At 42.1% G+C, this 72089-nt stretch overlaps 1 protein-coding gene and 1 long non-coding RNA gene across 3 annotated transcripts; one reads left to right on the top strand and one right to left on the bottom strand.

The window, feature by feature from the left end:
- Positions 1-11481: 11481 nt before the first annotated feature.
- LOC132499376 (uncharacterized) lies at positions 11482-23490 on the bottom strand. The gene is made up of 3 exons (XR_009533839.1): positions 23417-23490; positions 22514-22621; positions 11482-11567 (listed from the first exon to the last, which is right to left on the bottom strand). It is a non-coding gene; the product is annotated as an uncharacterized LOC132499376 (long non-coding RNA).
- Positions 23491-23681: 191 nt separating this feature from the next.
- On the top strand, positions 23682-55747 carry E2F7 (E2F transcription factor 7). 2 transcript variants are annotated; one of them, XM_060113760.1, is made up of 13 exons: positions 23682-23915; positions 24592-24675; positions 32441-32716; positions 34066-34234; positions 38904-39194; positions 40436-40594; positions 42066-42200; positions 44887-45072; positions 45569-45641; positions 48007-48508; positions 49617-49872; positions 51480-51901; positions 54035-55747. In XM_060113760.1, exons 2-13 carry the CDS (start codon positions 24592-24594, stop codon positions 54203-54205), a joined length of 2724 nt encoding a protein of 907 aa, XP_059969743.1. In that variant the 5' UTR covers positions 23682-23915; the 3' UTR covers positions 54206-55747. The 2 variants fall into 2 exon arrangements, with proteins under 2 accessions (XP_059969743.1, XP_059969744.1); XM_060113761.1 differs by lacking the exons at positions 23682-23915; positions 24592-24675 and adding an exon at positions 28712-28778.
- Positions 55748-72089: the final 16342 nt, after the last annotated feature.

Consider the following 72089-nt stretch of genomic DNA (forward strand, 5'->3'; position numbering starts at 1 on the left):
AATTCCCCATATTTCCTTGGGTAATCATAATGACTGCAATTTAATGATAGCAGTCATTAAATAATTTTCCAAATGGTTGATATTCTGAAAGCCTGTATCCCTATGTGAGGAAATCCCCAGCTGACCCTCAGTTGAATAAGCAAGAAATAAGCTTTCATTGTTTTAAACCACTAAGGATTTGGGGGTTTTTGTTACCCTAGCAAAACCCTGAGTATCCTGGCAGATATAATGTGATTTGAGAACCCCCAGGAAAAGGGTGAGTTCTGCACTGAATGGCGCAGGGCCAAACAGAGTCATCTTGTGAGGACTAGGAGACAGATGTTTTCTGGGACACATTTAGGATATATGCATCTATATTCATGTATATTCATTATTTTCTTTTTGTGCTATAATTTTTCAGTTTTTATATCAGTTATGCTAGCCTTAAAAAATGGGTAGACAAATGTTATGGGTTCTGTTTTCATATGCTTTGGAAGAGTAAAAGGAACAAAGGAATGATCTGTGCCTTAATTCATTTTTTAAGTTCACCTATAAAACCATTTTGATCAGAATTATTTCACTCTCAAGTGAAAGACTCCCAAATTAAACTAGCTTTAGCAAAAGAAAGAAAGAAAGAAAGGAAGGAAGGAAGGGAGGGAGGGAGGGAGGGAAGGAGGGAAGGAGGGAAGGAGGGAGGGAGGGAGGGAGGCAGGAAGGGAGGGAGGAAGGGAGGAAGGGAGGGAGGGAGGAAGGGAGGGAGGAAGGGAGGGAGGAAGGGAGGGAGGAAGGGAGGGAAGGAGGGAAGGAGGGAAGGAGGGAAGGAGGGAGGGAGGGAGGGAGGCAGGAAGGGAGGGAGGAAGGGAGGGAAGGAGGGAGGAAGGAGGGAGGGAGGAGGGAAGGAGGGAGGGAGGGAGGAAGAAGGGAGGGAGGGAGGAAGGGAGGGAAGGAGGGAAGGAGGGAAGGAGGGAGGGAGGGAAGGAGGGAGGGAGGGAGAAAGGGAGGGAAGGAGGGAGGAAGGAGGGAGGGAGGGAGGGAGGGAGGGAGGGAGGAAGGGAGGAAGGAAGATGTATTGCTTCACACATAGGAAGGACAGGAGTAGCACCAAGGACTCAGACAATGCTGGAATCTTTGTCTTTTACTTTATTTCCATGTCTGAGTTCATGTCTGCATGTGTGCCTGTCTCTCTCAGACTCCATCTCTCAGTCAAAGAGTTTCTGACTGTGTGTCTGTCTGTCCTGTGTCACCACGCCCCTGCTCCTGATCCCTTTCTCTCCCCTCCCTCTCTTTCTTGTCTTCCATTGCAGATGGGCTTAATTTGTATGGGAGGGAGTTGTTGCGACCACATGTAGTTATAGGCTTACATCGCTCCCATTTAGCAACCAAGACAAAGAGAACTTTTCCCACAGATGTGAACACAAAATTACCAGAAAAGACTTCGATTAACTCTACTGGGGTCACATGCCCACCTTGGATCCTTATATACAAGGATATATACTAATACGGTTCAGCATGATTGGTTTACTTCTGTGGCCAGGAATCAGTGCAATATCCCACTATCATAATGTCATGTAACTGAGGTGGGGGAGGAGCCACCCCCCAAAGGAAGAAGTGGTACTGACTGATAAAAGAAAAAGAAGAGAAATAAAAATGTAGGGAGAAACATGATAGTTAGGCAAATAAACACAGTAGATATACACCACCCCCAAAAAACTGGGCTCAGCTCTGGAGGGGAATAAATCTTTGGCAACCTTTTTCAACTCCCTCCATGGTCATTGGTCTATTTGGGTTTTCCTAACTCCACTTGAGTCAATTTTGATAATTTATATTTTTATTAGAAAATCACTTATTTCATCCAGGTTTTCCAATGTACTGGCAAAAACTGAACAGGCTTTTCCTCATAATGTCCATCAAAATGAAAGCCAATGGCATAATGCCACGGGCAATTCCATACAAGCAATTCTCTGGGGAACTAAATCAAAAGTATTTCAGGCTGCAGCTCTCTCTTGGTTTGGTTAATCCAGGAATAAAATTGAGTGTGTCTAAAGAACAGATGGACTGAATATCCTTCAGGCAGTTCTCCATATATATTACTTTTCACGACTGAGCTTTTGATAGGTACTAGGCAGCAGAGATTTCTAGGTTATAACCTCTGTCAAGAACCTGGAGTACGAATTATTTTACAGTGCTCCATTTCATGTTTCATAGTTCAGTCAAAATGGAGAGAGTTGACATTCTCTTATGAAAGTTGAGACATCTAAAATAGGACACATGTCTGAAGAGAAGAGTCCTCAGGACCTTACAAAGGTAGGTCCATGGAATAAGTACTCATGGACAGGACCAATCTTTTCTCGGATCAACTAAACAGCTGAACGAACCACAAGACAGAACGACAGACAGCATTCTGTGAGAGCTCGGAAAGAGCCGGTGCACTGCCATCAGAGGGTATGGATAATGCAGGTGGAAAAGAAAAATGACATACAGGTTTCATCACAAAAGTGGTAGTAGAGGGCTTCCCTGGTGGCGCAGTGGTTGAGAGTCCGCCTGCCGATGCAGGGGACACGGGTTCGTGCCCCAGTCCGGGAAGATCCCACATGCCGCGGAGCGGCTGGGCCCGTGAGCCATGGCTGCTGAGCCTGCGTGTCTGGAGCCTGTGCTCCGCAACGGGAGAGGCCACAACAGTGAGAAGCCCACGTACCGCAAAAAAAAAAAAAAAGGTGGTAGTAGAGATGGGATTATAGGATGGGCGGGACTTCAAAGGGCAGAAGGGAAGCAGAGGGGGGCGAGAGAACTCAATGAATGAGCACGTCTTGTGAAATAGATGCCTTTACAGTTTAGAGGATGCCTGAAGGGACAAAACAAAGGTTGGATGAAAAGAGAAACCTAATGATTGTCCGGCCACTGTGAGGTAAGGAGGTCCAGGCCGAATGATGTGGAAAGCGGCCACATGAATGACGCTAAAGATGATCTCAAGAAGCAGAGGAAAAGTACAGCTGAGCCCGGCCTGAATTCAAACCAACGCTGAGAAACCATAAACTGTCGTGGTTCTAAGCCACTGCGTTAGGATGTGGCTTGCCCTACTAGGTATATGGTCAGGTCTGGAACTGCCTGCCCAGTCTTGTGCTACCCTTATACTAAGTAGTATAGTATACGACCCTTATAGTAATATATATTAGCATTCTGAATCTAAACCCTCCTTCACAAAGGATCCTGAATTTCTTCTATGAGAAGGAGGATGACAGAGGTCCATGGATACTGAAGAAAAAAAGTAAGTTCAACACCAGGTTTGTTACTTATACTGTGTTTATTACCATTCACCTTGTGGGCACTTTCCCTTCCCCACATGATAAAATGTTTCCTTTTATTACGATTTCAACAATGCTTTGGATTACTGTCTAGGTGTTCAAAATCCAAGGTTCTGTCTTTTTCCCATGAAGATGTACATGATGGCTGACACTGCCACGAGGGACACGTTCACGTGGGTTTATTGCGGGACTCTGAAGGCCCACCCCTCTGACTCTGTAATCCTCTTGCCTTTGCTCTGTACTGCGGCCAGTTTGGAGGGGTTAATTTTGTGAAATATTTATGAAATATTTGGGAAAACTTAGAAAGCAGTTTGAAAAAATCATGGAAAGTCTGTCGGAATAACTTGTTCCTTGATTCAACTTTCCTCGACAATGGGAGAAAAAAACACCCTGATTCTTTGCTTACACGGTTCCCCTCTACGAAGGCGGCCCTTCCTTCTCTTTCACCCCTAGATAACTCAACCTTTGATAGCCACTTGCTCTCTCTAATACCTTCTCAAAAAGCAGAAATCAATTGTTCTTTCAACGGGTTCTCCCAGCCTTTTAAATGAACGTCTATAACAGGGAACTGCGTGTTATTAAACTACTTCTGTATGTGTCTCTCACTGTGAGGGCACGTCCAGTTATCACTTTTACTTTTCCAGTTCTAGGATCAGTGCACGACAAATAGCAGGCACTTGGTAATTCTCGGCAGAATTAAAATGAAATGTGAAAACTAAAAATGTTAACTGTTTAACAGAATGTAAATAAATTTAAATGGAAGAAAACAGTCTCGATTAATTTTGGCAGGACCTTTTAAGAAAGAAATAATTTGTGAAATGATGGAGAATAAAAGAAAAAATCAGAACCAGAACAGCTCAAATAAACATGTAAAAACCGTGATTAATTCTAAAAAATAATTAATAATGCAGTGATAGCATAATTGCTTTTTTAGCTTTCTAGTATCCTCTATTCTTTCTAGAATTTTATATCTGGCTTATAATTTGACCCTAGAAACAATTACTATATTCCAAGTCAGTATATTATCTAAGACGATATGGAGATCCTTCATCATTAATCACAAGGCACAGGCTGAAATAGCAGGAGAATGGAGAAAAGGGGAAACAAAAATGCTGACATTTAGGACTTTAATTCTTTTACTTATCATTATGGCCACAGAGGAAATAGAGGTAAATCAGAGGCTGGAGAGAACTATTATAACATTCCAATTAATATCATCAGATAATTTGGGAGCTACAACATTCACTGAAACAAGAACAGATGTCAACACAAATTCTTAGAAATGCACAACCTTCCGAGACTGAACCAGGAAGAAATAGAAAATATGAACAGACCAATCACAAGTAATGAAATTGAAACTGTGATTAAAAATCTTCCAACAAACAAAAGCCCAGGACCAGATGGCTTCACAGGCGAATTCTATCACACATTTAGAGAAGCGCTAACACCTATCCTTCTCAAACTCTTCCAAAATACAGCAGAGGGAGGAACACTCCCAAACTCATTCTATTGATTTCTTTGCCATCCATCTTTTCAACCAACTTTACTGAAGTATAATTTACATATGATAAACTACCTTTATTTTAAGTATGCCGGTAGAAGAATTTTGACAAGTTATAACTACCACCATAATCCAGACACAGAACATCTCCTCACCCAAAAATGTTACTGTGGCTCTTTGTGGTCAACCCCATCTCACTCCCAGCCCTAGGGAACCGCTTACCTGCTTTCTATCCCAGTAGGTTACATTTTGCATTTTCTAGAATATCAAGTAAACAGAATCACACAAAATGTACTATTCTTTGGCTTCTTTGCTGCTTAATAATGTTTTGAGATTCTTCCATGTTGTTGTGTTCCTTTCTCTTTATCATGGAGCAATATTCTGTCATATGGCTATACTACAGTTTGTTTATTCACTCACTTCTTGATGGACCTTTGAGTTGTTTCCAGTTTGGTGCTATTATGAGTAAAGTTGCTATGAGCTCATGATTAAGGCTTTGTGCTGACACATAATTTCACTTATCTTAGGTAAATACCCACACATGGAATTGCTAGATAATATAACTGCATGTTTAACTTAAACTATATAACTGTTCTCCAAAGTGTGTGTACCATTTTATACTCCTTCCAGCAATGTATAAGTTACAGATGCTCCACATCTTTGCCAACACTTGATATTGTTAACCTTTTTCATTTTTTAAGCATGCTACGGGGTCAGTAGCAGTATATCACTATAGTTTTTGTTTGTATTATTCTGATAAATAATAATGCTGAGCATCTTTTTATGTGTTTATTGACCATTTGTATAACTTTTTTGCCACGTATCTGTTCAAATCTTTTGCTCATTTATTATTGGGTTGTTTGTCTTCCTATTTTTGAGTTGTCACAGAGCTTTATGCATTCTGGATGCCAAAAAATAATCCAGAATAAGGATAAAAGTACCTTTTTCGTATATATGTATTGAGAATAATTTCTCCCAGTCTATGTCATGCTTTTCACTTCCTTAATGGTGACTTTCCAAGAATAAAAGGTTTTCATTTCAATGAAATCTAATCTATCCTTTTTAAAGATTTTACAGTTTGTACTATCTCAAAAACTACTGCCTACTCCAAAGTCACAGAGATTGTCTCATACCTTCCTCTTAAGTTTTATAGTTTTGGCTTTTACATTTAGGTCTATGATCCATTTCAAGATAGTCTTTGTGTAAAGTGTGAAGTATGTGCTGAGAGTCATTTTATTCCATGTGGATATCCAATTATCTCAACATCCTTTGTTGAAAACATTACCATTTAATCCACTGAATGACCTTGAAATCCTATCAGAAATCAATTAATGTGTGTATATATATATATTTTTTCTGGACTCACTATTCTATTCCATTCATCTGTCTACTCTTAGGCTAAAATTCATTATCTTAAGTCCTATAATTTTATGACATCTTGAAATTAGATAGCATAACTTCTAACTTGATTCTTATTTTTCAGATTACATTGGCTAGTCTAGATCTTCTGTATTTCCATATAAATTTGCCAATATCTATAAAAGAAAGGCTACAGGAATTTTGACTGGGACTACATTGAATCAATTAAACAACTGGGGGAATTTTGAAATTTTAATAGCATTGATTCCTCCAATCCATGAATCTAATTATGTGCATCCCCATTTGTTTAGATTTTTAATTTTCCTCAGCAATGTATGGTAATGTTCTATATGCAGATATTCAATATATTTTGTTAAATTTATTTTTAGGTATTTTATTTTTATGCTATAAAATACTATGTGTTTCTTTTAATTTGATTTCCCAATTATTTGTTGTTAGTATTAAAAAAATTCAATAAAATTTTGTATATTGAACTTGCATCATCTGGCTAAATTCACTACTAATTCTAGTAGTTTTTTTGCAGCTTCATTGAGGTTTTTTACGTATACTATCATCTTCTACAAATAGAAAGTTTTAGTTCTTTCTTTCCAATCTATACACCTGTTATTTGGTTTCTTGCCTGTTGCAACAGCTATAATCTCCAGGAAAAATCTTGAATAAAAGTAGTGAAAGTACATACTCTTGCGTGTTCCCAATCTTACAGGAAAAGTATCCAGTATTTCACTATTAAATATGGTATTAGTTGCAGGGTCTTCAAACTCCCTTTATCAGGTTGAAGAAGCGTCCTATATCTAGTCTCCCAAGGATCTTTTAAATCATTAAGTAGTGCTGAATTTTTAAAAGTACTTTTACTGTACCTATGAAGATAATAATGTTTTTTCCCTTTTATTATTCTTTAATTACATTTGAATTACATTAATTGATTGTTGAATACTAAACCAATCTTGCATGTCTGGGATAAATCTAATTTGGTCATGTGTGTTATCCTATTTATAGATGATGAATTTGATTTGCTAATATTTTGTTAAGAACTTTTCTGTGTTCCTAAGGAATAATGGTCTTATCTTTTAATATCTTTGTTATCAGAGAATTTCTGGTCTCATAAAATGACTTGGGAAGGGTTCCTTTCTCTTTTATTTCTTCAAGCTTTTATGTATGACTGGTATTATTCTTTCTTAAATTTTTGGTAGAATTCACTAGTAAGTCCATCTGAGACTAGAGTTTTCCTTGTGGGAAGGCTTTTAATTATAAATTCAAATTATTCAAAAGATATAATGCTATTCAGATTTTGTTTCTTTTTGTATCCATTTTGATTATTTGTGACTTTCACTTATGTCCATTTTCATTTATCTCAATTTTACTAATGTATTTCTGTCCTTTATATCTTTTTTGTCTGATACAAAAGTGTAAGAACTTCTGTAGGATATATACTTAGATGTGAAATTTAGTGCTTTGTTTATCCTCTCCGTTGTATCTTTGTTTATATTAATCTCTGCTTTTATTTTTATATTTTGTTTTCTTTGGCTTTCTTTTTCTTTATTCCATTTTTTTAACTGTATGTCTTCCTCCTTGATTTTCAACCTACATTCTTTTTCTTTAAAAAGCATTTATTACTATAAATTTCCCTCTAAATACCTTTGTTGCCCATCCCTCAAGTTTTATCCTTAGTATTTTCATTATCATTGAGCTCTAAGTATATTTTAATCTTCATTATTATTCCTTTTTGACTTAGAGTTATTTAAAAATACATTTTTAAATGTTCAAAAGTGTGGGGTTTTGCATTTTTTAATATCTTGGTTATTTTGATTGTATACCAGATTGCATTACTGACAAAAAATATGAATTATATGATACCTAATCTTTGAAATCTGTTAAGGCTTGTTTTATGGCTTAGCACATGGTCAGGTTTGTTTGTTTGTTTGTTTGTTTGTTCCTCATATTCTCCAGTATAATATGCATTCTTTAATCAGTGGTTCTAGAAACATGGTTCTATACATATCTATTAACTCACAGCTGTTAAATGTGTGATTCATCTTCCATATATTCGTTATATATTTGGTCTACATGACCATCAATAATTGACAGTCATGTGTTGAAATATTCCATTCGAATATTTCATTTGTCCACTTCTCATATAGTTTTATCAATTTTGTTCTATATATTTTGAGGCTTTATAAATTTTACATTGTATTTTAGATATTTTATTGAGCTCTGTAAATTTAGAATTACTAGAACTTCCTGTTGAAATAAACCTTTTATCATTTTTATGACTCTCTTATCCATAACAATATGTTTTGTCTAAAAGTCTACTTTAATATAACTACAGAAACTTGAACTTTCTTTTGGTTAGTATTTTCCTGGTATGTCTTTTTAAAATTCTTTTAATTCTTTTACTTTTCCTTCACTTTCAACCTTTCTTAGTCCCTATGTTTCAGGTGTGTTTCTTATAAACATGCAAATGGATTTTGCATTTTTATATCTAACAACCTCTGTCTTTTGGCTGATAAGTTCAGATGATTTGCAGATACTGTTACCTGAACTTGTTCCTATCATCTTGCTCTTTCTCTTTACTGTACTTTTTTATGCTTTTTTATTCTTTCTTTGAGCAAATTGTGGGTTTGCTCTCATTTAAAAAATAATTTTTACGGTGAAATACAAATAACATAAATTTGTCATTTTAATCATTTTTAAGTGTACAATTTAGCGGCATTGGTTACATTCACAATGTTGTGCGACCATCACCACTATTTCCAAAACTTTTTCATCACCCCAAACAAACTCCGTAACAATTAAACAATAATTCCCTTATTCTTCCTGTCCCCCAGCCCCTGGTAACTTTAATCTACAGCTGTCTCTATGAATTTGCCTATTCTTGATATTTCACATAAGTACACTCATGCAGTCTTTGTCCTTTTGTGTCTGGCTTATTTCATGTAGCATAAAATTGTCAAAATTCATCCATGTTGTAGCATGTATTGTAACTTCATTCCTTTTTATGTCCGAATAATATTCTATTGTATGTACATACCATAATTGGCTTATCCATTCACCTGCTGATGAACAGTTGAGTTGTTTCCATCTTTTCTATATTCTGAATAACTGTGCAGTAAAAATGGGTACGCAAATATCTGCTCAAGTCCCTGCTTTCAACTATTTTGGGTATATACCTAGGAGTGGAATTGTGGTTTGCTTTCTTATTTGATTTTTTCCTTCTCCTGGCTGAAGATTACAGACTCTGTGCCTACCCTTTACTGATTATCTTTTAAATAATATTGGGTTAGCCAAAAAGTTCATTCAGGTTTTTCCATAAGACATTACGGAAAAACCCAAACGATCTTTTTGGCCAACCCAATATCTTGCATTCATAATAACTAACAGTCTATAGTTAATATTTTAACCCCCTCCAAACAATACAAGGAGTTTAGAAAGTTAACTCTGATATCCTCCCTCTTGGCCTACATATATTTGTTGTCTAGAATTAGGTTTGTCTTCTTTTTAACCCCATAAATTATTTATTATCATCATTATAATTATTATTACTGGTATGCTGATATGATACAAGTTAAATAACACCACTGAAAGAGTATAAGTAGAGTAAGACTTAAAAAATAAACAGGAGAAGGAAAAATAAAATCTCGATTTAAAAAAAAATTGTAAAAGTATCCAGATATTTTTAGCCACTAATAAAAAAAATAATTAATTAATTAAAATTCTCAAAAAAATCAATACTGTGCAGAGCAAACAAAACACCAGGGTAGCAAATTTCTGCTCAAGTTTAAAAATCTGTGATGTTAAGGTGACATCGCCACTATGTCTAACTCTGGTTTGCTGATATTTACAAACTGATAGAATATATCATTTATCTTGACTGTACAAATGCGTTCTGAACTAAGTACCTAATTTCCTTCCTCAATGCTTTACCTGCGGCTTAACAGGTCGGTATGGTTCAATTGTTTATTCGGTCAGCATATAATCCTTGAGTATCTGGTACATGGCAGCACAGTTCCAGGCATGAGTAACGAAGCACTGAGTCCACAGATGAAAATCAATGCCTTCAGACATTATTAAACATTTCTCCAAAGCCATACAAATAGCCAATAAGCTATTAAAATGAAAAAATGCTCGATATCACTAAGCATGAGGCAAATGCAAATCAAAACCACAATGAGATTCTTCCTCACACCCATTAAGATGGCTACTATAAAGCAAAACAAAACAAAGAAAACAGAAGACAACAAACGTTGGCAAGGATGTTGGGAAATTGGAATCCCGTGCATTGTTTGGAATGTAAAATGCTGTAGTCACTGTGAAAAACAGTATGGACATTTCCCAAAAAGTTCAAAATAGAACTACCATGTGATCCAGCAATTCCACTTTTGAGTACATATTCAATTGAATTGAAATCAGGGTCTCTGTGGGATATTTGGGATATCAGGGATATATGTATACCCATATTCATAGAAGCATTATTCACAACAGCTAAAATGCAGAAGTCATCCAAGTGTCCATAGACAGATGACTGAATAAGCAAAAGGTGATATATACATATAATGGAATATTATTCAGCCTTAAAAAAGAAGGAAATTTTGACATAGGCTACAGCATGGATTAATCTTGAGGACATTACGCTGCATGAAATATGCCACTCACAAAGAGACAAATACTGTTTCATTCTAGTTATATGAGATACTTACAGTAGTCAAAATCACAGGGACAGAAAGTAGAATGGTGGTTGCTAGGAGATGGAGGAAGAGGGAAATGGGAAGCTATTGTCTAATGGGTATAGAGTTTCAGTTTTGCAAGACGAATGGATATGGATGGTGCTGATGGCTGCCTAAAAATATGAATGTTTTTAATACCACTGAATGTCATACATAAAAATGGTTAAGACAGTAAATTTTATGTTGTGTATATTTTACCACAATAAAGAAATTTTTAAAAAATTATTTCAAGGAGTTTACATATAGCGAGAAAGAAAATGAACAAATACACAAAACATATGATGTGTCAAATCGTGGAATGTTCTAAAGAAAAACAAAACAAGGAAGGAGACGGAATGCTAGGGGTGGCCTGCAGGTGGCTGCAGTAGTCAGGGAAGACTTCACCAAGGAGATGATGCTGGAGCACAGACCTTGTGTCGGAGAGGGCCAGCTGTCCACAAGCATTTGCACTCCCCTTCCTAGAGTAGAACTGTCGCTACGAGGTGGCCTCTGAGCCAGGAGGACATTTCCCAAGCCCTCTCACATCGGGACATAGCCATGTAACTAATCGTCACGATGGAATTTGAGCAGACGCGCTTTCTCTTACCTCTAAGCTGGGGTTTTTATGAATCTGAAGTGGCTCCTCCACTGCCTCTTTCCCTTTCTGCCGACTGAGGCAGAAGACGCTGAGGCTTTAGAACGGGGCTGTCCAAGAGAAATACAATGTGAGCCATACATGTAATTTTAAGTGTTCTAGTAGCCACACTAATATATGTATTATTACTTGGTGTAAAATATATATATATATTATAGCTTTGTGTAGTGGCAGTACTGTAGCCGAGGAAGTTCATCCAAGATGTGATTATTGCTAGCAGAAATGGGTTAAATTCATTTCAATAATGCATGTTTGAGCCCAATATCTCCAAAATATGTTCCAGTATACATTCAATATAAAGTATTCATGAATACTTTATATTCTTTTTTCAAAATCTAGTTATGTGTTTTGCACTTACAGCATATTTCCAGTACTGATGGCCACTTTTCAAGTACTTAATAGTAGCCACAGGTGGCACCGCATTGGACACTGCAGGTTTAGAATATGCTGGAGCCAAGATGAAAGGAGGTGGGTCCCTGAATCTCCATGTGGAAGACAGCCACCCACTAACAGGATATAACAATTTTTAGTGTTATATGGGAGAAAAATAAACTCTTTTATGTTAATGTTCCAAAGTTTTGAGGTCCATTTGTTACAGAAACTGATTCCTTGAAGTGGTGTCTTAAAAAAAACCCAAAAAACTACAACATAGAGTATTGACTTAGCAATCAGGTAGAAGATGGCACAAAATAGACATTAGAAGCTGGAAGTCAGAGACCCATGTAATGTTAAACTATTATGTGTGCACACTTGTAGGACAAAACAAGTACCTAGTGATCCTGTAGCATTAGAATAAGTAGTTTGAAAGATCCAGAATGCCAAAAGGCGCTGCATTCGTCTACTAGGGCTGCCATAATAAAATACCACAGACTGGGGGGCTTACACAGCAGAAGTTTATTTTCTCACAGTTCTGGAGGCTGGAAGTCCAGCATCAAGGTGCCAGCAGGGTTGGTTTCTGGTTAGCCCTCTCTCCTGGGCTTTCAGATGGCTGCCTTCTTGCTGTGTCTTCACAATAGCCTTTTTTCTGTGCATATGTACTCCTGGTGTCTCTTCCTCTTCTTATAAGGACACCAGTCCTATTGGATTAGCATCCCACCATTATTACATTGTTTAACCTTAATTACCTCCGTAAAGGCCCTATCTCCAAAAACAGTCACATTGAGGGTTAGGGCTTCAACATATGAATTTGAGGGGGTAAAATTCTGTTCAAAAAAAATGCTGAATGCTCCTCTCTGCACTGAACAAAGAGTTCAAGAAAGAAATGTGCTCAAGAAAGAACTGGCTAGCTTGCAAACAGAAATGGAACAGAATAAAGAAAATCTAGGAATTAAGGTGCGTTTGAGGCCTTGCAGGCTTAGAAAGTTGACTGCTTCTAGACACCAAGCAGTAGGAGATAAGACCTGAAGTGTTTTGAGCAAAAGCACCCATTAAGTTGCTTTCGTTAAGCAGAGGTGTGCAAAGCTGAAACACAGATCATGGGAACTTAGTCTCTTCTCATCAAGCCTATTGCTTCAAGGGGCCTCCAGTAAGCCCCATTAAATTAAGGGAAGTATAGGGGCAAGAAAGGAAAGAAATAGAGCAGGTGTAAGAATCACTTCTAAGAAAGAACTTGGGATATGATTACTGCACATGGAACTAACTAGAAATCAAGGGAATAATGTTTCTGAAGAATAGTGGTCTGGGCCTTACAAAGCCTGTGACTGTAAAACATCCTCCCAAGGACCTCAATATCTACCAGCAGGAAGCAGGCTGTAAAAACTGTGTAAGCTCCAAGGAGGTCATATTCCTTAATGCTCATCTTAGGTATCACCAGAAAGGATAATGGACAAGAAAGAACATCCCAGAGGCCAGAGCCAAGGACCACAGAGAACAGTGAACAAGCAAGTTCCACCCACTGAGCAGGAGCATGGTCTAAGGAAGAATCTGCACCACGTCCAGGGCAGGGAGTCTTCACAGCACCTGCCCAGTCGGATTCCTCATTGTTATGGACCAGTTACCGCCAAAGATCTCCCAGTCTGCCCTTTCACAAATACAAGTTTCTGTTGTGGTTATCCTGTTCCTGGTCCATATTTCTTATATGAGGTTTGTTGGGGGTGGAAGGGAGAGGTGGCAGGCACTTTGTTTTTGAATTCATAGGTCTCTGGACCAAAGGAACATATTACCCAGAGTGCCTGGACTTTATCATGGATGAGGCACCTGGGTGGTACTTTGGGTTGTTTCCTTTAGGGAGGAGGTCACACAGATATTTGGTGGCCAGAAGGCAGTCTGTGACAGAAATGACTAGCTGCCCCAGGAGTCCTTACTCCTTGTTCATAGTGTTAAATTTTTGCTAGGACATGCTACAGAGCCAGTGACTATGATCACAGCTCCCCCTTGAATCCAGCGTGGCCCTGTGACTAGTTGTTCTCTCAAGAGGATGTGAGTACAAGTGACGTATGCCATGTCCACTGTCTGATTTCCCTTCCACTAACAAGAAACAGAGGCCCTGGGGGCCTGGCCAAAGAGACTGCAGAGTTACAAAGAGAAGGAGCCTGGGTCCCAGAGTTGCCACTTACAGGAAAGCCACCTGCCATCCAGGTACACCATTATCAGCTGTTTATAGGAGTGAGAGGTAAACTTCTGCTTTGTTAAATGCACTGTAAATGTAAGGTTTCTTTGCTACAGAAGCGAACAGCACCCGAATTAATGCTCCTGAAAGAAGTGAAGGAGAGAGGTAAGCAGCTCTCTGGACAAAGAGCATTCCAGGCAGAGGGAACAGTCAATACACAGCCCTCAGGCAACAGAGTAAGTGTGTCCAGGGATCAGCAAGGAGCAGACTGTGGCCAAAGCCAAGCAAACAAGGGGAAAAGCTGAAGATGATAAGATCAGAGGTGTAAAAAGAGGTCAAATCCTTAAGACCTTGTTGGCCATTGTAAGGACTTTGGCTTTTACTTTGAATTAGTTGGGGAGCCAAGGAAGTGTCTGGAGAATGAGAACATGACCTTTTAAGTTGGACCACTGTAGCTGGGGCTTAGGGATAAATTACAGAGGGACAACAAATAGAGAGATCTATTAAAACAATCCAGGAAAAACAAACAAACAAACAAAAAAAACAATCCAGGGAGGAGGTGAAGGTGGCTTGGAATTAGGAGGTGGTGGTGGAGGCCGGGAGCTGTGTTTGGATTCTGGGTATGTCTTTAAGGTAGTGCCAAAGGCTCCTTGTCGGAAATTCAGGCATAAATGCTATCTATGCTTCTGGTTGGCTCACGTCAGACAACTATATATGCATTGAGAGCAGAAACTGGCTCCGAGCAGCTCATAAAGTCCTTGGTGCCCTCTGTAGTGAAAAGGGCTCTGCCAATGCAGAACAGCATTATTGTTTCATTACAGGTATTAATAATTGATGTGTAGGGACTTCCCTGATGGCGCAGTGGTTAAGAACCCGCCTGCCAATGCAGGGGACACGGGTTCGAGCCCTGGTCCGGGAAGATCCCACATGCCACAGACCCACTAAGCCCATGAGCCACAACTACTGAGCCTGCGCTCTAGGGCCTGCGTGCCACAACTATTGAGCCTGCGAGCCACAACTACTGAAGCCCGCGTGCCTAGAGACCGTGCTCTGCAACAATAGAAGCCACCGCAGTTAGAAGCCCGCGCACCACAACAAAGAGTAGCCCCCGCTCGCCACAACTAGAGAAAGCCCGCGCACAGCAACGAAGACCCAACGCTACCAAAAATAAATAAAATAAATAAATAAATTTATTAAAAAAATAAATAATTGATGTGTAAAAAGTAAACAAAACTGAAGGTCTTATGAATGCTTCTGAGCTACCCAGCCCATAACAACTTTTCACTGAAATTTAATACTATTAAAATATATTCATCCACAGTGCCATCATTAATATTAACCATGAAACTGCCATGAGCCTGAGAGACAAGATTGCTTTGGGTTCTTTCAAACAGCCAACTGTGATTGTTCTAAAACAAACAAAAATGGCAGGCTACCACTTTAAAAAGGAAAACGATCAAGATGTCAGTTTTATAGCCATGAAAGTCAGTGAAGCTTGACTCACAGACTGCATGGAGGGTTAACCTCTCTTACGTCTAACTGCATATTTAACAAGAGAATTATTAGATAATGGTGAGAGCAAAATTAATTTCTTACTATTGTACAAATTTTAATCCATCTCTTGCTTTTCCTTTTAAAATTTTAGTCCTATCGTTACAACATGTGGTATTCCTCTCTGGCAATATTGTCTGCTTTCCTCTCTTTATAATATGTTCTCAGTTATGCCTCAGCTGAGTTTGTAATTTTTAACCAGTTTAGAAGAGTCACTGAAAAAAAAAGGAATCCATTTACATAACTGTATTGTTCTCCAACTAGCAACTTCGCCTGGTTTAGGCTGACACTGACTAAGGTGGAAACTTCTTGAAATCTGTAATTGTTTTTTAAAAATGACAAGATTACAAAAGGTTTAGGAAAAGAGCAAACACAAAGTACCCTGAGGATACTCCAGCATCATGTCACTGTCACTGCAAACATCAATAAAATATTTAACCATGAGACAAGAAATCAGTAAAATGGAAAAACCAATTCCAGAGTAAAGTTCAGCAAGCTTAAGAAAATAATAAAAGTGGCCACATGGGAACATAATTAAACAATAAGAAATCCAGTAAACTGGGTGTTGGAAACAGGAAGAAGTCTTCCTTGAGTCAAAAGGATAGGCAGAATTTAACATCATCAGCTAAAAGCATGTTGAAAACTGAAACAAAGAGGAATTAGACACATACACACTCACAAAGGATATTAGACCAGTTTACTAAAGAGGTGTAAGGCCTAAGAGGGGAGAAATAAATGCAACAAAATATTAGACATTATTTGCCGAAAGCAAAACACATAAGGAATAAGAAAATATTCTTGGGACTTCACTGGCAGTCCAGTGGTTAAGACTTCACCTTCCAATGCCTGGGGTGTGGGTTCCATCCCTGGTCAGGAAGCTAAGATCCCACATGCCTTGGGGCCAAAAAACCAAAACATAAAACAGAAGCAGGGGTTTCCCTGGTGGCGCAGCGGGTGAGAGTCCACCTGCCAATGCAGGGGACACGGGTTCGTGCCCCGGTCCGGGAAGATCCCACATGCCGCGGAGCAGCTGGGCCCGTGAGCCATGGCTGCTTAGCCTGAGCGTCCGGAGCCTGTGATCCGCAACGGGAGAGGCCACAACAGTGAGAGGCCCACATACCGCAAAAAAAAAAAAAAAAAAAAAAAACAGAAGCAGTATTGTAACCAATTCAATAAAGACTTTAAAAATGGTCCACATCAAAAATAAAAAACCAAAACCAAAAAAACTTAAAAAAAAAAAGAAAATATTCTCACGTTACTTAAACTACATAAAGCATAAGATAAAATAAAGGAAACTAGGCTGTCTTACAAATAAGGACTTACAACTTTAAAAAATAACATTAAACAAAAGAAATAATGTTTCGGCACTCCTTTGCACAAAACACAATCACTTTTAATGGGACTTTTATAACAGACAACATGTGGAGAGGAGAGAAAGAGAACTTAATTAAAGTAATTATGGCATCATTAAAATGTAGACCAAAAGACTATGTCCTAATTTGCAAGGCCTTACAGGTCCCTGTGCTAGATGGTATCATTCTTTATAGTAGGTGCAGCCAACTATAAGAACAAGTCTCTGTTGTACCATCATGGACATGGCAGTTTATTGGATAGGCATGCTGTATCTAGAGATTTTATCCACCTCAGATTTTATTCATATCTTAAATCTTTGACAAGAATAATAATCCAGGGATCCCAAACAATTCCATTAAGTTGGTCAAGCAAGCCTCCATTTTCTCACACTCCTTTCTGAATCTTTCTCCTTTTCTCAGGAGATTCTTTCTCGTCCTACCCCACTAGGAACATAGTCACCTCCATTCAAGCTTTCCTCCTGCCCCCAGTGTTACCTGATTCCACTTCCATCTGCCCCACTCAACTATGCCTGCCCTGAGCTCTCTCTCCTTGTAGGTCCTATTGTCTACAGACACGTCGATAAACTTATCTAAGTATAACGAGGACATTAATACACATCCACGAGTTGGTCCTCTTAGTTTGCAACTAGAGGAGGAGAGAGGAGCATTTGGGGAAATAATTCAACCAAGGAGACCAAGATTTGGTCCAATTACAATGTCTCAACCATGGGGAGTGGGGAGGAGTTATGAGTATAACACAGTGCCTACCACCCAGCTGTGGTCCCCAGCCTGAACGCTTAGGAAGAAGGATAATAAGCGAAAAACAACCACCAAGGGGGATTGTTCTCTGACCGCCTATTTCAGCACAGAAAGGAACTGACCTGATAAGACTTTGCTGGGGGGTGAGAGGACGGTGCAGATGGGGGCCAAGGCCATCTCCCATACTCTCTGGCAGCAGCACCAGCGAAGATCCAGATCTGGCTTCACCTGATGGCGGCGGCAGCAGCAGCTGGCGCCCTTGGCAGAGGACACAGTGGCATCACAGAGCATCCCTGACCTTCTGAGTGACAACAGCTTCATCGGCAGGAGTAGCCAGGCTACATGGAGATATCTGATGTCATGCATCCCCAGTAGGGGTAGAAAGACACCAACATATTGCAGTGGAGGCCTTGGGTATCAGGGAGGTTGAAGGGACTTGTTTCAGAGTATGTGTGACTGGGGGCGCCCAGACTTCACGGGAGAGGCAGGAGTGAGTCTCTGAACAAGGCTAGAAGGTCCAGTGTTGTATAGAAGGTATTACAGAGAAACAATGTTTTGTACTTTAAGGTTAACCCAATTTTCACCCCCAGGTGTGGTCTGAGGATAAATGTCTTAACATGCTACATGGATGATGTTGGTTAAGTGACTACTCTTTCCAGGAACAGTCTGCATTTTAAGAGGGACTTCTTGGAGACAATACCTTAACCTTTGCATATCAACACTTCCCCCAACTGTTTAGTGAACTTGTGGGCTAATGTATCTCCATTTGGGCTCAATACGCTACTTGTCCAGTTTTTCCAAGGCTGAAGGTCCCTGTATATGATGAGATGGCTCTAGGTTAGGAAAAGATAATATTTGAAGTATTTAAAGTTATGTTTCCAGTCCCTGAGCCCCTAACCCCAAACTCTTCTTTCCACTTCACAGTGAAAACATTTTCATTTGGTCCTACAAAGCATTATAATGAAAAAATGCTATTAAAATAATGCTCTTAGGAAGGTATAAAAAGTTACCTGCAGCCATTTAATTCTAAGCTTAGAAAAATAAAGATGACAAATGTCAGTCTTCAGCCTGATGTTTTTTAACATTCTCATTATTAATGTATGTATGTACATAATGTAACATGATTAGTAGAGATGTGTCCAGTTTCACCAAATATGGAAATTAAAAAGTGACTTCAGCAAACATTCTTACACATCCACACTACGTGATTAGGCGCCCGCAGCAAATAGTTTTAAGAGGATATCCTAAGTGTCCAATAAACACTTAGAATGACAGAAATAGAAGGTTCTTCAAAGGTCCTCCAAATCAGACAAACCATTTTAAAGAAAAAAACTGAGGCCTAGGTAGGCAATACCTTTTGTTCCACGGCCAAGCTTGATCTAGAACCTATGTCTCTCCACTACTCAAAGTGAATTCCTTCCCTTCTAGATAAGGCTCTGGAGATTAACGGGACGCCTGCCCCCCATTTTATCCAGAATCTCGGTTCCAGGGCAGTGGTCAATCTCCATTTTTACCCTCCAAACATTGAGGTCTCTCCAAACAACCGCGCCCAAACCTGCAGCATAAATGTAGCATCATGTAAACGGGTGTCCCACTATACACTCTCCATTATCACATTATTCCCAGAAACACCCAGCCCAGCTCAAAATCCATCCTATCTGTTGTGGTCTGAAATGTTACAGCACAATCCACTCCCTGCATCCTTGCCTATAACATGCACACATAAGTACACACACGCAAACATGCACACAAAACATGCCACCTTTTCATTAAGTGAGGACGCAAATCACACAATCATTAAGGAAACTGACCTTGCTCAATAGTGCCCAGGATGACAAGGCGTCTGTAAAGATAAAGAATGAATTCCCTCTGTTCCCTATGGGACATGTAACCACAGCTTAAGCAGCTCTCTTTGAACAGCTGGACATCTGGATGTCATTTGAGATGGGAGCCATAACTGCCCTTTGGTATTAATATCTTTTTTTTTTAATTGTTGCTAAGGCCATGAGTAGGAACCAATCATGAACTCATTCTCCTTCTGACATTGCTTATGGTCAGCCAAGAATAAATTTTCTGTCTTCTCTGAACCTGCAAGCAGTTAGAGAAGCAAATATATCACATTCCCAGATCCAGGAATAGCTGAAGACAAAGGCCATTTTAAATGGCAGCCCTCAGTTTAACAAGAACCGTTAAACGGATCCACTCAGAGACCTCAGAATTGCCAGGATGTGAAGTCAAGGTCCTTCTGTTATCCATGTGGTGAAAAATCAGTTTCTAATTCCCTTCTGTGACTGAACTCTTGCGAACAGATGTTACACCAAGATGACTGTGCTTGCAGTGTAGAAAGAAAGGAAAATATCAGAGGAAGCTGATACATTAACTGGACAAGTCAGACTAAATGACATGGATTGCATTTCACTACATTTATTCTTTCTGTAAAGTGTGATAAATCTTGAGATTCAGAACCCCAAAAGGGCAAAAGACTATTTGCAAGTTTGAGAAGGCATGCAGTACGTCTTGTATACAGAGCAATGTCAGTCATCTGTGTATATTCTGATCACAGCCCTTGCTATTCATTCTTCTGTTAACCTCCACCTGCCCATCAGATTTCTCATTTACAACCTCATCTCCTTCCAAAGACCAATGATGACATAGCCATAAACCAGGAAGACTCAGCCCTTTGAAACCTCTGCATCGATTCCAGAGAGCAATACACCTGCCCAACTCTTCCTGTCCTCACTGATGGGACCTGAGGATCCATTTCTGAAACCACCGAGTCAGAAGCATCCAAAGGAATAGATGAATAACCATACAATTAGCATGTGCAAAGGAACAAGACACTAGGAATTGAAGAAAACTTAATACCCAAGTCCAATTCCAGATGAAGTACATTAGAAATCTCTGAGTGTGCCGTTCAGGTATAGGTATTTTAAAAAAATCTCTCCAGGTGATTTTAAAGCACGGACAGGATCGAGAACCACGGGCTTAGCACAATACAGAACCCTGGGGACTGTGGCCACGTAGGTAATATTATACTGTTCCGAAGTCAGTGATCTTTCAGGCAAAGATTATCGAGGTAGAACTGTAAAATACTTCAAATAGCATGAAACGTGGTGTGGCAATTTTAAAATATGGCCCCAAATTCTTTGTTACTTCTCCCATTGAGAAGTAGGGTATATGTCCTCACCTCTTAAATATGAATGGATCTTTGACTGCTTCGTTTTAAAAAGTACAGCAGAAATTGATGCTCTCTTAGTTCTGAGGTTACATCACAAAAGTGCACAAAGTAAAATTTCCACTTTGTGGGCTAGGAGACTCTTTTTGGAGCCCTGAGCCACCATGTAAGTCCAACCAACTTGAATCACCATGATGTGAGGAAGATCAAGTCACATGGAGAAGGCACATTTTCTCGATGCCCGAGCTGAGCTCCCAGCCACCATCAGCTTCAACTGAGAAACTGACAGATTATTTACAATTCTGGGACTTGAAAACATCAATATAAATAAGTGGTACAATATAAATGGAGTACTGTCTCTGAATTTGCCCAACAAACATGCATTTTCTAGTTTTCTTCCAAATCTAAGATCACTCTTGCTTTAAGCAATCAATGAAATTACAAGTGTTTGAGGCTCCATATTGTTTTTCGTGTTCTGAATAGATAGAGGCTACATTTTAATTGAAATAGATGGAGAAAATACTCTGAAAATGCTAGGAAAAGGTCTGTAACCTAAAACTGCCTAACTTCAAAGAAACAACCAATATTATTTTGAAATATTAGAGAAATGAAGAGACTTTAATCATTGAAATGGTGATCTAGAAGGCTGAATGGGGGTCCCCAGAAAAGGCATATCCATGTCCTAATCCTTGGAACCGGTAAATGCTACCTTATTTGGAAAGGTCTTTGCAGACGTAATTAAGGCTCTTGAGATGAGATCATTCTAGGTTGTATAGATGGGACCTAGATCCAATGACAGGTATCCTTTTAAGTGGCACACAGGAGAGATTTAAGACCCACCAAGAGGAGGCAATGTGACCACCAAGGCAGAGATCTGAGTGAGACAGCCATACATTCGTCAGGACTGCTTACAGCCACCAGAAGCTGGAAGAGATGAGGAGAAGATTCTCTTCCAGCGCACCAGACGGAGTGTGGCCCTGCCAACATCTTGATTTCAGACTTCTGGCCTCCAGAATTGTGAGAGAATGAATTTCTGGCTTACCAACCAGTCTGGGGTAACTAGTTACAATAGCCACAGGAAATTAATACAGTTGGAAAAAAAAATCTTCATCTAATTTTCTGCTTCTACACAAGTGCAAAATTTAATAAATTGCAATTTTATTCTCTATAGTTGTCTCCTTATGCTTCGACTTACAAGACAGATTTCAGTTTAAAATATCGTTTCTATTATAAAAGTGTCAGATTTTTATAACTATTGTTATTTTTCTTTAAGTTTAATAGTTCCCATGTGTTTTTTTTTTTTTGGCTTTTTAATGTATGATCTAGCAGTGATTTTTAGGCTGTATTTATCAGCAAACTAAATAGAGTACAAAGTGAAGCACTTGACTGAGCATTCCGAATTCTGCAGAAAGTTTGTTTAAGTACGTTTATATATTTAATATATAAATTCGGGAGGTGAGGGGTGGAAAGTGAAGCACTTGGTACAGAAAGGATAATAAGGAGAATGATATCCTTGCTAGAAAGGATACAGTTTGTAGGGAAATGTCTGCAGACATGCTTTAAAGAAGGCTGGCAAATTCTAATAGTGGAACATCCTACAAAGTAACTTACCAGTACTCCTCAACATTGTCGAGGTCATCAAAAATGAGGAGAGTATGAGAAATTGTCACAGCCAAGAGGAGCCTATGGAGACATGAAGACTAAATGTAATGTTGTATCCTGGAACAGAAAAAAGAACGTTGGATAAAAATTACGGAAACCTGAATAATGACTTTAGTTAAGAATAATATAGAAATATCGGTTCATTTAACAAACGCACTACACAGTAAAGATGTTCATGAATAGGTGAAACTGGGTGCCAGCTATGCGGGAACTCCCTGTGCTATCGTATCAATTTTTCTGTAAATTTAAAGCTGTTCTTAACGTCTATTAAAACACACACACACACACACACACACACACACACACGGCTGTCTCTATCAACATTCCTATTTTAAGTAAGAAACTAAGGTTGAGGGAAGTGAAACATTTCATACAAATCAGCAGTGTTGAGGAAATTTTCTCGACTTTCCCAGAATGCTAGTCCATACTGCAGAGAGCTATTTAATAAGGCAAATTATTGGCGATGTTCTGAAAAGGTAACAACACCAATAAACTTTTCTGGACTTGCAAAGAAAAAACAGCCGGTTCTGCCGGCAGTCGAGTTTCCAGAGCTAACTGGCGTGCCATCTGCTCGCAGCAGAGTGGTAACCGTGGTTCACGTGTCACACCAGCGTTCGTGTTAAGAAGTTTGCCTCAACAAGCCTGGACAACTTCGCTTCCGCGCAGGTTGCTGGGGGGAGGGGTGGCGGGCAGCATCCAGAGCGTGTATATCGTTTTTCCAAACTCCATCTGCTCTCCCCTCCCCAGGCTGTGACCGCGGTCTCCCCGCGCCGCAAGCCTCTGGACGGGCGGGTCTTTGACGCATAACAAAAGAGTCCTCCTCCTCCTCCCGCCGTCCCGCGCCGCCCCCACCTTGGCTTCCCGCGGCCGCCCGGGCCCGCGTCCCCGTCAAGAATTGGCTCCCGGGCCCGAGGTTTCCAGGTACCCGGAAGGGGGAGGGGGCGAGGCGGCAACAATTGGGCGGGTGAGGTCGAAACGCGCGCCCAGGAGCGCCAAGACTCCGAGGGGCGGCGAGCCCGGGCCGTGCCGCCGCGCGATTGGCCGGGGCAGCCTCGCCGGCCGTCGCTGATTGGTGGATTCTCAAATTCGGTCTCAAGGCGCCAGAGGAGGTGTTTTAGCGGGGACTGCGATCCGGGGCTGGAGTCGCGCTCGGCGTGTCGGAGCGCTGGCGCTGCCCGGATGCCGCGCGGTCCCCGCTAGCGCAGGGCACTCGGAGCGGGGAACTGCGCGCCTCGCTTTCCCCGCCCGATGTCGCCGCCCGGCTGCTGATCGACTCGCCCAGCTGATCCCGCGCTGCTGTGGGGTCGTGGAGGTCCCGGTAGAGGCAGGAAGGCTCCTTCGCAAAGGGGGAGTAAGTAGCGTGAGGCCCCGGCGCTGGCGGGGAGGCGGGAATTGGGGCTCGGGGGACCCTCCCGCCCCGGCTGCCAGCCTGCCACCCCTCCCCTCCACGGCTGCCTCAGGACCAGGCGTGCGAGGGGTGTCTGGGCTCCAGCTCTCCCTCCGGCCGGGCAGTAGGGAACTTGCCCTTCCTCACGATCTGGGGGTTTCATTGGAAAAGTTTATATTTGGGGTCTGCTCAGAGGCCTGGGAAAGGGCTGCGCTGAGCGCTGAGTGGGTTTGGTCTAGCGATCAGGTTTCCTTCCCCCCTGATTCAAAACCCCTCGAAGCCGAATTCCTCCCCGTTCTTTGCGCCAAAATTAACTGACCTATAGGAGACCCTGTGCTTTCTGACAGATTTGCCCGACACTCTCCTGACTTGAAACTTAATTTTGTCCTGTTGCTTTTCATTAAAAAGTATTATTTTTGTCGGGTTTTTTTTCTTCCCAATTTCAGTAATTACTAAGCACACTTAAGTGTTTGTGCTCGTTCGTGTGCGTTTCGGAGAGTTGGAGTGGCCACAATCCTGAAAATTCCCAGGATGAGTTTAGGGAGCGGAAGTTCATGTTCATGAGCAAGTAATAGATATTTTTGTTGAAGGAAAGAGTATCCAATTTAAAGTCATTTTCTAATGTAACTGTGCATTACAGATGGAGGTAAATTGTTTAACACTAAAAGACCTGATCAACCCTAGACTAGATTTTGCAATTGAAGATGGGGAAAATGCACAAAAGGTAAGTGAACTTAAATACCTTAAGTTCTATCATATTTAGGATGGTGATGTCTAATTCACTTCAGGATTCCAACATGCCACTTGTATTTGTCTTATAAACATAATAACCTTGATGAACATTTTAGGACCATGCTTTTCTCTCTTTTTTTTTTAATGGAGGAGGCATCCAACCATTATTGTTGAATTTCTCAGTCATTGTGCAGTGGTTAGATGTAATGTTGAAACTGACTTATATGAATCAAAGATATGCTAGACACTGCAATCAAAAGTTTGTAATAATTGTAGTTATCAAGAGTAGAATTAGCTAATGCTGGGCAGGAATATTAAGCCTCAGTTCCCAGGAAAATAGACTTTGTTACTCTAAATGCTAGATTATTAAAGTGCAGTGAAATGTTCTTCATCCTGATGGACCAGCTCCTAGAGATGGTTTCATTCTCCCAAGAGCATGACCGGTGTCTCCCATATAGGGAGATAAAGTGACTGAGCTCACCAAGGACTCTTTGACTATTTTACAGTGTTACTGCTGGTTTTGCACTGAGCTTTCCCTTGTGGTTTTTGCATGCCTTGTGATTTGTAAGACAGTAGTAGCGTCTTCAAGAAACATTACGAAGTGAACCAGCCATAGCAGTGTCTAAACAGGACCCATGTCAGCACAATGCCCTCACCAGCCGGTGCCCTACCAAAAAGGTATAATAGCTTGTTAGTAGCGAACATCTAAGCATTTTTGGGCAGAGGCAAGTAGATATGACAAACCCAGGTTTAGAAAGTTTAAATATCAATCTGAGCATAGCAACTTCCATAGGCATTGAACTTCTCTGGTTCCTGGGCTTAATTTTAGGCTTAGCACCCACAATGAAATTGCCTGGTTGCAAAGCACCTGTTATATGGGCCTTTGAAGAATACTTGACAACCGTTAATTTTCGGTAGGTGTGAAACTGTATGCTTTTTCGCGTAGGGGTTTTTTTCCCCCCAGCATTTGATTTATTTTTGTTAGGAAAAGAAGTATACCAAAACATTATTCTTTTAAAGAGCATTTTTAAAGAATTCGCTATGCCATCTGAGAGTGGCAATGCCCAGACTTTAAAGTATATATTCAGAGTTTAGGCTTTGGGAGTTTCAGAGCAAAACTTTTTGTTTTCCTTCGTAGTTTGGATGGGACAGCCTTGAAAGAATGTGTATACATTTATATAAAGTCAAAGTGTCCACCTCTTTCCTTCTGGGTCGATGACTTTTTATCATGCCTTCAACAAGGGTACTTCTACTCTAGTTAGCCCAGTAAGTGCTGTGCCCAGCTGAGCTTTCATATTTTAGTGGGTGTAGAGAAAACCTCAAATGATGCCATAGAGATTTGGGAAAGTGGTTAAAATGTTTGAAATAGAATACACGAGCAGGGCTTATTTCACCTGTCAAAGAGACGGCAAAGGAAGAGAACAGAGTGCTCCTGCGAGATGCCAGGCTGGGCTTTTGTCTCTCTTTTCACATTGCTGTGAAGTAAAGGAAGGAGGATTTCTAGGGCTGCCGAGAACATGGGATTTGGAGTCAGAGAGATCTGGATTTGATTTCCCGCTTTACCATTTGTTAGCTTCATAACCTCAAATAAATATTTATTAAGTCTTTCAACAAATATTTATGTTTCAGGGGCTGGGGGTACAGCGGTTGAGTAAGTCTCCTAGCTTCCCTAAGCCTATTTTTTTCTTCCATAAATTGAAATGAATAAGTAGCCTCTCCTCTTTGGGTGTCTGTAAAGCACCCAGCAACCCATACTGTTCACACCTTACTCATTTGAACTGACAGCCCAAAGATGAATATGATGCAGGCCTGGCCCTCGGTTACCTGAGACACTTTCAGGGACTGAGATGTAAAACTCACCAACTAGACTGTGATTTGGTAAGAGCTATAGGAGTGGGAACCAAGTGCCCCAGCAGAACAGAAGATTAAGAAAGAAACTCATGGGGAGTCTAGAGAAAGTTGGAAAGCTTCACAGAGGTAATATGTGGGCTGAGGACTTCAGCTATAAGGAAACAAGAAGGAGTAAGACGGTCATTATAGGCAGAAGAATCTATATGAGTATATGTGCTGTGGACATTCAAGAAATGTTCAAAGTTTCCAGAGTGGCCAGAAGCTAGTGGTACTTCTTTTTTTTTTTTTTTTTCCGGTACGCGGGCCTCTCACTGTTGTGGCCTCTCCCGTTGCGGAGCACAGGCTCCGGACGCGCAGGCTCAGCGGCCATGGCTCACGGGCCCAGCCGCTCCACGGCATGTGGGATCTTCCCGGCCCGGGGCACGAACCCGTGTCCCCTGCATCGGCAGGCGGACTCTCAACCACTGCGCCACCAGGGAAGCCCTAGTGATACTTCTTGAAACCCTCTGGTGGGTGCCTGGAACAGTATCCTATGGGTCAGTCGGCATTTAGAGGACTTATCTTTCGTGACTGTCTGATCTTCATTGCTCAAGATCTATAGGTAGGCATGCATCTTCTTACCACTCACAGAGAAACTTTTCTTTAAAACATAAAGGAGTTTTCAACGCCATTACCCAATCTTACTGTGCCCAAGTTGTGAGATTATAAGCAAGACTCTTCTCTTCAGTTGTCTACAGTGCATTTAGGAATGACAAAAGTAGAAAAAGGATGGTTTGGGATGAAGCGGTGGACAACAAGGATTGAGCTGTTGGGAGGGCTCAAGATAGCACTTGAGCTAGGGCTTGAAGGGATGAGTGCTAAGACTTAGGCAAGTAGAGAGGAAGGAAACTAGTAAAGAAGTAAGTCAGCATGGTAAATTTGGGGACACGCCTAGACTTAGTGGGCATGGGTTTTCTTTGAAGGTCATTCATCTTTTGGGAGTGGTTAAAAAAGGTGAGTTCAACTTGAAGCATATATTTGTACCCGTGTGATTACAGGTAAATAAATATGTGCAAGAGGCAGTTGGTTGCCTGATCTGGGAACTCACGGAAAGTCCTAGCCAGATACAAACCTGGGACTTAACAACATACAGGTTGGTTTTAAAGCCTTGTACATGAGTGGGTGAGCTGCCCTGGAGATAGCAAACAGGGAGGTGTGGACGGCTGAGTTTCTAAGAGTGGAAAAAGAGGAGCCAGTGAAGGAGGCTGAGACGGAACAGTCAGAAGAGAACCAAGAGAGAAAAAAGTGGTAGCTCAGAAGGACAGAGAGGTTTTTTTTTTTTTTTGGTTTTTGTTTTTTTGCGGTTCGCGGGCCTCTCACTCTTGTGGCCTCTCCCGTTGCAGAGCACAGGCTCAGCAGCCATGGCTCACGGGCCCAGCCGCTCCGCGGCATGTGGGATCTTCCCGGACCGGGGCACGAACCTGTGTCCCCTGCATCGGCAGGCGGACTCTCAACCACTGCGCCACCAGGGAAGCCCGGACGGAGAGTTTTATAAAGCAAATAGTCAACAGTCTTAACCATTGCAGTGAGGTCAAATGAAATATTTTGCCATTGACTTGTCAACTGATAGATGACCTAAGTGAGAGCAGTGGATCAGAGCGGACTGGTGGTTCGAGGAACCCCCTGGGAGACAGGCAGGGGAAAGCCCTCCGTGGCTTACTCATTCTGGAAAGTGTGCTCTGAAGGGAAGGAGAGTTTTTAGTCAATAGCTAGAAGGAGACGCCTCCTGACGTGCCTGTCATATTTGCAATGAGTCTTAAACAGTAGGTCGGGTTTCAGTGGGCCAAGCTTAGCCCATGGCGTTAGAGTCAACGTGATGGTGTGAGCAACGGCTCAGATGTGATAAAATTCAGGACAGGTTTGAAGAAGAACAAGTGGACTGTTTGGGCAAAATGTGGGACGTGCATGAGATGGGACCGGAAAAGACGTTGGCAAAATGTCACCAAGGGCCTTGAACAGGCTGATGACTATGTACTGTTTGAGGTAACATGATCAAAGCTGTATCTGAGACAGAAGCAAGACTAGAACCAAGATCTTCTAATTACCAGCTCCTTTCCATGTCAGCTTACAGCTCAGTCATAATGCTGGTATAATAAATAATGATGATGACGATGACGGTGATGAACATTTGCACAGCACTTCACAGACTACAAACTGCTTTCAGTCTCATTATCTGATCTGATCCTCACAGCAACTGCATGGCAGGTAAGCCAAGGTGCATCACCTCCATTTGCACATGAGAACTGGAGAGCCTGTATCCTGGGGACTCTCTCCAGGCCCTCTCTAATTGAAGAGGTGATTTCCAGGGTGTTGCAGCTTGACTTCCTGGCAAGCAGATCTGACATGGAGGTTAGTGTGCAGGTGCTTTATTAGGGAGTGCCCTGGGGATGGGTGCACATTTAAGGGAAGGGAAGGCAGCAGAATTAGACAGACGGAAAAGCAGAGCTGCAGAACAGTCTCGGTGGAAGTTGGGTTTACCCCATAGGGAGTTCTGGGACGACCCCTTGGAGTGGTCCTGAGGCCGGGTAAGGGGACCAAGCTGTCACACGTCAGCGCAGCCGCTCCCAGCCGCTGAGGACAGTACCGGCCTCTCGGGAAGCCGTGTGATCCCGGATGAGTCAACCCTCTTCTGCCAAAGCGTGAAGAGGCTTACTCTTGTCATTACTCCAGCAGCTGGGGAAATGAGTCATTCATCCCCGAAGTGAGCCAGGTGCATCCCAGTGTCCACCACATGGCTGGGTAGCCTTGCTGGAAAGCCTTGGAGATACATAATTTGGTCTGAACCCCTTATTTCAAAGATCTGGAAACTTGGGCCCAGACAAAGTGAACAATTTGTGCAGTATCAGAAAGACATAGGGTGGAGTCAAAAACCGCTGTACTTCTGAACTCTCATTCCAGTCCCCTTTCCTTTGCCTTCTACAGTGTCAGGATTGCAGGATAGACAGACGGATGGAGCAGGGTGTGATTAGACTGCAGCTGACTTTCTGCCCACCTGAAACCTCAGAAAACAATTTGCTTGGCATTTTTTTCTGTTGAGTAGAGGTGTGATAACGATCGTAACCTACCTACCACGTGACGTAACTCCCCTCCTACTTTAAGTATTACTTAAACTGTAGTGAAACTATGTCAAAGTGCTGGAGGAAATAATTCATCTGAATTGCTCCTTGGTAGGGAAAAAGTAGGAGCTCAGTGTTCCTGGGAGGACAGGTACCATGAGGGCCGTGGAGAAGAAGGATGAATCTCTGCACCTCAACAAGCCTGGGACACGCCCTCCACCGTTGGGATACCTTTTGAAATAACTAGATAATCAAGGCCCTGTGTTCCTTGAGCACCTGCGAAGGGGAAGGCATTGTGCCAAAAACTGTGAGGAATGGGACGTGTGGAACTAGCTCCCTGACCTCCAGAAGAGCACGGTCTCGTCAATGAGACAAGACACACGCCCAGAAAGTTAAATAGCAGTACAGTGTGCTATGTTATATTAGCTCTGAGGGCCAGGATGGATGGTCATAAAGAACAGGAAGTGGAGCGGGGGGAGAGAGAATAGCTTAGTTTTATTGAGTGATCACTAGATGCCAGGAACTATTCTCATAACTCTGGAGATCAGTGTTTTTATGAACTTCATTTCCAGTTGAGAGAATTCAAGTGAGAAGGGAATTGCCTGCTCTCACCCTGCTGATAAGTAGCAGAGGCTGGTAAGCTGGCCCTACCAGCCCGCGTGCAGAACTGCTTCCCATGATGCCTCTCCATAGAGGCTAGTGGAGATCCGTGGCCTGCTGGATACCTTTTGTTGGAGCTGCGAAAAAGATAACTTCCTCCCAACTCACACCCAGGACAAGCTTACTTCTAGATGCAGAATTTTGGAAACTTCTGCTGTCCGCTATTTCTTGCCTTACCAATGACTTTTATACGGAATGAGGTTGTATGTGACCTTGGGCAAGGCACCCTCTGTGTGCCTCAGTTTCTTCATCTGTAGGCTAGAAAAATACTACCTCGGTTGCAGGATTGGATGAGGAGTTAATAGGTGTAAAGTGCATGAAACAGGTATCATGTGTAGCACGTAATATGCACTCAGTACGTTCCCTTGAGAGTTCCCTTGGGGAAGACTTCATCAGAGTTGTATACTAGTAGGGATTTGTTAAGAGGTGTGAGTAGATGCACTGCCTCAGGCTGGACGCTGACTGCGGCAGTGGCATGAGAAATCGTCACCCCCATCTCCACACCTTTCCTGCTACCCTAGGACAGAACCTCACCAAGGCTAGCTGGCAGCTTCTGCTGATCCAGAGAACAAGAGTTGGCCTGTTACCACAAACTCCAGTTTCTCCCAGACAATTTTATTTATTTATTTATTTTCGGCTGCGTTGGGTCTTCGTTGCTGGCGCGCGGGCTTCCTCTAGTTGCAGCGAGCAGGGGCTACTCTTCATTGTGGTGCACGGGCTTCCCATTTCAGTGGCTTCTCTTGTTGTGGAGCACAGGCTCTAGGCGCACAGGCTTCAGTAGTTGTGGCGCGCGGGCTCAGTAGTTGTGGATCGCAGGCTCTAGAGCGAAGGCTCAGTAGTTGTGGCACACGGGCTTAGTTGCTCCGCAGCATGTGGGATCTTCCCGGACCAGGGCTCAAACCCGTGTCCCCTGCATCAGCAGGCAGATTCTTAACCACTGCGCCACCAGGGAAGTCCATCCCAAACAATTCTTTTTCCTTCTTGATATGTTGCTCGTTTATAAGAAAACACTTTTTTTTTTAAACCACTGTTCAGCCAACATCCAAGCATGCAAAAATCTATAGAGTGATATTGTGTACAGGAAAGGGAGTGACAAACATGTCATTCATCCACCTTCCTAATTTTGTAAAGGCACTATTACCTGGAGGTGAGTTCAACTATGGGAAGAGCAGAATCTTTCTGGGTTTGAATGACAAAAACTTATTTTAGGGGAAAGAAATTGGTTTCGGTAACTTAGTAATTCCAAACGCGAGTTGTGTGTACTTAGTCCTTTTTCTTAATGGATTAAGGGACCCATCATTCATCTTTTCTTTTAATTATCTAAGACAGTCTACTCAAAGAGTCTGGGGGAAGCTGCTAGGCCACAAACGATTACCAAGCTGCAAAACATTAAGAACAGAACTTGAGAGTTTAGCACTTAGAAACCTCTACAGTAATTCCGTTGATCTTGCCCCTGTGACATCTAAGCCTGTGGTCAGTGGTCTCTTCTTGTCGAACAAGCTGTAGGTGAAGTTGAGTGGCAAACTCAAGGGGAGAGTGATGTGATGGGACTTGCATGTGAGTCCTGCGAAGTAAGACCATGTGTCAGAGTCTCCGGGAGTTTTCAGTCTGTGAGAAACCCTGGTCCTTCCCCAGGGGTAGTTTGAGACGTGCTGCTCTGGGGGAGTGACCCTAGATAGCTGGGTGGCTTGAAATGTGGCATTTTGTTGGATGCCCTTCCATTAATCTGTCCTGGTAGTTGCTCTATTAGCACTGGTGGACATTCAACAAAAGCATAATTGCTCTTCTAGTTAGTGCAAACTCGTAAATAGTGTTTAAAAAAATATGTCCCTTAGAAGCAATATGGGCTCAACCCACACTTGCTTTTATTATCATCCCCGCCTATTACAGGCATCCACCAGTGATGCATAACACTCATGACTTCTTTCACAGAGGTGCCGTGAAAAATATGCTTAAAAGGAGTAGCAGCCACTCTTTGGTTCCCATGGATCCTTCTGTTTATTTTCATTAGTCCTATCCTGATACTTTTCAGCCCTGAACATATAGGTCTGTTTGTATTTTCATGACTCAGTGAATAATGGGAATAAAGTGTACTCTTAGCTGATACCTGCCCTTTCTCATTTTCGCTAAAAGGTCTCTTTTTTAAAATAGGAAAATATATTTGTTGATCGCTCAAGGATGGCCCCAAAGACGCCAATAAAAAATGAACCAGTTGACTTATCGAAACAAAAAATCTTCACTCCAGAAAGAAATCCCATCACTCCAGTTAAGCTTGTCGACAGACAGCAGGCAGAACCATGGACACCCACCGCTAACCTGAAGGTGCTCATTAGTGCTGCCAGCCCAGACATCAGAGACCGAGAGAAGAAAAAAGGACTGTTCAGGCCCATTGAGAACAAGGACGACGCGTTTACAGACTGTCTGCAGGTAAACAGGCTGTGCTCCGAAGACCTTTCATAGAATTTGTAAATGTTTACCTGATTATTAAAAAGTCACAGAATTCTCAATTTTTTGGTTACTATTGAGTCAAAAGCAGTACTCCACTTAATCTTTTTATTTATTTACAGCTGAAGTGGAACTCTTATTCTATATCTCATTTTTCATAATGAATGCTTTCTTTTCTTCTGTATGATACTGTCTTCACCAGTACACATTTTTAAATGATTAATTTTTTAAGCAATGATATTTAATAATTTTGATTTAATGAAGAAATTTGGATTTTTTTTAATGCTGCCATGAATTATAATTTTTGCTTTGATTTTAAGGGTAATATTAATCTACGTGTTTTTGACTTGGGGAATTTTATCATTCTCATGTATGTTCAGTTCGTTGGTTTGGGGCTTTAAAGTTAAATCATCTTTAAATTACCTGTCCTGTAGGGAACCAGAGCTACTGAATAAGCAGCATATCTATACTTTTAAAAAAAAGTTTTTCTTGGGGCTTGAATTGAGCCTTTTTCAAATGTGAGTTGATAAGACAAGGACACTGGTTTAATGCACTTACAATAAGAAAGAATAAGGAAGAATAAGATTTAGCTCCCCCTGTTCAGTTCCATCAACCCTTGGTAAATTGTGAAAAATAAAGAGTTTGGTGACACAATGCAGGCAAGTACATCTCAGATTTTCACATTATAGGAATTACACAGGATCTTAGGAAGAGACAGATTCTGATACATCCGGTCTGAGGTGAGGCCTGAGGTTTTATATCTCTTAACATGCTCCTGGTGTTGCTGATCTCAGTCTAACAAGCACGCTAGTAGCAAGGGTGTAGCAACCTATAAATCAAGGCTGTAGCAACCTATAAATGACTGCACTGTTCATTTTTTTTTTTTTTTTTTTTTTTTTTTTTGTGGTACGCGGGCCTCTCACTGTTGTGGCCTCTCTCATTGCGGAGCACAGGCTCCGGACGCGCAGGCTCAGCGGCCATGGTTCACGGGCCCAGCCGCTCCGCGGCATGTGGGATCTTCCCGGACCGGGGCACGAACCCGCGTCCCCTGCGTTGGCAGGCGGACTCTCAACCACTGCCCCACCAGGGAAGCCCTCATTTTTTATTTTAAACAGTAGACTCAGCCTCAAATCACAAAGGAGGAAAAGTTCAGTTCAGAGAAAGCAATAGGTAAAATGTTAAGAAAATTAGATTAGGAAATGTATTTTAACCAGAATCTAGGATGGTATGGATTTGCATGTTCCCCTCCACTCGCCAATACCACCCATTGCAATTTCTCTGTTAAGATGTTAACTATGACATTTCCACCCCCCTCTGTCTGCCCTCTGTAGCTTGATGTTGTTGGGGACAGTGCTGTGGACGAATTTGAAAAGCAAAGGCCAAGCAGAAAACAGAAAAGTTTAGGACTCCTGTGCCAGAAGTTTCTAGCTCGCTATCCAAGTTATCCACTGTCAACTGAGAAAACTACCATCTCCCTAGATGAAGTTGCTGTCAGTCTCGGTATGTATCGTGGGATCACCTGGAGGCCTGTCTCCAGTTACGGTGAGAAGTTGATTCCTCGGGCAAGCCAAAGGCTTCAGATCACCTCCTTTACTAAGTAAAGAGCTGACCCTCAAAAGAGTGAGGACAGGAGCAGGTAGAGCTTTTCTTCTGTCATCATCATTATGCATAGAATTCCAGGGAGCCTTTTAGGCCTGGGGGTCAAACAAATATTTGGTTTTCTTAACCTTAAAAAATATGTTCACAGAAGACTCACATTACAAATTAATATCTAATATCTTAATTCCATGTTATTTCAGACAGACTCAAAAGATATTTAGAAATATCCTTCTGTTTATTTGTTTAAATGCTTCAAAGAGTTCAGAACTGGTGTTATTTTTGTTATAAAGCACGATTTGAAAGCAAGAGCATTATGTTTGAAGCCCTGTACTGTGACCTTCACAGCAAGTCTGCCCAACTAGTAAAGGCACATCTGGATATAACTCAAACAGCTAAGCCTTATAACAAAGAGGAATACACGCGTTCACACGGCGTGGGTGTGTGTAATGTGCAGTGGTGTCTGGACTATAAATATGCAGACCGCTGATTCAGAATAGAGACTCCTAGTGGACGTGGATTGCAGTTGGTTTCAGGATGAACATACTGTTGACAAGTAAATAAGTAGAAATCACATGATTTGAAGATGTCAGAGTGTCCCCTTAAAAGATTAGGAGGGTTTGCATACAGGGGGAAAAAAGGCTCGAAGAAATCAGCCCAGTAGGCTTTATGATAGAGTATATTTTTAATTTGTTTATTAGTTCTATATCTTCCAGTAGCCCAAAGAATGTGACCCAGTAGATGATGATTACTCTGAATTATTCAAACTGATGGCTAAAAAGATTCTATTTGCTGGAAATTGAGGTAATGAGGAACCAGTGTGTTGTGATGGGAAGACCATGGTCTGCACTGTGAGTAAGACAGAGATAGATTTGAAGCCCAGCTCTCTAATTTATAGACTGTGAGAGCTTTAGAAAGTTAATTATTCTTTTCTCAACTACAGCACAGGGACCATAGCACCTACCTTGCAGAAACTTAGAAAAGTTGGGGATAATGTCAGTAACATGCCCAACTCAGAGCCTGGCTTACTCTTATTGCTACGTGGAAGAGTTTCTACTCAGCTCTCATTAGAGGTACTCCCCCCACCCCCTCCACCATCCTCAAGCCATCCTGTGATCCTCTACAGCTAGGAGGAAGCCGAGGGCTTTGACGGGGAGCCCTTTGAGAACCCAGAAGTAGAACACAGTATTCTGGCATTGGTAGCAATGAAACAAGAAGGGGAAAGTGAGCCAGCTGGACAGAGGCTTCGTGTAGACATAGCTGAGGAACTGGGTCCTGGAAACTAGTCTTAAGAAGATGAGGGTAGGGACTTCCCTGGTGGTGCAGTGGTTAAGAATCCACCTGCCAATGCAGGGGACACGGGTTCGAGCCCTGGTCCGGGAAGATCCCACATGCCACGGAGCAACTAAGCCTGTGCACCACAACTACTGAGCCTGCGCTCTAGAGCCGCGAGCCACAACTATGAGCCCTCGTGCCACGACTACTGCAGCCCGCGCGCCTACAGCCCGTGCTCCGCAACAAGAGAAGCCACTGCAGTGAGAAGCCCGTGCACCGCAACGAAGAGTAGCCCCCGCTCGCCGCAACTAGAGAAAGCCTGCGCGCAACAACAAAGACCCAACACGGCGAAAAATAAATTTAAAAAAAAAGAAGAAGAAGAAGATGAGGGTAAAACAACAGATCATACGATGCCTTTCTCATTGGGGTTCATGAAGCCACCTTCCTCCATATACCCAGGCCTCATCGAGAGTCCTTGCACTGACATCAGTGCAGAAGACAAAAGATTAGATGTTGGAAAGCTACCTTACAGGTCCCAGGGAGGACAGAAGAGTGGGATCCTACTCTCATATGGGCTGTAAATCCCCATGTTATAACCGCCTGGAGCAGAATGCCAAAGATTTTTGCAACAGCTTCCTGCTGACACAATTTCCAAGACCTGCCAGATGAACTTGCCATCTCTCTTCACGTGAGATCGTAAAAATGGAGACCCTTCCTAGAAGCTGTTTCGGGGGTAACCATCTCTTGGGATTGAGTTTAAACTCCTGCTCTATCCCAGGTCACAAGCTCTAAGACCATATTTTAACCAAGGATGTGCAAAGCATTCAAATTGCATTCATTCCCAGTTTCTGGTCTCATGTAGATTCGATACTGGTATTATAGGTAAGAGGCTAAAGAACTGGGAGTGACTTTAGTAAATGGAAAGTTACACAGCCTGGGAAAGTATTTATTGGGCTGAGATGCACTTGATAAGCTCTATGGGGCATAAGGGAAGCATGGTAACAATTGGTAAATCCTCAAGGGCATAACTAATGCCATGCCTACGATTAATCGGATTGCCTTGAATACAAAAGAAAAAGAAGACTCAGTGCCAGGGAAGACTTTCCTGGCAGAGCAAGCCCCAGAGTTACCTGCAGGACTTGAGACCTGTGACGTGGGAAGTTTAGGCGCACCTAGCCAGTGGACAGTTAGTCCAGATTGCAAAGGTGAGTGATTATTCAGGCAAGTAGCTGCCTATGGGCTTTTGCCAGCACCACCTTCTGAACACTTACTGTGCATATCAAGCATCATCTTCCTCTCTTAGTTGTCCAAATCTTCCTTTATTTCTTGAGATGTCTAGCCACTAGATGGAGACTTAGCAGCTTGTGTCTAATACAGAATAACAAAACAGCCAGACATATGGCTGGCCCTGGGCTGTCTCAGTTGCATTCACATGACATTTCTAATGGGAAGGTTTATAACGTTCCACTCTCAACAAGATGTGTTAATATATGAAAACAGACTGGAATAAGGAGCCAGGCAGGTCTGGACAAGGGGCTGCTGACTGCTCTGGCCAACACCTTCCAGCAGGCATCTGGCACCAAAGCCTGAGCTTTTGAGAGTGAAGAGCCTTTCAGGGTCGTGAGCCGAAATGTTCTGATTGACTGCGAAATGCCTCTTCATGCATGGGGTAGAATTTCCTCCCAGCTCCACAGTTTTCATTGTAACCTGGTTTATTTCTTGTGTTAAATCTTTGAACGGCCGAGAGCTACGTGCACCAAGTCTGCCCTGATTATAGAACAGCACTTGGCAAGTGAAGAGAAAGAAGGCATTTCTGTAGCTGGGCCAGTCTTCTGGGAGATGCCTGGAGGCTTTGGTTACGGATACTTAGGCGAGAGCACAAGGGGCCAGTTGGGTCCCCGAAGCCTACGGGGCCTAGTGCATCGCAGGACGAGTCACGGCGGAGGATTGAAACATCTGTTTCTAGTATCACCTCTTCTGCTAGCAGGAAGGTTAGGTATCTCCAGTGCCGCGCAGGAAGGACTGATATTCATCAAATAACATACAAAGAGTAGAGAAACTAACACCTATCAGAAACCCTTTAAGTTTATGAGCGCATTTAATCCTCATCATTTTATGAGATAACTACTAAGGCACAGAGAGATTAAGTAACTTCCCAGGCTCGCCCGACTAGTAAGGGATAACACAGGGATTCCAGTTCATGCAGTCTGACCCTGAAGCCCCCGCACTTAACCAGCGTAAATATTTTTAGTAAATTCAATAGACTGCTCGTAATCCTGGCTATTTAGGGAGTGTTGGGAAAGTGAGTAGGGGATTGATGAACTGGATGGTCAGCCTGTGCTAGGGTTTCTGTGCTTTATGAATGGGCTCTTCGGCAGGATACAGTGAATGGGAGCACAGGGAGAGTTGTCCACAGGTGTGATGATCAGAGGGCGACCTGTATGTTGTTCCAGCCCTGGCACTAGCTTCCTCCAGCAACTTGAGAAGGGTGCCCAAGCCCTTGACTCCTGAGTTGCCAGTGCCAAATGGGAAACAAAATATTTACCATCTGTTTTCCTTACTGGCCATTAAGAGAATTAACAAGTAATTTTTTCACATCATTCAAACTCCAGGAAAGGAGAATATGGTCCAATAATGAGTTAACAGTTAACTGGACACAGTTCTATAGTCTGTATAACTAGGAATACAAGTCAAAATCAAGCATCCAACATTCATCAAGCATTTATTACTATGACGTGTGTTGCTCAAGCCCACCAGTTTTTTTGTTTTTTTTTTTTTTGGCGGTACGCAGGCCTCTCACTGCTGTGGCCTCTCCCGCTGCGGAGCACAGGCTCCGGACCCGCAGGCTCAGCGGCCACGGCTCACGGGCCCCGCTGCTCCGCGGCATGTGGGATCCTCCCGGACGGGGGCACGAACCCATGTCCCCTGCATCGGCAGGCAGACTCCCAACCACTGCGCCACCAGGGAAGCCCAAGCCCACCAGTTTTAACGCACTGAAATGTTCATGTGGTTTGCCTAACAGGTCCAAAGAAAAGTTGCTCTACTATTTATGTAGTACAGATGGAACTGTCATCCATCTCAAGGTGGATATTGATCCTAGATCTTATCGAGAGTTGGATTCCAAGAAGAAAAAATTTTCTTTTGCTTGCATTCATATAGTATGAATTTGTTGAGCAATTATATTTGCTGGGCAGAGTATCACACAAGATAGTCCACAGACAAGGTTCAAGCCTTCAAGGAATTTATACTCAAAAATGTTCGTCGGCATGATGATGGCTGGCTTCTCTTTTTCAAACAGGCGTTGAAAGGAGACGCATCTACGACATTGTGAATGTGCTGGAGTCGCTGCATCTGGTCAGCCGGGTGGCCAAGAATCAGTACGGCTGGCACGGACGGCACAGCCTGCCGAAAACCCTGAGGAACCTCCAGAGGCTAGGAGAGGAGCAGAAATACGAAGAGCAGATGGCGCACCTCCAACAGAAAGAGCTCGACCTGATGGATTATAAATTTGGGGAACGCAAAAGAGATGGCTGTCCAGATTCCCAGGATCCACAGTTACTGGATTTCTCTGAACCGGACTATCCCTCTTGTGAGTCCACGGTACCCACTAATGGCAGGGAGCGGGCGATGGTGTCTTCTGAGGAGAGTCACTGCTAAGATGGGAGGAGCCAAATGGACCACCCTGGAGGGAGATGTCCTCTTATTCTCTCTCCTGAAGACAGGGAGACAGATGGCTTCCCGACTGGGCTGCCCACTCGACCTCACTGAAAAACTGTCTAGTGGCAGTTTCACTCGGTATTTGGTGTGTTTGGACCGTAGATCTCGAACGGCGCTCCCGTTTCAGATTGACAGCCCCATGCTGATTCCTGCTTGTGAGCCTTTAAGGAAAATTCACTTGGAAAGAATCTCTCTCTTCAAAGGATCCTATTTGTTTAACTATATGCTGGAGTTGATGACTTAGAAAAGAACCCCATTCGCAGAAAATACTGATTAGAAAGACAGACAACCTCTATGTGAGGCAGATTGTTTTGTTTACTTATATTCCATTGTTGTGTTCCCCTCCCAGCTCATATGTATGCTGTCCCTCCTCGAACCATTGATATTCATTCTCACCCTGCTGCTCCTCGCTAAGATAATAAAGTGCAAGTATCCTTAACGCTTCACTTGCAGTTATAAGCAATAGGAATGGAAGGGTGGGCCTGGCTCTCATTCCATTTACTACCTCATGCCTTTCAATGCCACCCTGTGAGCCAGTTCTCATCCTCATAACCGGAGGAGACAGCCACCTGTCGGCGATGGTTTGCCTGCCGTCTACGGCAACACACATCTAATCAGTGTCTCCTATTTACTTATTGTTTATTTCTTCACTTATTTCTGAAAAGCAGTGGAAGAGGTGGGTGCCTACTATGTGGAGGGTATAGTCTAGCTATTGTGGGCTCAGAGAAATAAAAGTGGAGACCTTGCCATTGAAGGAAGAGTTGATGTTCTGAAAATAGTTCCTGGTCCCTAACTCTATCCTTTAATCCCTCTACTTTGATCTTTTCCACAGTTGCTTCAGGAAAACTACTTCATGGCTTCTATTCAATGAAGTATGAATATAAAGCATTTCAGAATTTATACCTACTGTAATTTTATGACCCACAAGAAAATCTGTCTTATTTCTTTGTGAACCATCTTTTTATGATGTGTGTCCAACAGGCTTCCCCTGATCACTGTAACAAGAGTGATGTTTCCATCTGCTGATACAGTTAGATAGGTCTGGCAAACTAGAGGTACAGACTCTCTTGTGGTAAATTACGTTTTGACGCTTTTGTTTTATTCCCTTTGTAGCATCTGCAAACAGTAGAAAAGATAAGTCTCTGAGAATTATGAGCCAGAAATTTGTCATGCTGTTCCTGGTCTCCAAAACCAAGACTGTTACTCTTGATGTGGCTGCCAAAATACTGATAGAAGAAAGCCAAGATACGCCGGATCATAGTAAATTTAAAAGTAAGCATCTTCACCTAAATCCACTTATTAGCACAGAAAGAGTGGGATGTCATATGCTGATGTTTGCTGCCTCAGAGATTTAAACAATTATTTTTTAGTTGAGACGTGCACTCCCTCCTGCCTTCGTAAAGGTTCTTGGTGCTGTGAGAGGTAAGCTGGTCACATACTAGAATTCCTGTGAAACTTCTGTCCGATGCCTTTTCCTCGGCAGAGCGGACGGTGGAAGCAGAATGGCATCCCACAAATGCAGGTCAGGGAGGGTGTGAGAGGCTTTGCGTTTCTCTTTAGTGTCGCTGCATCCAAGACGGCATGTCTGAGTTTTCTTTCCCTTCTTTCCTTGCCCCCTGCCTACTCTTCTGATGGGTGGACATGAAAGTTGTCTACAGGTAAGAACCAGAGGAATGAGCAGGGTAGGGTATAGGGGTGGTGGGACGTGGCTGCTGGACGAGGAAAGTGTTTCCAAGTTTCACACCCCGTGCATCTTCCTTTTCCATCAAGCCTGGGTCCTGAGCCAAAGGCCCCTGGCTCCTGGTAGCTCATTCAAGCCCTGAGAAACCATGAGCTGAACATTCTCTAGCTTTTTTTTGCTTCTTTCCAGCTAGAAGTATAGCCACCCTGTGGGAGGAATGACTAGATAAAATCCAGCTCTATCAGGTTTCGGAAGACTGGCATCTGGGGTGAATGCTTGATGTTTCTGGTGGTAATCAAAGCCCTTTGCTTGATCCTAGCCCTAAGTTCAAGTAGATTTCTGACCTATAAGTTGATTTCTTGAATAGAACTTACTTTGTGGGCATCACCCTGCCTGTTTAATGTGTTACCACCCCTCTGAATTTCTCCTCCAATCCCTGTACTTTCAAATGTGTCTCCCAAAACCTCTTCAGACTCAGGGAATGCCCATCCCACCCCTCCCCCGCTGGGTGGCCAGAACCCTGGGATTAAAGGTGAGGCGCTGCCTGTCTTCAGCACAGCCGTACCTCGTAACCTTGAGCCCTAGACTGTCTGTGTGCCCGGCAGTGCAGCCTCTCAGGAAGCTCCGGGGAATCCCTGTCATTTTCACAGCCTAGCTGCCTGATGAAGCAGGTGCCACCACCTCCTGCTGGAAGAAACTCCAGGCAAGCTTTTGACGAGCCACAGATCAGAATTACATTTCCTAAGCCTTTCATTACAGCCCATTTCCCTCTCTTGGTACGTTTGCAATCACAGCGATCCTGGCCTGTCACCAGGTTCCTCTTGTACGAGGTGTGAAGTTGTGGAAATGGGAGAACACAGTGACCTTCCCTTAGTAGTGTCATCAGATACATAAATCCTGGGTGATTTCACGCCGGAGCCACTGGTCTCTTCATGCTACCCCACTGCTCTCTGCTAGAGGCTTATATATGGTGGCTAGAAAGTGACCTGTCACATAAACTAAAACGTAATGGTGTTGCTGACCAATGTATGGCGTGACCGCAATTGTCTTTATATCTTCTAGCAAAGGTACGCCGCCTCTATGACATAGCCAATGTTCTGACCAGCTTGGCACTGATAAAGAAAGTGCACGTAACCGAAGAGCGAGGCCGGAAACCTGCCTTCAAGTGGATCGGGCCTGTGGATTTCAGTTCCACCGGTAAGGTGTGGTTTTGCTAGGGACCATTGTATGTATAATTCCCAGTTCCCTTTCCAAATCATACACCTACTACACAGTGAGGTTGATCCTCACCTTCATTTCCCCTCACCCACATCACATTCAAAATTAGACTAGTGACATCAGTCTCGGAACAATGAGCCTTAGTCTACAAATGGTTATGCTGGTTGGCTTACACACAGATAACTTAGAACCTGGCAGTTTCTGGAACTATTAAATCACAGCTCTTTTGCATTTTTTATTTTATTCCAAAGTTCCTGGAAGTTTGGGACTGAGGATTAAAAATGACACTTCATAAAAGAAACGTTTTTAAAATTTTTTAAAGGACACTTCTTATGAACTCTGGTTGTTTCTGCATTAGCAGAATAAAACATTGTTTTTCTTTGAAATGCCAGATAATGTAAAAATTATATCAATTACTATCCCAAAACTAATATGCGGTAAGGTGGCTTCTAAATATAGTATGGATGTAATGAACACCTTTTTTGTAATTTATTTAAGAGGTTGCTAATGTCACAATTTTACTAAATTAGAGCAAAAGAGGTTATTATCTTCTACTTACTTCAAAAGTAATATTTGCACAACTGAGGACTGGATCCTTCTGCACCAGCTACTTTATGTGTGGCCTGGAAAAAAGCCATTAAAGTTATTTTTAAGTTACCTTTCTAATTTTAGTCTTAGCAGTATAAATTCCTGCACTTAACCCAGGCTTATAAAAGATAGAGCTCTCCACCTCACTTGTAACACATTATTCACTTAGGAACTAGATGAAACCACTTAAAACCAAGTCTAATTAATTCAACCCAGCAAGTACTTACTGCATGTGGACTATGCAGCCATACTTCATTTTATCGCACTGCGCAGATACTGTGTTTTTCCCAAATTGAACGTTTGTGGCAACCCTGCGTTGGGTGATGCTTAGCATTTTTAGCAATAAAGTATTTTTTTAACTAAGGTATGTACATTGTTTGTTTAGATATGATGCTATTGCACACTACAATATAGTGTAAACCTAACTTTTATATGCACTGGGGAACCAAAAAATTCATGTGACTCGCTTTTTTGCAGTGGTCTAGAACCAAACCTGCAGTATCTCCGAGGTCTGCCTGTTCTAATGCCGTGAGGGATTCAAAGACGTATGTGATACAGCCCCTGCCGGCGTCAAGTGTACAGCTTTGCCACTTTCCACTTCTCTGCTTCTGGCTTCTCCCAGTCTTTTCACCTGTGACGCTCTCTTCCCCCTTTCAACATAAAAATATTCTACTCAACCTTCAAGATCTCACTCAAACATCAGCTCTTGCATGAAGTTTTCCCTGATCACCCAGAGCAGAGTGTCTCATCTAAACTACTGCAGTGTAGCATCATGCTATGGTACTTGGTGATGATAGTATGCTTTGTCCCTGCTCTACCATTTTGAGGGCAGACACAGTTTTTATTCACCTTTGATTACGCCCTAGTACCCAGATCAGTGCTTTATGCACTTCAGTTGGTTAATGAGCTTCTATTGAAGGTGTATAATTAGCACACATTTGAAAATTAGATAACCCTTAAGCACTACACATGGCATTACTGGCTCGGTAGGAATTCAGAGAGGATATGGGTTAAGTTCTTCCCAGTGATCTCTAAGGGATCACTGTCCCGATGTCCAATGCCTTGAGAGCCATTGTTTTATATATTTTGTCCAATATTGTATTCGTTTCAGGAAGGAGGGTAGATATGATCCATTACTATCTTGACCCATTTTCTTCTTTTTGATTCTATAACTTCTGATTTTTTTTTTAACTTCGGATTTTCTAAACAGAACATCTGTTGGGTTTTTGTTATAAGAAAAAGAAAACTATAAGGTGATTTTCAATATTTGTGTGTTTTAGAAAATGTAAGTCTAGCTGGCCCTTTCGGTTTATTAAATCAGTCTTATAATTTAAATGTACATGCTTTGAACTTACAAAAAAGTAGCACAGATGAGCAGGGTAGGAATGACTATCTGAACAACGGGGGTCATTTCTTTGTAGAATATAGGCCTGGTTCTGTATAGAAATTTCTGTCCTGATTTCACACAGGCTTATTTAAGCATAAAATGTGCCTCCAAGGCCCAGCTTTCTATTATCCTCACTGTACTGTGGCATTTCAGCCGTGAAGTTTCTGCTGACCTTATTCCTTTGGTCACTTGGTAACTGAGCTAAGAAAGAAATAATAAAGCATAATAATAGAAAACAGAGGTTCTTATACTCATTGCCCTAGGGCTGTGGTGTAAGAGGCTGATCTCAATTAATGTTAAAATCTCTAAATATGCATGTTGGGCTGACTATGGTTGGGTTTTTCTTGGATATCTCTGCCCAAAGAAAGCATCTAAAATATCAGGTCCGTTCTAATTTGGGTTATAGAACATCCTGTTCTACTTTTGTTGCAGTTTAGATAATTTTAGAATATATATGGATCCAGTCTTACTTTAAAGTCATCCACGAACTTTTAAAAAGGACTAGTACAATACATTGAAAGAAATTGGGGTTTGACACAAGGCTCATAAAATTCCTTTGATTGTCTTAGTTTTTAATTTATAGGGTAGCTCCATTACAATGATAGGTCCTCAAAGCCATATCTTAAAAAGGCTAAAATTATCCTGAATTATAGCTGTATAACAACACTACCAATTCTCTTATTTATTTAGATGAAGAACTAGTGGATGTTTCTGCATCTGTCCTACCAGAATTGAAAAGAGAAACATATGGCCACATTCAATTCTGTGCAAAACAGAAGCTTGCTCGACATGGCTCTTTTAACTCAGATCAGGCTTCTGAGAGGATCCAGAGGAAAGTGAACTCAGAACCCAGCAGCCCTTACAGAGAAAAACAAGGTATCTGCCTTTACTTAATCCATGGAATCCATCAGTCACCATGTAATTGTAGCCCGACCCATGCACTGTCATTTTAAAGTGAGCTGACTCTAGGCTCTGCCTGTTTTTTTCACTTACCTCAAGTGAAATTATTTGGGGGGGTAAAAGAGTTGGTGACTTCAAGGTTATAAACATAGCCCCATGCCTGAAATTGATTCTAGTCGGCCTTAAATATTGAAGATCATTTGGTTTGCCATGGTTGGCCTGTTTGATGCATCTCGGCAATTCATCAGACTTAAAGCAATACTTGCGTTGTTTTGTTTTCTTACTAATCTTTGATGAGACCTGCATTCACCATGAACAGCTAGCTTCTGGACATTTCTCTATTTGAATCAAAACCAGAATGGATTTGAGATAGTCTTCTAATCCCTGAGCTGTGAATAATGAATCCTGCTGTATATAATTGTTGTGTATAAGTCCCTTGCTATATTCACTAGACCTTCATTTTCCTTTTTAGGATCAGGTGGCTACTCCTTAGAAATTGGAAGTCTGGCAGCTGTCTACAGACAGAAGATAGAAGACAATTCACAGTAAGTAGTCTTAAAAGCTCCAAGTATATTTTTTTCTATTTCCTAGTCTTAACTTTGACTAAATTTAAATGCCACCCATCAAAAGGTAAAATTTAACAGTCCTGCTCAAAAGTCAGCCGTTTGTTTATTAAGAATTTTGTAAGTTTCCCCCTTGTGCCCAAGGATATGGCATCAGGGACACAAAAGTATGAAAAATTTATTCCCCTAGGCCATGAAAGCTTACAAGGAAAAAATAAATAAAAAGACACATACAATGAGAAAAGACAAGTCACTACTAATGTGACACTGAGAAATGACACATCATAGTCCCATGAATCACTTCGTCATCATCGTAGCTAACGTTGTTTGAATTACCAGGTACTATTCCTGAAGTTTTATGTGTATTATCTAATATCACAAAAACAACCTTTTGAGGTTGGTACTATTATCCTCATTTTACAGAGAGGAAACTGAAACCCAGAGAGGTTAAGTAACTTGCCCAAGGTCACAATGCTATTAAGCAACAGAGCTGAGTCAGATTTGGGGTCTGATTTTCAAGGAAATGAGAGGAAGCAGAGGAAATGCTAAAGCGAAGACAGGAGGGGTTTATGCCAGACATGGGAAGAAAGAGATTGTTGAGCCAGGATCAGGGCGTGGAGGGGGAATAAACTGGTTAGTCTGGCCCTAACGATTTGTCCAAATAGGATCCTGAAAGGAAGTATTTATAAGAAGAGCTTGGGATATTGGAGGTAAGTAGGTCAAGCTGGCAGAAAGCTTTGAAAGCCAAGTTGAAGAGTTTGGATTGATTAGATGGATGGTAAAGGGTGTTTGTAGGTTCACTGGAGAAGACCATGCTGGCTGCTTTAAGCAGGTGGGGTTGGAATAGAGAAGGGCTTCAGGTTAGATCACAGAATAGAGCCTTCCTAGTCATTCTGGTCTGCTGTGGTGCTGGTCTGAGCCGTGTCCGCTGGGGATGGAAAGAAATGGAAATCAGTATAAGACAGTGAGTCAGCAAGAGTCACTGAAGTAGAAAAGAGGCATCACAGAGAACACCTGGGTCTCAGGTGACGGTGCTCTTACTGGTGGAGATGGGGAGGTTGAAGGTGACTGGCCAGAGGCAGTGCAGTGGGCGCGACCATCCGCGTGGGCACGTTGTCTCGTGGAGCTGAGTGTTTCATGGAGCACTCGTTCCCGGAGGCAATGGCTGGAGAGCTTGACTCACCTCTGCAGCCCCGTGCACTCCGCTTATTCCCAGCACCACAGGGGCCGAGAATGGGGGCAAAATGGCTCTCAGTGATTCCCTCACAGAGGTTTAGGGAAATCCCTGTTCTCTATTTACTAGTCCTTAAAGGAGTCTCAAAAGAGTCTTCCTCATCTACTTGCAAAATAATACTAAAAGGGTTTCCCTGGTGGCGCAGTGGTTGAGAGTCCGCCTGCCGATGCAGGGGACACGGGTTCGTGCCCCGGTCCGGGAAGATCCCACGTGCCGCGGAGCGGCTGGGCCCGTGAGCCATGGCCGCTGAGCCTGCGCGTCCGGAGCCTGTGCTCCGCAACGGGAGAGGCCGCAACAGTGAGAGGCCCGCGTACCGCAAAAAAATAATAATAATAATAATAATAATAATAATACTAAAAATCTAAACATGCTTTCTAGTATTTGGAAATTTTTCTCTATAAAAGGCCCAGACATCGTTTATAATCTCCTAGATTGAGGGGACTTAATTTTGAATGTGTGCTGCCTAAAAATTCTGTAGTAATATGGAGCAGAATGGGACAAGAATGAGAGAAAATAATTTTGTAGATAAATTTATTTCCTCACTCACTACCCACTTCATTTATCTCACAGTGGATTTGAGACAAACTAGGTGTGTCTTTTAAATCAATGTCTGGCCTAGACTCTGTTATCTACCCAGGATCTCTCACAGTGACTGACTGTGAGGCCCCACTGGGTGACCTTCAGTGGGTGGATTAGCCTCTGAGCTTCAGTTTTCCTCCCTAGTAAACGGGGGCAGGGGGGATGGATGAGAGTAGCTAGTGTTACAAGAATTATGTGAAATTATTACCCTATTATGCTAGTCATTGTAGCATCTGTGTGCCTGGGAAGGGGTACATGCTGGGTAGCTGATGGCTACTGGCTGTGGGAGAGGCAGGGGAGGAGCCTCTATTAGTCCTCACCTGAGATCCCCGTACCCCACCCCTAGCCATCCATCCAGGTGATATGGTCATCTGCCTCTGGAGTCGGCTCACGGGCTCAGAGAGTGCACTTTAACAGCATCCTGAGCGGTATTCTCTCACTCCTGCTTTGGTACATCTCTCTTTAGGAGAGCAGAGTCGGGAGATGGTAGAATGTGGTAACTGGATGGGCCCCACTCTGTTTCCTTTATTCCAGGGCAGAAGCTTTTGCCAATCAGAGAGCGATACCTCCTTCAAGCAGCCTGGAGGCCGCTGCTCCTTTCCCCGGCCTCTCTGTTGACTCAGAATACTGTGTTAATGCCTTGGCCCACCCAGTACTCTCCGTGGCTCCAACGGACTTGCAGGCCTTCTCTGCCCAGAATGGTCTGAATGGACAAGGAGGTGTCTCCCTTGCCTCTGCCGCCTTAGACGCGGAGAGCCTGAAGCCAGCTCTGCTGGCCGGCCGGCCCCTGGTGTACGTGCCCTCCCCCTCGCTGTTCATGCTGTGTGGGAGCCTGCAAGAGCCGCCGTCCCCGGGGTCGGGGTCAGGGTCAGAGAGGGACCGCAGGGGCTCGGAAGGCACAGCAGAGCGGTCAGCCACGCCCTCAGTTCAGAAGCGCCTAGGGGAGGAGAGGAAGCCCCAGGAGGAGGAAGAGCCGGCCACGAAGAGACAAAGCAGGGCCTACGAAGACGGCCCCCTCTCCCTCGTCATGCCCAAGGTAAGGGGTTCCGGTGGACATGCTAGCTGATGGCCCGTCGACCCGTAGTTCCTTCCCAATAGAGACACACAGATAAGCGACTGAGTCTGGAATAGGAAGCAGTGCATGTGTCACTTGTATAATTAAGCCCAGGACTGGCTGCCCCAAATAATCTTGCCATGAAGCAGTACTGTAACAAAAGTGATTTTTATAAAAATCACACTTTGCATAAAACGCTAAAAAGTATAAAGGGAAAAAAACCTACCCATAATCCCACCACAGAGAGGCAATCACTGTCAACATGTTTGTATATTCTTTCCCAGTCTTTTTTGCTCTTTTTTTTTTTTTTAACACGTTGATGAAATAATCATCTTAATCCAGGGTGCACCTGAGGTCCAGTCAGGAACGTAGGTGCCGTTTGGCCCTCAGTGTCTATGTCAGTGCTCGTGTCACTGCTCAGAGAGCCCGTTTCCCTAGCCACAAAATGAAAAGAACAAAATTCTGAGCTGTCCACAGTAGCCTTTCGGAGGTTAATGAGATACGACTGGTCAAACGCTCAGAAAGCAGAAGCACTCTCCCTGCAGCCGTTTGTAGAGGATGAGTGAGGCACACCTCATGGAAATCAGTCCATTAATTAAGACCCTTCCTCCTCCATGCCTTCCTCCTGCCAGAATGAATTTTTCTAATTCTGTATATAGCCTGGGGTTGCAAAACAGAAGGGAAAGACTGACTGGTATATCTATATATATGTGTCTTAGATAACCAAGACAGCTTTGGGTCAGCCCTGCAATTCTTATCAAGCCCTAAAAGCCTGCAGCATCAACACCCTTTATGTGTTCCAGCTCAGAAATTGATTTCACAGTCTAAACACCATACCCAGTTTCCCATTATTAAAATCTCCATCGTTTCTGTGCTTAAGAAATCGTAAGCCTACAGAAGCCCATGGCGTGACAGTGATCTTCAGGCCATTCCTATAAATATGACAGAAACAACTGACGTACACAAATCAGGGTGGCGCACAGCTGTGTCTGACCTTTTTGTTTATATGTTAGCTATTTGGAGAGAGCTGTTATAATTTACTGCTGGGATTTTGACTTGCTTTTCTGGTTCCTGGTTGGGTTGTGCTTAGAAACCCTCAGATTCCACAGACATTGCCTCTTCCAAGACCGTGGATAAAAGGGGACCTGCACCCCATGAAGACATTCACATGAATGGACAACTTTCTGCTGCAAAGGAGGTTTCGGGAAAGGCTACAGCAGACTGCTTCATTTCTTCTGAGTGGGGAAATCCTTCTAGAAATACAGAGATAGAAAAGCCTTCGAAAGAAAATGAAAGCACCAAAGAGCCCTCTTTGCTGCAGTATCTTTATGTGCAGTCGCCAGCAGGTAAGGGGTGTCATGTCTTCGAGTCCCTTGGGGGTACTCGGGTCATAAATTTGATGTTTAAATTTTTGTTCATGTCACCCGACCAAGCTGGTGCATAGGTGAGCTGCCTCTGAGTCATTTCACTCCTAGCCCCTTGCTTTCTCCATCGACGAAATGAAGGCAGAGGCTGCTTTCACTTTCACCAACCTCACGGATAAGGAGAAAACAGTTAGGGCAGGTAATTTATTTTTAATGCATTCACTTTTACTTGGTAAAAAGCACAACGTATTCAAAAGATGATTCTGTTTTTATAATTCAGCTGAATCTGGCAGTGGTTCAGTTTAGCAATATGAACGTCCTGGCCACCATGTGCAGCTCACATGCTGATCTCTTAAATATTCAGAAGTGCTGACATGTCCTTGTGGTCGAGTGCAGGGCTGGAGTGAGAGGGCTGGACAGTAAAACCACTTACTATCTGCGTGAACTTAAGTATTCAGCCCTCCTCGTTGGTAAAACAGTAATAATAAGAGCACCTGCTTCATGGGGGTGCTGTGAAAATTGGATTAAATCTAATAAGATAATACATCTAAAGCACTTAGAATAATAGTGCCTGACGCTTAGTAAGACTCAATAAATGCTCTTACTCTTGAAATAAAGCTGAAATATAACAGGTACCTAATTTTTAAAATATGCATTGTGTACATGAAGCTGCTCTCTTGCAAAGAGACTTAAAGTGATTTTCTTCAATTCCTTGTTCCCATCACAGGTTAGGTAGGTGTCTGTTATTTCTCATTTATCTAGAAAACATTCTTTATTCCTTTAGCAAATATTTTGTGAGGGCTTCGTCTAAGCACGCTACTCAGTGTTGCTGATACCTTAATAAATAAAAAAACAGACCCGGCTTCTTCAGAATGAAAATGACAGCCCAGCATAGGGATCAGTAGCTTTTTCTGGGCCTCTGGTGAGGCCCTTGGACACTATGGTGAAGGCTGTGGATGCCTCCTCAGCATGTTTACAAATGCAGAGAATTAAATACATAGGATTACAGAGGAAGCCAATTATAGTGAAATCCAGTTAGAAAAGGAATTATTTTAAATTATAGTAATAAAAAGACCTGACAGCAAGTGCAGGCCTCTCACAACTTCAAAGCTGTGGGGACCGCTAGACTCTTAAGACATCTGCCATTGCGGTAACATTACATGAATACATCTGTGCTTTTTACTAGTGATAAAGTCAAGGTACCGTTCATTCTGTTGTGATTTGTTGCCCGTGGTCTTAATTGAGGGAAATATAAATTTCTGTTAGAAGTTTGTAAAAAGGAAGCTATCATTGTTCCCAACCAAGTTCACTTTCCTCCTCAATTTGGATTCAGTGGAGCTCATGTTAATAAAGTCTCTTAGGAGACTCAGGCGTCCACCAAACTGTCACATAGGAAACTGTGGGAATTCAGCGGTGGCCACTGTGGCAAGGAGGCGGTGCGGGGCTGGGAGAGCACAGAGGGGGTGGCCAGGCGGCGGCGTGAGGGTTGATTGACAGTGGGCTCCCGTTTGAAGGGGCCCCGAGGGGCGGGAGCTTGGATGGTGTCTTCACATTGCCCTGACTTTCTCCTTGTTCCGCTCCTGTTCCAGGATTAAATGGTTTCCGTGTGCTCTTGTCTGGCAGTCAGGCCCCCCATGCTGTGGGCCCGCCTTCAGGCCAGCTGCCACCGCTCAGCGTTCCGTGCATGGTCTTGTCATCGCCGACGCTGGGCCCGTTTCCTGTTCTCTATTCACCCACGATGCCCGGGCCAGTGTCCTCTGCTTCCAGTGCTCTCCCAAGCACGGGACCTGTGAATCTTGGCTTGCCTGGCCTTGGATCAACAGCTCATCTTCTCATCGGCCCTGCTGCCCTGGTTAATCCAAAATCCTCGACACTCCCCTCCACAGATGCTCAGCTCCAGGGTCCGCACTCACTTAACCTGAGTCCGGTGATGTCAAGATCACACAGCGTCATCCAGCCCGAGTCCCCCGTTTACGGAGGACATCCAGCCTCTGTGGTAAAATTACAACAGGTGAGTCCTGAAGGTTCGTTTCAGCTCCGCAGAAGAAGGAGCATCACTCCGTGATAGCATTTGCCTGCGTTGAATCAGATTTCAGTCAAACAACCGTAGGACAGGGGTTCTACATCAGATTCTACCTGGCTTCCGTTGTAGACCCAGAGGTATCTGCTTATTTCATAAAGCATGGAGACAGAAGGTGGGAGATCCTGTGCTTTAAAGGCAAAACTCGTTTTAGGTGTCAACCTGTTTCTTAGAATCAGAAGGAACTACTTAAAGCATAGTTCATGGGGATTTTTGATGCAGGCTGAATATTCAGATGATTTCTCCAAGCTCTCATTTCATTAGGTCAATAACGGAGACCATCCTGAATTTTAATTGTGCAGCTATAGAAACAATCAAGGGAAACGAAAGTCTTCATACTAGCTCAAAGGTTTCTAGCATCTATCATTTCATAAAATGAATTGTTTAGGGGGCAATGGCTATATGTTAATATATCCATTGTTTCCTTGATGTGTGTATATATACATATTCAAAATAGATACAGATGTACATAGATAAATGTCTGTAATCGATATAAATTAATCAGTACTTTATTTGCCACCCCCAACTCCATCTGTAGTTCAGTCAGTGAGCATTTGTTGAATTCCTGTTATGCATTAGGCATTGTTCAGAGTAATCATTTCTCTCCCAGAGAAAGAGTTACGTTGTGACCAAGAGTATTTTAGATAAGTAATTCAGGGCCTCAAAAGTTTGTTAGACATTGAAATATACATGTTAGTTTTTAAACAAGGCGATTATAATATAGCATATGCTTCTTGATCACCAGTTATGTGCCAGGCACTGACCTAGGCAGTAAAGATATAACAGTAAACAGGATAATGGTCCCTGCCCTTTTAGGGCACATTAAAGGGATAAATATTCAACGTGAGAGGATAAATATTAGCAAGTAAACAGAAAGAGCAAAGACACAGGCACATACTACTTGTCTGGCATGATCTAAAGTGCTTTATTAATATCATCTCCTTTAATTGTCGCAACCCTGCTAAGTTGGTACTTTTATCATCCCCGTTTATGGATGAAGACACTGAGGGACAGACTGCTTAAGTAATTTGCCCGAGGTCACACAGCTAATTATGGCAGAGCCCAAACCCTGGCTGCAGGTGCCAGTGCCACACTTGAGACCTCTTCGCTAGGCTGCCTTTCTGCACACAGAATAAATCAGCTAATTTCCAACTGTGGTAAGTGTTGTGAAGGAGATACATTGGAAGAGTGTGACAGAAAAGCAAAGAGGATGGAACACCTGCGTGGGGATCACAGCGACACAGGTCAAGAGGGGGCTCCTACACTGTTAGTGGGAATGTAAGTTGGTGCAGCCACTATGGAAGACAGTGTGGAGATTCCTCAGAAAACTAAAAATAGAATTACCATAGGATCCTGCAATCCCACTCCTGGGCATATATCCAGACAAAACTATAATTCAGAAAGATACGTGCACCCCTATGTTCATAGCAGCACTATTCACAATAGCCAAGACCTGGCAACAACCTAAATGTCCATTGACAGATGAGTGGATAAGAAGATGCGGTACATATATACAGTGGAATATTACTCAACCATAAAAAAGAATGAAATAATGCCATTTACAGCAACGTGGATGCAACTAGAGATGATCATACTAAGTGAAGTAAGTCAGAAAGAGAAAGACAAATACCATATGATATCACTTATATGTGGAATCTAAAATATGGCACAAATGAACCTATCTACAAAACAGAAACAGACTCACAGACATAGAGAACAGACTGGTGGTTGCCAAGGGGCAGGGCAGGACTGGGAGTGTGGGATCAGCGGATGTAAACTATTATATGTAGGATGGATAAACAACAAGGTCCTACTGTACAGCACAGGGAATTATATTCAATATCCTGCGATAAACCATAATGGAAAAGAATATAAAAAACGAACGTCTGTATGTGTATAACTGAGTCACTTTGCTGTACAGCAGAGATTGGCACAACATTGTAAATCAACTCTACTTCAATTAAAAAAAGAAAAAAAAAGAGGGGGCTTCCAGTTCAGAGACTGGGTACAATTTGACTTCACTTCTGTTTTTATGTACTCTTTTTTTTTTCCTCTCTATTTTAGTCACCAGTTCCAGTGACCCCCAAGAGCATCCGACGCACACATCGAGAGACGTTTTTCAAGACGCCTGGCAGCCTCGGGGACCCTGTCCTTAGGAGAAGAGAAAGGAATCAGTCACGAAACACCAGCTCAGCACAGAGGAGGCTCGAAATCCCCAGCAGCGGGGCTGACTAACCTGACGCTTTGCCCAGCAGGGGTGGGATGGAGGTGCCTGAATTTCCCTGGGTTACAGGTCATGTCCTCATGGTGAATGGAAACTAGAATGCAAACCATCCGGTCTTCAGCATGCATCCTTCCTCTCTCCTGCATCCCCTGGTTCTAAGGTTAACTATCCATCTTCAGGAAGCATCTATTTTCCTGAAAGTAATTGTTCCTAATTGTGCATTTCTTACCAGTTAGAGTCCAGACTATGCGTGGTGTCACAGTGGAAGTACCAACTGACTGTTGTGGTTTTCATTCAAGAATCATCTTGTTGCTGGAAGGAGATCTGAACAGCCTCCTGGAGCCTCGTGGTTTTTCTAAAGTGAGGCGGGGGCCGTCTAGCACTTAACTGGGTTGAGCGTTCTTGACGTGTATTCCCACTCACCCCGAGTAGATCTGTGGTGAGAGAAACTTCCTTTCTGCAGTTTGAAAAAGCTACTGCTTCCTTCGGCTTCATCAGGAAGCCAACTTCAGTTTGAATCCTATGGTATTATTTATTTTTTTCCTGAGTGGGATTTAGTGCAAAAAGTTTACAACGACATCAAAACACATGTTTTTCAGGGTATGACGACTTGAATGTTTGTACTTTTTTCCTATAATTTGCCCTGCACTTACTTTACAACCTAGTAATAATGTGGATAAGTGTATATACATGACGGAATGTCAAGACCAAAATAACTGTGAAGACACACCTTGCTATAATGAACTGTGCTAACCTGAGCTGGGCCTGAGAATTAAGATGAACTCTAGCAGCCAGATAGCTGCTTCTCAATAACTGTGTGAACAGTGAGGTTTTACTGTCCATTTGTTAAAAAAAAAAAAAAAAAAAAAAAAAATCCTACTATGTTCCGTTTCCTTCACTACGTGCCCTTGTGTTTCTTTTAATTTAAATGTTAACTGTAGAACGTCAGGTGTGGGATGTCTTCTAGCAATTGCTGTTTATTGAATAAATCAGGATGGTAGAGAGGAATTATATGGAAAATTGGAACCTAGTGGTACCTTTTAGTAGAATTCTGAAGAGTGACAGTGTAGAAATTGATGTAGGACAATAGGTGATACTTTCTTTTTTTTCTTTTACTTTTTTTTCTTCATGTTGGGAAGAATAAGAGGGAAAACAGATACATTGATGTTCAGAATCCAAGAATATTCAAATCGGAGTTATTTTTCATAGAACTGCAAAATAAGAACAGAGAGTGCAGGGAGGGGATCGTTGTTCTAGCATAAATATAATTCTGGAAATTTACCAGTGTCCCTTTGTTAAACCATATTCCTTTAGGGTTTCATTAAGTAGCCAAACTAGATCTTTGTATGCCTAGATGTATTGTTTACATCATTGTCTCTTCAGAGTAGATGGCTTCCTCCCTCCTTCCTCCCTCCCTCCCTCCCTCCCTCCTTCCCCCTCCCTCCTCCCTCCCTCCCTTCCTTCCTCCCTCCCTTCCCTCCCTCCCTCCTTCCCCCCTCCCTCCCTCCTTCCCTCCCTCCCTCCTTCCCCCCTCCCTCCCTCCCTCCTTCCTCCCTCCCTTCCTCCCTCCTCCCTCCTTCCCTCCCTCCTTCCCTCCCTCCTTCCCTCCCTCCTTCCCTTCTCCCTCCCTCCATCCCTCCTTCCTTCCTTCCCTCCTCCCTTCCTTCCTCCCTCCCTCCTCCCTCCCTCCCTCCCTCCTTCCCCCCTCCCTCCCTCCCTCCTTCCTCCCTCCCTTCCTCCCTCCTCCCTCCTTCCCTCCCTCCTTCCCTCCCTCCTTCCCTCCCTCCTTCCCTTCTCCCTCCCTCCATCCCTCCTTCCTTCCTTCCCTCCTCCCTTCCTTCCTCCCTCCCTCCTCCCTCCCTCCTTCCCTTCTCCCTCCCTCCCTCCTTCCCTCCTTCCCTCCTCCCTTCCTCCCTCCCTCCTTCCCTTCTCCCTCCCTCCCTCCTTCCCTCCTCCCCTCCTCCCTTCCTTCCTCCCTCCCTCCTCCCTCCCTCCCTTCCTCCCTCCCTTCCTCCCTTCATTTTTCCCTCCTTTCCTTCATTGCTTCCTTTCCTTATTCCTCTCTCCTTTTTTATACTTCTTAGATGTGGAATCTTGGTGTAGGATTTTATTTTTATTTTTTGGACCCAAGAAAATGTTATATGAAAGAATAAAAATATTAATTTAAGAGACTCTGGGAGTCTGAATAAAGTAGCTTTATATTAACTACAGGATAATATTAGCCTTATCACCCCCACAAGATTTTTGAAAACTTGAGGTAGGTAGCAAGATTAAATAAATTTGCTATTATATAAAATTTTTATCAACACTAAACTTTTAAAGTTTACAAGACGGTATTTTTTCCCCCTTGTTCACAGTCTTCTCTAGAGATAAACTGATAAAAAATGTGATTCTCATCATCCGCTAATCTAATTGCATGGTAACGATTACCCTGAACTAATATGATAGGTTCCCTATCGAAACAAAAATATGCCTTTTTCAAGTAGATTATAAGACACATGGCATATAAATCTGCACAGGATACATGCATTTTAAATATATCATGCTTCAGACCTTTCACAAAATATTGTCACTTGAGAGGTCTATACTTAGATGAAAACACAGACCGATTTTCCCCTTACTTTTCTTGGATGCCCGCCACTTTAACTTCTCTGCTATCCTTTTTTTTTTTTTTTTTTTTTTTTCTGTTCATGATATGACCACATAAACCTCAGAGGATTCACAGTTCTTGAGGGGTGTTAAGAAACAAACCCATAAATGAGATTATTATTCTGTGACCCTACTTAGCAATAGAAAACCAAGAGCAGGTTCCTTTTGTATTCAGTACCCACTTCTTCACGTGTCTTTGTGATGTGTAGACATGATGATGCAGTGGTTGTTTCTGTCGGGAATATGAATCTGTTTGTTACAGAGCAACTGATGGTAGTAGAGCAGCTGAGGTAGACGTGGGTATCGGGTGGTGAAGAAGCCGTGGCAATCGTGAGTCGATCATTGTATAATTTCGTAAAAGAAAAAAAAAAAAAAAAGATTGGCAGTGATCCTGCTAAGGAAATGCAGTTTTGAGTCAGCACTGAGGGAGGTGTGTGTGTGCCCTACACTGTCCAGGGTTTGTGAAACCCTTTCATTCTGGTACAAGAGTTGGGGGTATAACTTTTATACTTGAATCTACCTACCAAGTTTACATTTCTCAGTTCCTTTTTGTAAGGTGCTATTTCTGTATTTAAATAACTTTTTTCCCAGTGTAAAGCTGCTTTCTGCTTTATCTTATTGCACTGCTAGTTTTGTGTAGGTATTAATTTTATTGCTGCTTACTGCTTTTTTTGTATCACTTACCTCTGCTCTTTCCTCTAATGGCTATATTATCTATATAATTTTTTCCTTTAGCAAAGTATTAAGCTTTATAAAATAGCATTAAAAGTTAATTCATTTTAACAAGAGTTGTTGGTTGTGTTTGTTGGGCTTTCTGTGGGTACCGATTTCAGTAAAACCATTCACCGTTGCAGAACAGCCAACCAGACCTTCATAAACCCAAGTCAGATCCTTTTGCTGAGCCCTTCCAGGGGTTCCCAAACGCCAAAACTTACTGTATCAGAATCACGTGGGAGCTTGGGAGGGCTGAGGGACTATACTGTTGAGCTTTTGATTTCTACCAGAGATAGAATCACTGGGGGTTTGGAGCTTCCCGATGACTCTGAAGCTTCACCAATGTAAGAATCACAGGTGAGACTACCTCCTGATTTCTCAGGTTACCTGCAAGGTTAAATGCTTCTCGGTCTAGCAAGCGCCCACCTGTAGTTCAAAGCCAGATTCTATTGTTAACCCTCACTTGTCGATGAACCTCCACGCTGACCTGCTCTGACTTTCCTTAGCTCGTATGATCTCCGGAGTCCGTTAGCGGTTGTGTTGTTGTCAGTCTCCCCTGCTAAATTGTCAGGTGTTGGGGAAACAGCTTTGAAACCCCAGCGTCAAGCCTGGTACTTGGGACTCGAAGCCCCCAGAATGGTGAATGGAGGGACCGTAGGACCTGCTGCAACAGGTCTCGCCCCTCAGCCAGCCTTCAGTTAGCCTCAACACATCACTTCTTGTCCCAGTCTCTAGCCTTCATCTTACAGATGTGTCTAAAATAACCCAGGATAGAGTTGCTTCTACACACACGACAGGATTAGGATTTTACCAGCCTATATTTAGTGGCATGTTACGTTATAACAAGGCCCTGCTGTATTGCAGGCATCTACCAATATCTTCTCACACATGCCCGTCTTGGTTGTCTTTAACAGTGTAAAAAGGGTACATTGAACAAGCAGAACTCATGGGGTAATCGTGGAAGCAAGTTGGTTTTGTCTCCCAGTGTCCCTTTAAGCCTGGTCAGTGGGGGTAATGCACTAACCCTTGTAGGAACATGAGATCAGGTGCTGTGACCTCCTTGTTACTGTAAATAATAGAAGTTCTGTAGTCATTTTAAGTTAAGACAGTCTCGGTTCACGATGCAGAATGAGCATTTAAAACTTCTGCCATGGGGCTCGCTGTAGCCTGGTCACCGATGATGGTCCTTTGTCTTTTCTCTGCTGGGCATCTCTCCTCTCCCAGTGAGCTGACCTAGATTTCTGTGCCCAGCAAGGTCAAAGCAGGGGCAGTGGGACAGGTAAAGGCCGCAGCATATCAATGGTTTAACAGGCACTGCCGTAAGCAGGCTTCTCATACAGTGGGACTGGCAGAGGTTGGAGCTGTTTTGTGTGGACAGTTCCTCAGAAGCCTCAGCTTAGGAACACTTGCCGGAACTTTCTGTGCTGCAGGCAATTCATTGTCCTCCAGCTGATATTCTCCCCCAGTCTCTGGTTTTCCTGCATCCACTCAGATAGCCTACTGGGCAGGACTTAGAAGAGCCCCAGGCTGGCTCTATCTGCCGTCTTAGCCCACATCCAAGGCTCTTTGCCCTGATGCTTGGAGAGAAGGCCCAGCCAAACTCACGCAGCCTCCCCCCTCTCTGCCAAAGCTGCGATCCCACCCAGATCCCCCAGGCCAGTCATACAAGAGAACACGTCTCAACTGCAGGCAAGAGGTGAGGCAAGCAACACCCCACAGCTCCCCTTAGTGGCTCTAGGGAGGCCTCCCTAGAGCCACAGATGAAGAACCACAGCATAACTCTCCACAAAATCCATTTCTGTTTCCATTTGCTCAACCCTTTCGAGGCTCTTTCAAGGCCTTGTGGGTAAAGGGGTTCCATAGTGTGTAACTGGTCTGCAAAACCTCCTTGATCAATTTTTTGGAATGCAACTATAATTTGCTGCTGCGGCCAAGCTCACCATTTAACATCCTGTTAAAAGAGTTATAACCTTCCACTGTCCAAGGTTTGCATCTTCCTAGATGATTGTTATGGCACTTAATATCTCATCCTTAAGAAATTAATTTTTGATAGCTATTCATGTTTTTAGTATTAAGATTGGTTTGATTAGTTCAATGTCCTTTCTGTTCTGCAAATGCTTCTGAAATGAAGAAATCATACCTGAAGCTACAATCGTTTTCTTCTTTTCATTCTCTCATATCTAAACCCTTTTTTGTAAATAGCATAGTGGTAGCCTTCAGTTTGATTGGCTCTTCTATACATGCAGCAGGTCTTTCCCCAACTGTGCTCTGAAGAACTCAACTGCTGATAGGTATTAGGAGTCAACAGTGGGTAATTTTGGTAAAACAAAATTAAATAGTTAATTTTTTACTACAGGATTTATTAGAGGTTGAAATTTGCAAGAGGAAATAAAATACAAATTCTTTAAACCTAGTTTGATAGCGGGACCATTTTTTTTCTTAGCATCTTACAAGATGTTCATCTTACAAGGTTCGGCAGAAGTCACTCTGAGAATCAATGAATTAATCTACCAAATAACCCTCTAAAACTTTCTTAGTCTTTACCGAAAAGAAAAAGGACATTAGCTTCTTAATGTCAGAGACCATGGGTGCTTTTTATCTGTATTCACAATGCCTGCCACAAAATGTGCGCCCAATTAAAAAATGGGTGATGAGTTAGCACAAATACAATTCACGCTTGAATGACGTGGGCATTAGGCACGCTGAGACTCCATGCAGTTGAAAACCCATGTATAACTTACAGTCTGCCCCTTACCCTCCAGATGTGATGTTCTTCCACATCCGGCTCTGCATCTACAGATTCAACCAACCCAAGATCGTGTACTGGTACTCTAGTATGTATTTATTTATATTTTTTGCGGTACGCGGGCCTCTCACTGCTGTGGCCTCTCCCATTGCAGAGCATAGGCTCCGGACCTGCAGGCTCAGCGGCCATGGCTCACGGGCCCAGCCACTCCACCGCATGTGGGATCTTCCCGGACCGGGGCGCGAACCCATGTCCCCTGCATCGGCAGGCGGACTCTCAACCACTGCGCCACCAGGGAAGCCCTCTAGTAATTATTTTTGAAAAAAAAAGTGCAAAAGTGGGTCTGCACAGTTCAAACCTGTGTTAAGGGTTAACTGTACATAATTTTTTAAAAACCTTTAGAGGACTTTTTCATTGCATGGTTATACATGTATTATTTATTTAATAAATCATTGTGGTATAGAGCTTGGGGTTTTCTTCGTTTAGAAGAATGGCATCTACTATGCCATCAATGCTTATAAAACTGATTGAATGGTGAAAATCCTGCTTTTAACTTTCAGTGGCATCCCATGCAGCATTTTCTGATACTTTTAGCATGCCTTTCCAGTCCCCTCACAGTCTGGTCCCAACTTGGCTTCCCAGCTATGCTAGATATTGTCCATTGACCCTCAGCATTCATTCCCAATCCCTTTCTGAGTTCTTTATCATAGGGTCTGGAAGGCTGGGAACTACATTTCCCAGATCCCCTTGCTACCAGGTTCTAGATGTGATCCTGTCAGTTAAATACACTCACGCAGGATTTGGTAGAGAGAAAGGAAGCTGAAGTTGTTCTTCATCTTACACTATAGTAACAGATGGCATCAGGCTGAGTTTTGTACCAGCCATACTTTATTCTACTGTCCAGTCAAAGACTATGTACCAGCTGTGATATTGGCAGTGGTTTCACACTGTTCCCAACCATTGTGAGGAAAGAGCATCCCCCAACCTCTGCATAGCAGCCGTGGTGACATGATGTAAACACTGCACAACAACCCCCTACTTCGTTTCCCTCCCTTCCAACAATTTTGTAATCACCTAATTCTCTCCGTTAAAACCTTCCTACTAGAAATACCTAGAATGTTTTCTAAATACTCCCACCACCCATCCTCTGTCGATCTCTCCACTCTCCGTGCTCTTCATATGCTTTTCTGCATCCATGCCTTTGCATCAGCCATCCTCTCTTCCTAAAATGCCCTCCTCCCAACCCCATTTCTCTTCCTCTATTGGGCTATCTCATATGCATTTTCCAAAATCCAGTTTAAATGCCCCCACCTTGGGAAGAATGAATTGTTTTCCCCACCACGGTAGGAGATCCTCCAAAGCAGGACTTGAGTTTTTCTCATCTAGTGCCTAGCACTGTGCCCAATGAGTATGTGAATAAATAGTCAACCAAGCTGAAGAATACATAATAGGGTACCCTAAGTTATCAAGGTAGCTATAGCTTAATATGCAAGGTTAACATGAAAACAGCGAGTACAGTAAACAGCAGCTTCTTACCAGCATCAGTATTTGCATAGCTCTACCTACCCCACCAAAATCATGCTAATCATTTATTCACTCCATAAACATTTATTGTTACTATGAAAATGGCAATAGTCTTGGGGGGGTGCATTTTTCTCTCCCTTCGTTTATCTCTCTTTGATAATGGTAGAGAATTATAGAAATGTAGAGTTCAAAAGTACCTTGAAAATTCATATTCACTGTATTTTACAGAGGGGAAATGGAAGGGGCTTAAGTGACTTGGCCTGGATTACACTGCTACTTAACCACAAAGCTGGACCAGAACACAAGCCTCCCAATAACCTAGTCCAGCACCCTTGTCCTATGCCGTGCCAGTTATCAAGCGAAGGCAAAATCTTCTAACAAGATGTTGAAGGAGACATTCATACAAATCTATCCAATTTTCAGGATGTATGAATTTTATAGACTCACAAACTTGGGTGTGCAGAAAGTTGTGACTTTATTTCCCAGGCAGTCCTCTCTTTACACAGCAATCTGAAACTGTGCAAAGCAATCTTAACACCTGACCTGGGTTTTGAGAAATGCATAGGAGATTGCCAGGTAGAGAAATAGAGGTGGGAGGCAGAAGGAATGGTTGGTGCAAAGGCGTGGAGCATGATTACAACTGTTCTGTGATCTTTAAACATTGTAATCAAAATGTTAAAAACTGGGCCTCCCTGGTGGCGCAGTGGTTAAGAGTCCGCCTGCCGATGCAGGGGATACGGGTTCGTGCCCCGGTCTGGGAGGATCCCATATGCCGCGGAGCGGCTGGGCCCGTGAGCCATGGCCGCTGGGCCTGCGCATCCGGAGCCTGTGCTCCGCAACGGGAGAGGCCACAACAGTGAGAGGCCCGCATACCGCAAAAAGAAAAAAAAAGGAAAAAAAAAATGTTAAAAACTTTCTTACTGTGACTATAAATATTTAGGGAAATGAAAAAGTAGTAAAACTAATATTGATTTAGTATGTAATTTAAAACATTAGAAACATTGAGAATTAAAGTGTTTTATTTCTGTATTAAAAAAAACTTACCAAGAATAGCTTGGGGACTTCCCTGGTGGCACAGTGGTTAAGAATCAGGGGACATGGATTCGAGCCCTGGTCCGGGAAGATCCCACATGCCACGGAGCAACTAAGTCTGCGTGCCACAACTACTGAGCCCGTGTGTCTCAAGTCCGTGTTCCACAACAAGAGAAGCCACCGCAATGAGAAGCCCGTGCACCGCAACAAAGAGTAGTGCCCACTGGCCACAACTAGAGAAAGCCCACTCACAGCAATGAAGACCCAACACAGCCAAAAATAAATAAATAAATTTATATTTAAAAAAAAAGAATAGCTTGAACAGTGCCTAACTTATCCTATAAATTACAGTGAGTACTAATCATCTTTTCTATGTCTTGATGGATTATTATACTCCTTCCTAAGTTTGAGTCAGCTTCCAAATTTTATCCTTTGCACTTTCAATTTCATAAAATATCTCTATGAGGTCATTTAATGTGGCATTTTTGCAGGCATCACTCTCTCTGGGGGCATCTATATACTTTTCATCCCAATCGCTTTCCTCGCTTACATTGATAAATGCACCTTCATTAAGTTCTTCTAACTGTATATCTATAGTCTCTCAAATGGTGGTAGGGTCTACATCCTCACTATCAATTTTTTCTTTCTAACTACATTTATATTCAGTTCAAATTTAACCTCCAGCATTATCTTTTTTTTCTTTCTTTGCTTCACTTTCATCTTTTTTGGCCAATTCTTTCTTTCCAGTATTGATTTTATTAAAATATCATGTGTTTGCATCACTGGGAAACCCAGAGGCAACATGACTACATGCCTTTCTGTCTGCATGAACAGACTTTGTGCATGAACAACAGACTTTGAAAGAACTGACATGATTGGTCATTGGCCACAAAGGGATCTGTTATTTATGTAGTGATTTGTGGACTGAAACAGCAAAGTTGATACTTTTATCCAGTTACACACAGTTAATATATCACATCAGAGTAACTGGAATTTGAACCATGTTTATGTAACTAAACCATGATAACTGACATGCGTGCATATCAGAACTGTGCAAAGCAAGACTGCTTGTATATATTCTGTGATTAAAATTAATATCTATTTGAAGGCTTAAAGACTTAAACATAAGACATCACACCATAAAACTCCTAGAAGAGATCATAGGCAAAACATTCCCTGACATAAATTGTACCAACGTTTTCTTAGGTCAGTCTCCCAAGGCAATAGAAATAAAAACAAAAATAAACAAATGGGACCTAATGAAACTTAAAATATTTTGCACAGCAAAGGAAACCATAAACAAAACAGAGACAATCTATGGAATGGGAGAAAATATTTGCAAATGATGCAACTGACAAAGGCTTAATTTCCAAAATACACAAACAGCTCATGCAATGCAACAGCAAAAAACAAACAACCCAGTCAAAAAATGGGCAGAAGACCTAAACAGACATTTCTCCAAAGTAGACATACAGATGGCCAAACAGGCATATGAAAAGATGCTCAACATCACTAATTATTAGAGAAACGCAAGTCAAAACAACGACGTATCACTTCACAATGGTCAGAGTGGTCATCATTAAAAAGTCTACAAATAGCAAATGCTGGAGAGGATGTGGAGAAAAGGGAACCCTCCTACACTGTTGGTGGGAATGTAAGTTGGTGCAGCCACTATGGAGAACAGTATGGCGGTTCCTCGAAAAACTAAAAATGGAATTACCATATGATCCAGCAATCCCACTCCTGGGCATATATCTAGACAAAACTATAATTCAAAAAGATACATGCATCCCTATGTTCATAGCAGCACTATTCACAATAGCCAAGACCTGGAAACAACCTAAATGTCCATCAACAGATGAATGGATAAAGATGTGATATATATATACAATGGAATACCACTCAGCCATTAAAAAAAAAACGAAATAATGCCATTTGCAGCAACATGGATGGAACTAGAGATTATCACACTAAGTGAAGTAAGTCAAAAAGAAAAGACAAATACCATATGATATCACTTATATGTGGAATCTAAAATACGATACAAATGAACTTATCTACAAAATAGAAACAGACTCACAGACACAGAGTAGACTTGTGGTTGCCAAGGTGGGGGGGGAGTGTGAGAGGGATGGACTGGGAGTTTGGGGTTAGCAGATGCAAACTATTATATATGGGATGGATAAACAACAAGATCCTACTGTATAGCACAAGGAACTATATTCAATATCCCGAGATAAACCACAATGGAAAAGAATGTGTATACACATATAACTGAATCACTTTGTTGTACAGCAAAAATTAACACAACATTGTAAATCAACTATACTCCAATAAAAAATTAATTTCTGTTTTAATCTCTCATTCTACCTTATGGCAGAAATTAATCTCAGTCAATTTGGAATAATATCACTCAATTCAGCACACTCCCCATTCCTCAACATACACTTCCTGCCACTCTCTAGAAGCAGTACTTGTAGAGACAAGTATTTAAAAACATAATTCAAACAGGCTTAAACAATAAAGGGCCTGGTTTGCTTACATCAGTAAAAGCACAGAGGTAGGACCATGATTCAAGCTCAGTTTCACTTCAGTTCCTTTGCTTCTGCCTTACTCCACATGCCAGTGTTATCCACAGGCTCCAGCAATTACATTTCCACTCAAGCCAAGTTCAAAGGAAGAGAAAAACAACGTGTTGGAAGTTCTTCCAAAGGAGTGAGAAAAGACTTTCTCAGAGTTCCCCCAGAAAAATCTCTCCTCAGTTCTTATTGGCTCAAATTGTATTACAAGTCCATTTTTAGACCTATTACTGGCAAGGGATGTAGGATTACCTTTACTCCATTTACTCCTATATTTGGAACTGAAACATATGGGCTCTGTACGGGAAGGGTTGACACCTGAACAAAACTGGGTTCTAGTAGAATGGGAAGAGCAGGAAACAGCAATTGCAATCTCACTACAGCCCATGGCATCAGGGCATCAGGAAGGATATATGGGTTCTCAGTCCTTATCTGTTCAAATTGACATCAGCTCAGCTGTACATGTTTCCTTCCAATCTTTGGTCCTTATTATCCTTTTGATACTAAGTCCACTCCCACCCCCGGCATTCCCTGCTGGGCCATTTTCATCCAACCCCGAGGCATCTCCAAATCTGCTGGTTCTCAATCCCATGTTCACCACACCACTCACAGCCCCTAGGAAAACCTAGTTTTCTAGGATGATGATCTTTCATCTGCTTTGAGCACAACTCAGAGACCCAGGAGAGTCTTGTGAAGCTGTCTCTGATTCTCTCTGCCAAGAGAGTTTCAGGAAGACTGGGCCACAGTGTCATTTTTTGTTGAGTCTGCCCCTTTGGAGCCACCATTTATAAAGCTTCAACTTAGTACACAAAAGCAATTAGCTTTTCGACCCTGCAAGGCCATTCTGGTGAAGTGTTTCAATCAATTAGAGGGCATAAATCTTAGAGAAACTCTTGTCTTATACACAGAGATACCTATATAGGTGTTTATCATTCCATTGTTTGTAACAGCAAAAAGCTATAAATGAACTAAAGTTCCAACAACATGGATAAAGTGTGATCTATACATTATCTCATACTACTACTGAATACTTTAAATGAACAACCAGATCTATATGCATCAACACGGATACAACTAAAACATATAATGTTGAGTGGAAAAAGTTGTAGAAAGATATATACATTTTACATCACGTGTATTTTTAAAGCACTTTGTAACAAATATATAAAAGAATAGGCACAAAGAAAATATACTAACATCAGAATAGGGTTAATTCTAAAAAGTTAGGGGTTTAGAAGGGGAATGAGGTGGGATTACTGGAGGTGCTTCATCTGCACCTACAATGTTTTATTTCTCTTTGTGACAAAGGGATCTGAGGGAATATGGCAAACGTTAACAGCTGGTAATTTGGGGATATAAGTACTCACGTCTTTGTGATATTAATCTATATACTTTTCTGTAAGTTGGAAATATTTTATAATTCTAGAATTAAAATAGCTATGTTAATGTAATAATTTTAGAAAATGATTACCATCTGTTGACGGTAAATCAATGGTTCCTAGAGTTGGGGTTTTTATGGCTGTGGGGGGCTTGTACTATCTGTCAGAACATCTGCTGCCTCTTCCTGGACCACGTCTGTACTTCCTCACCGTGTTGAACTCAGCAGAGGCCATGAACTTACTTTTTTTTTTTTTTTTGCGGTACGCGGGCCTCTCACTGTTGTGGCCTCTCCCGTTGCGGAGCACAGGCTCCGGACGCGCAGGCTCAGTGGCCATGGCTCACGGGCCCAGCCGCTCCACGGCATGCGGGATCCTCCCGGACCAGGACACAAACCCGTGTCCCTTGCATCGGCAGGCGGACTCCCAACCACTGCGCCACCAGGGAAGCCCATGAACTTACTTTTTCCAAAGAAATGTAGATGGAAGTGATGCGTATCCCTGGGAGCACAAGTTTTAAGAGAATGCTCATGATTTTCTGTGCCACGATCCAGCTGTCCGAGAGAGGAGCTGCTCTGTCATGGTCTTAAATCAAGGATCAGAGACACAGCCGACCTGCAATGAACACAGAGCGTGAGCAGAAATAAAACTTGTTCTCAAATCACTGAGATTTGGGCTTGTTTACTACCTCAGCCTACTCAGGCTATTCTAACTGGCACACATTAAAAAGCAGTATAAGTGCGACACCAACATGGCACGGGCTTTCAAAATGAATACTGACATCTCTTAGCACCACATTTTTTTTTTCAATGCAGAAGACATTACAGCAAAATAAGGAAGAGTTATTTAAAGTCAGCAAATTTAACACTTTGACAACTTAACAATGCCCCCCTCTGCCCCTACCACCACGGCCTTATTTGGCATCAGACTTATGGAAAGCTTCATCATAGACTGGCTTTTGGGATAAACCAGTGATTTCAACCTGGGATGTGCAAAGACTTTGCAAGGGATATATATATAAATAATTTAAAGGCAATACATTTCCCTTGTATCTTCAAATTCCATTTTTATTTGTTTCCAAATTTGATAATCTTGGTAATTTCTAAAACTGATAAACTTGATAGCCCTGGTAATCTCTGGCCAGCTGTTATGCTGGTATAACTGTGATGCTGTGTCATGTTGTTTTGTGTTGTATTGTTATAATACTCTGTTCCCGTCTCCCCTTTTTCCCATTAAAAAAGAAGAGTTTGGGGGGGCTCCCCGGGGGGCTCCCCTGGTGGTGCAGTGGTTAAGAATCTGCCTACCAATGCAGGGGACATGGGTTTGAGCCCTGGTCCGGGAAGATCCCACATGCCACGGAACAACTAAGCCCATGCGCCAAAACTACTGATCCTGTGCTCTAGAGCCCACGAGCCACAACCATTGAACCCACACGTGCTCTAGAGCCCATGCTCTGCAACGAGAAACCACCGCAATGAGAAGCCCGTGCACCACAACGAAGAGTAGCCCCTGCTTGCCGCAACTAGAGAAAGCCCGCGGACAGCAAAGAAGCCTGCGGGCAGCAACACAGCCAAAAATAATAAATAAATAAAAATAAATAATTTTTTTTTAAAAAGGGGAAGAGCTTGGGGAGTTCCCTGGAGGTCCAGTGATTAGAACTCAATGGTGTGGCCAAAAAAAAAAAAAAAAAAAAAAAAGAGCTTAATTCCCACACAATGAAAGGTTATAATGGTGCACTGTTTGGGATACAGGTATCTATGGGACATCCATCACAGGGACAATTTTAAATACTGGTATCTGTGCTGAGAAAGTAAATGATTCTAATGACTGGGTTTCTAATCCTTTTGTAGGTCAGGTAGCTTCCAATTATTTTGCTCTTAATAGCATTGAACCAAACTTAGACAGTTGCCCACTGATCATTAAAAAATATATCTTGAAAGAGTACTAGGTTATATTTAGCAAGTAACTTAGAAATCTTTCAAAAAATTGAGTTACATTGCCTAATAAAAATTCTTCCAGTCCCATTACTTACTGCTGTGAATGAAAGTTTCTTGAGGCTTAAAACTAGAAAAAATGATAAAAACAGAGAATATGGATGCTGACCCATCTCTCATGCTAGCAATAATGAATATTCATCATAGATAATTGAACTAATTTTTTTAAATCCCTATATTCCTCACTAAGATGTAAATTTCCAAATAAAACACTACTTTTTAATTTTTTATAATTATTGATCAACATTTATATTTGTTTTTAATCAATTGTACATGTAAAAAATATAGATAACTAAAACCTACAGTCACAGAAATATTTTGTAATTTAAATTCTAATTTACAAACTTTTCTTTTTACAGAGAAGCATATATAAAACTTTATATATATAGCATTATATATATATAACATTGTATCTTATATATAAGATACATATGCATAAAACATTACAATATAAGTCTTTTAGGGAAGTAAAATTCAAATACAAGTTTAAGGAGAAAAACAATTGTGTGAAAATTATTCATTTAAAATTTCTTGCTCATGTAATATTACAATGGCTGATGGTGTACATCAAATCCCTTTGGCATTTAGCTTCCATTGTATACATTTAAAGGAGTGTTACAGCAGTTTTATTTTAAAATGTCGATTTCCACAACCACAGGAAAATCTATTCCTTACAACCATTCAAACTTATAGTTTAAAATTTTACATACAAACTTAAAAGTGTACTTGAATTTTTCAAAATTATTCTAAGGGGTACAGACCATTACCATATTCCCAGAGATGGACCCTCTCTCATGCCCATCCTTCACCCTTCATCTCCCAGTAGGCTCCCAGCATTGTCCACATGGTGGCAGTAGTGTCTGTGCAGAAGGACGGATTTCCAAATCTAAATGACTTCTAAATCATTCCCATATTTCATTTTCAATCAACATGTTAAATAAACAGTGTACATATAGCATTAGAACAATAAAATGTCCACTGCGACTTACTGCTGCTAAATTTTAAAATATTTCATTAAAGTTTCCAGTCATGTAACAAATAACCTGTAGTTATAACTACCAGAGCTATGTAAATCTCTTTTCACCCACCTGGGAATGACCTGGACATTAAATTCATTTTTTACACTCCTCTCTGCTTTTCTCTTCCCCGCTGCTTACACAGTCTCTGGCCATCCCCCAGCTTCAGTTGCTAAGCAACTAAGAGAGCTTCCTTGTTTTTGAACACTAACCATTAACTGCCCTCATTTTCTCTAATGAGAACATGGCTGCAGCCCAAAAATTACCTCCTTTTCCTGAAAAACAGAGCAGGATGCTTATGATTTATGCTAATAGTAAAGCAAATCACATCTCAATAGATAAGTGCAGGAAAAGGAAACCCAGAATGTTTGAGCAACTCTGAACACAATACCCAAACACTGTGCTAATAAGGGTTCAGTTTGCCTTATTTTTAAAAATCATGATATTATTAAGCATCTATTATATGCCAGGTACTGTGCTAAGTGCTTCACATTTATTATTTCTTTTAATCTTCAAAATATTATTTCTTTTAATACTCAACTCTATTTTTTGAAGGTTTTTACAACACTGGACAGAGTAACTTTATAAGTTTCGGTTGAGTGGAAGGTAACTTGTTTTTTTTTAGAAAGGACTATTGCCAAAAGGGAGGAAGGAATAGGAAACTTTGACAGGAAACCATTCACCAGTCATTCTTAGGCAAATCTGTTTTTTTTTATTTTAATTTTTATTTTTCAGATCGGAAAGCTGAGACCCATAGCAGTTAAATGACTTGCCTAAGTCACAGAGCCAACAAATGGCAGATTTAGATTCTGTCTGACTTTTACACTATTATGGTACACTGCCTCTTGCTCATATTAGGTTCAGAATGTGACAGGAATTACTATCTTAGCTCATTAATTCATCAAATGGTGCTCTTTTTCCAACATGTAAAAGTATGATGAGAATTTCAGTAGTAAAGCTCTAGCAGGCTCTTCTCTATACACAAATGGAATGTTCTCAGTCCCTGTGTGAGCAGAGTTAAACTAACCCAAGTTTAAACTTTGCTTTGCCACTCGTATAACCTGAGAAAGGGAGAAAGTCACCTCCTCACATTGAGCCTCAGTTTCTCCTCTATAAAAAAAAAAAAGAGCATCTATGGCATAGAGATGATTTGAAAATTAATGTTGTGTGTTCAGCAGGATTTGCTAAACTGTTGCAACACATGGACTCCCAAATGTATAACAGCTCAAACAGTACAGGAGCTTCCTTCTCACTCTCACTTTAGCTCAAGGCGGGCGTGCCTCTTTGGCAGCACACCTCTCCTTCAAGTTAGCAGGTTGCTAGCAGTTGCGCTACCTTCAATAAATGACTTTCAAGATCACCCTGGGCATCAGCTCCATCCAGGTAAGCTAGACAGGGGAAGAGTTGGAGAAGCAAGTTTTGAGGGGCTTTGTAAAGCCACTGGAGGTGGGATACCTCACTTCCAGTCACATTCCATCTGCTGGAACTCAGGCACATAGATGCAGCCATGTGTAAGAGCCTGGGGATGTAACCTGGCTGAAGGCCCAAGAAGAAAAGGACCTCGAATTTGGGGAACATCTCAATCTCTGCCAAGGGATCATATTTCTGTGACCATTTCTTACCACACACAGAGTAAGAGTTGAGTAAATGTTAGTTTCTTCTCTCCCTCCCTTCTTTCTTGCTTGCTTTTATTTTTCTTTTTCTATCATCCATTCATCTATATAGAAAATATTTCTCATATAAGACATAACCATTCATTGTGGTGTGATAACTCTTCAACTGACATTAAAACAGTAAAGTAGCGATGAGATGATTTTTATAGTAAACAACTTTTTGTCAAGCAGGAATCTAAGTCTTCTCAATAACCATTAGCTGTTTTCATTATGATTATGATTTCCTCTTTTTTAAGTTCTCATTGCCTATAAAATACTTGATCTACTAAGTCACAAAATAAAGAAATATTTGAAACAATACTGAATCCTCCATGTTTCACTTTATAAATATTCTAGAATATTGTAAGTTCTCAGAGTTGGAAGGGCCTCTCAAGGTCAATTTGACAAATATCCTCAGTTCAGAGGTGAGAAAAATAAAGTGTAAAGTAAGGTGATATGCCCAAAAATCCCACAGCTAGTCCATGGCAGGGCTGGGGCTTTGCACATCTAGTCAAGCCCTTATCAGTGATCAAGAAATGTTTGTAAATATTGAAAAGGTGCATGCAAAGCTCTATGAGAACCCAGAGAAGCTTAACAGAAATGTAAAAACAAT

This window comes from Mesoplodon densirostris, chromosome 11, assembly GCF_025265405.1.
Source record: "Mesoplodon densirostris isolate mMesDen1 chromosome 11, mMesDen1 primary haplotype, whole genome shotgun sequence".
Lineage (NCBI taxonomy): Eukaryota > Metazoa > Chordata > Mammalia > Artiodactyla > Ziphiidae > Mesoplodon > Mesoplodon densirostris.

Coding starts and splice junctions, on each gene's coding strand:
- E2F7 (XM_060113760.1), top strand. CDS start 24,592: ATGGAGGTAAATTGTTTAACACTAAAAGACCTGATCAACCCTAGACTA. Junction 24,676..32,440: donor ATGGGGAAAATGCACAAAAG/GTAAGTGAACTT, acceptor TTTTTAAAATAG/GAAAATATATTTGTTGATCG. Junction 40,595..42,065: donor GGATCATAGTAAATTTAAAA/GTAAGCATCTTC, acceptor TATATCTTCTAG/CAAAGGTACGCCGCCTCTAT.